This window comes from Tachysurus vachellii, chromosome 25 (genome assembly GCF_030014155.1).
Source record: "Tachysurus vachellii isolate PV-2020 chromosome 25, HZAU_Pvac_v1, whole genome shotgun sequence".
Taxonomy (NCBI): Eukaryota; Metazoa; Chordata; class Actinopteri; order Siluriformes; family Bagridae; genus Tachysurus; species Tachysurus vachellii.
In genome coordinates this window covers 9,685,247-9,757,335 of record NC_083484.1, presented here as the reverse complement: position 1 = coordinate 9,757,335, position 72,089 = coordinate 9,685,247, and the positions used below count along the sequence as shown (strand labels likewise).

General features: G+C 36.9%; 5 protein-coding genes across 9 annotated transcripts in view; 2 read left to right on the top strand and 3 right to left on the bottom strand.

Annotated features, from left to right (window-relative positions):
* Positions 1-21,902, top strand: part of bmp6 (bone morphogenetic protein 6) — a 28,611-nt gene extending 6,709 nt beyond the window's left edge. The window contains exons 2-7 of one of the 2 annotated variants that reach the window (XM_060862079.1): positions 5,335-5,530; positions 10,630-10,778; positions 18,114-18,308; positions 19,711-19,790; positions 21,243-21,353; positions 21,524-21,902. In XM_060862079.1, coding sequence (XP_060718062.1) covers positions 5,335-5,530; positions 10,630-10,778; positions 18,114-18,308; positions 19,711-19,790; positions 21,243-21,353; positions 21,524-21,673 — 881 coding nt within the window. In that variant the 3' untranslated portion in view covers positions 21,674-21,902. The remainder of the gene's footprint in view (positions 1-5,334; positions 5,531-10,629; positions 10,779-18,113; positions 18,309-19,710; positions 19,791-21,242; positions 21,354-21,523) is intronic. The other variant, XM_060862080.1, reaches the window with a different exon arrangement.
* LOC132840435 (uncharacterized) overlaps positions 1-23,239 on the bottom strand; it is a 370,465-nt gene extending 347,226 nt beyond the window's left edge. The window contains exon 1 of the mRNA XM_060862083.1: positions 22,640-23,239. Coding sequence (XP_060718066.1) covers positions 22,640-23,239 — 600 coding nt within the window. The remainder of the gene's footprint in view (positions 1-22,639) is intronic.
* Positions 23,240-27,732: 4,493 nt separating this feature from the next.
* On the bottom strand, positions 27,733-38,475 carry txndc5 (thioredoxin domain containing 5). Its single transcript, XM_060861870.1, has 10 exons — positions 38,221-38,475; positions 37,430-37,582; positions 35,999-36,104; positions 35,695-35,791; positions 35,047-35,162; positions 34,762-34,848; positions 32,368-32,514; positions 31,723-31,805; positions 30,262-30,391; positions 27,733-28,728 (listed from the first exon to the last, which is right to left on the bottom strand). The coding sequence occupies exons 1-10, from the start codon at positions 38,385-38,387 to the stop codon at positions 28,606-28,608; spliced, it is 1,209 nt and encodes a 402-aa protein (XP_060717853.1). The 5' UTR covers positions 38,388-38,475; the 3' UTR covers positions 27,733-28,605.
* A 1,729-nt stretch (positions 38,476-40,204) lies between these two features.
* bloc1s5 (biogenesis of lysosomal organelles complex-1, subunit 5, muted) lies at positions 40,205-43,751 on the bottom strand. Of its 2 annotated transcripts, none has more exons than XM_060862156.1 (5): positions 43,562-43,751; positions 41,740-41,825; positions 41,411-41,540; positions 40,954-41,009; positions 40,205-40,838 (listed from the first exon to the last, which is right to left on the bottom strand). In XM_060862156.1, exons 1-5 carry the CDS (start codon positions 43,578-43,580, stop codon positions 40,665-40,667), a joined length of 465 nt encoding a protein of 154 aa, XP_060718139.1. In that variant the 5' UTR covers positions 43,581-43,751; the 3' UTR covers positions 40,205-40,664. The 2 variants fall into 2 exon arrangements, with proteins under 2 accessions (XP_060718139.1, XP_060718140.1); XM_060862157.1 differs by having other exon boundaries at positions 41,740-41,822.
* An 8,780-nt stretch (positions 43,752-52,531) lies between these two features.
* On the top strand, positions 52,532-64,101 carry tfap2a (transcription factor AP-2 alpha). Of its 3 annotated transcripts, none has more exons than XM_060862236.1 (7): positions 52,532-52,660; positions 56,859-57,272; positions 58,159-58,210; positions 59,837-60,065; positions 60,514-60,632; positions 61,827-61,968; positions 62,654-64,101. In XM_060862236.1, exons 1-7 carry the CDS (start codon positions 52,628-52,630, stop codon positions 62,940-62,942), a joined length of 1,278 nt encoding a protein of 425 aa, XP_060718219.1. In that variant the 5' UTR covers positions 52,532-52,627; the 3' UTR covers positions 62,943-64,101. The 3 variants fall into 3 exon arrangements, with proteins under 3 accessions (XP_060718219.1, XP_060718218.1, XP_060718220.1); XM_060862235.1 differs by lacking the exon at positions 52,532-52,660 and adding an exon at positions 54,504-54,631; XM_060862237.1 differs by lacking the exon at positions 52,532-52,660 and adding an exon at positions 55,932-56,414.
* Positions 64,102-72,089: the final 7,988 nt, after the last annotated feature.

Genomic DNA, 72,089 nt, shown 5'->3' with positions numbered 1-72,089 from the left:
ACAGGTGTACTGGGGCAGGAAGGAATTAGACAAGGGCGAGGCAGACACATGAACACAAAACCTTAACAAAAACATATGGTACATAAGACAACTGCCTGAACAGACCCTAATGTTCCAACAGATTAAAAAGTCTGAGAGTGATCCTGACATATATAGGAATCCACACTACATAATGGGTGACATGTTAGGAGGAATACAATACAATTTTGGTATAGGGTTAGTGCCAAAAATATCCACACTAATTTAAATACTACCAATTTAGTTTGGTATAAAGATTGGTTATGGTACTATAACCATCTCATTAGGAAATTAAGCTCTGTGGTGGCTTCCCTCACATCTGTGTTTAAAGGGATCCAATGGAATTTCAGCTCCAATTCTTCTACACAAAGTCTTCATGTGCCCATTCAAAGTGTAGGTGGATGTTTCAGACATAGCATTTGTGAGCCATTCTATAGGAATGACAAGGTAATCCTTATAATCTGTAATCTGTATGTACTCATGTGCCTTCTTATCACATAAATTAGAGTCCTACATATGGGCTCATTCAGTAGTAGCCAGTTGAGACTCAGTAGTTATTGCACAATCCAGTTTTTTTTAAGACAAACAAACCCTGAGCTCATTAAGACATTCATACACATGGCTAACTTCATTTAACCATATACCTGATTACCATTGTTAATTTGCAACCCTCACACACAGAGAATCCTGCCATTGATGGCAAAACATTAGCCAGCACTGAGTCAGCACTGCAATTCCACTCCAACACACAATCAATTCCACACATTTGATTGGTCCATATTAGTCTTCTGAGCGCATTTGTCCTTCATTTGCTCCTCATCCCAGAGTATATACCTTTTTCATTTTCAGTTGTTCTTAGCATGGTATTGTGACTTTAATATTTGTAATTCTGAACTTTTTTCATTGACTTTACAGTTACAACCCTATTTATTTACTTATAAAAGGATTATAAAAGCAACTTGAGAGGGGTTAGTGATACAATAGAAGCGAGAGGGGTAAATTCAAGTGTTTGTATTTAAAGATTCTGGCCCCAATACTTCTTTTCAAGCAAAATCTGACAATTTAAGAGGCTTGAACTACACATTAGTAATTGGAATAATCCAAATGGGGAACCCATAAAACTGACATAAGCAGGTGCTTAATACATTTAGAGTAATTGTCCCTCCAAGTACTGGAAGTTAAAAACATTGTCATTTTTTAAGCAAAAACACAGACATTGTAATCATTATTTTCTTAAGTACTAGAATGTCCCTCAAAGAGATACTAAGAGATGCCTATTCTAAAGTTATTACTTATGACTTATGTGTTTTAAGGTACAAGTTTGCCATTACTATATTTGTTGTGTAAACAGGAACTGGCATCATACGAATCCAAATTTCACTGCTATATATACACTCTGTGGCTTAGTCGCCCGTCATTACCAAGCCTTATTTTGTTATTCTGACACTCTTCTTTCTTCTAGTTTTGTCACTTCTATGCTGTTTGCTGATCACCTGACCATTGGTCTGGTTTTTGTTACTGTGATTGTCTTACATTTTCTATTTGTCTGCAAGCTTTTTAAATAAAGCTACTTGTTTGCTACATCTGTCCATGCTCCCTGGCAATAACTGTTATATTAAGTAAGAGTATTGTTCTTTATTTGTGCTTATTATTATATTACATTTACTTTTGTAGATTGTTGTTATCCATTTGTTTTTTATTTAACCTTTGTCTGGAAACATAAAACAACTCTAAGGAAATAAATGACCTAAATACTAAAGTGTGGATGCTTTGGTGCACTATTTAGTAGATATAAATTTAGTAGAGGTAAATAATTGGGAATAGATGTTGATGTGATGAGAAATTAATAAGTAGTTTAATGATGTCATAAGTATTTCTCCAAAAGAAATCTACTATGGAAGTAATTAATAGTTATTAGTGAACTACTCTAATAATTTTCCCTTATCCAGAATGACAGATTTTATTTCAATTTATACAACTGTGGGGTTAAGGGCCTTGCTTAATGGGCCCAGTATTGGCAGCTTGGGACCTGGGATTTGAACTCTTTTCGACTCTACTGTCTCTACCTTAAGCACTGAGCTATCACATCCCTGAATAATTTACCAGTAAAGTGTACCTTGGTCTTAATGGTTGATGAAGGAAAATTCATTTTAAATATGCATACGTATGTTACTGTAAGTGTGTAAAGTGTTACTGAAAGCACAGTGCTGAAAGAGAGAGAGAGAGAGAGAGAGAGAGAGAGAGAGATTTTTCCATCAGTGGAGCTACAGTATCTGTGTCACTGTGTGGGCTAATGACTATACCACATAAGTTACATAGCCACACGTTATGCAAGTAAATACATGAAATAGGCCTTATTTACGATCATTTATTTAAGGTGGGTCATATTATGCTAATCTATTTAAGGACAGAACTGGAAAAACAGGTCAGTATGACTGCAGAAATTATTTAGAGCTTGTGGTTTCAGTGAGCAACAGGTTAGGAAAAGCAAATTGAGTATATTCAGATAGTCAGCTGACCTCATTTTTTTTCTTTTGGGCACATAACATTGCTGAACCTAGACCTGACCAAATGAAGCAACCCTAGAACTTGGTTGGAACAGGGTAAATCTGGACTCATTACACCACATGACCTTTTTCCATAGAGTCCAATCTTTATGCACCCTTTCAAAATGAAGCCTTTTTTTTCAATTAGCCTTTCTGGTTTTTTTAAGGCTACACAGCTGTTTAGTCCCAATCCCCCAAGTTCTCTTCACATTGTACATGTGGAAATGTTCTTGCTTTCACTATTAAACATAACCATTAGTTCTGCTGTTTTATTTTTACATTTTGATTTCACCAAACATTTAAGTGATCTCCTAGCATGATCATTCGAGATTTTTTCTGACAATTCATCTTCAAAATGATGGTTTCCCACGATCCTTCCAGTAACATCGTTTCCATGACCACAGGATATGTCTTCTGACATGACTGTTAAGAAATGTTACTCACGGCATCAGATAGGTTTATACAACCAGATGAAATATATTAACCACTTCAGACAATACCTATATGTTTATTTAAATCCAGGTGTGACTTTTTTGGCTAGGCAGTGTATTTTGTTATTAATGTAACATCTGTGGCCCCGTTCCAAACTGGCATTAACATGCATCCTGAGTAGTTAGCTCACAAGTTGTCAGCAATGTGTGTGAATAGACACAGTGACTTTTAAAAAAAATCCTTACCTTAATTTGAGAACTCATCTCACATTCTTAATAAAATTCTTACATTTTGACTTTTAAGGGGCTATAAAATGGGCTTTGCATGCTATGTCTTTTACACAACTTCCCATGCTGTAGAAGAATTATGCTTGTTGATATTACCAATAAAAAAACATGGATCCAAATGGACACATTCAACACTTATAAAACCAGAGTTGGTGAATAATTTATAATCAGTGATAGTTACAGTGCCTTGATACAGCACAAGCAGTGGCAGCATGACTTAGCTAAGGCTTGAATCCTGATTTCTTTCATGGTAACCCACAGCCTTAACCAATGATCCACCATTTCTGAGCCATTCAGTCAAGAACCATTTAAGCCGACTTTATTGTCATTATGTATCCTCATCTCCTTATTTTAACTACGGATACCTGAAAACTGTTTTACAATATCTGTTTCATGTTGGACCAGAGGAGCAAAAAACACCAGGCTTTCTTTACATACAAAAAAAAGACTTGTAAAGCCACCTAACCTAGGCTTACAGTATGCTTAACTGCAGTTCCACAAATGTCTAGTTACAATATAGACTATGCCTGCTAAGTGAGTGTGTTTATATAGGAAGCAGTCTAATAAAATATACCCTTTTTAGTTTAGAATTTAGAAATTAACACTTTGAAATAAGTCACAATCAGACTCCATCAAACTCTCTAACACACACTATCAAACCTCCTTCATACACCAAAGCTCTTTCATACATAGTCGCACTTTCTTACAAAAACTACCAAACTCTTTCACACATGCGTATTCTTTCACACACACCATCAAATCTCTAACTTGTGATTGTGTGAGATGATATTACTATTGTGTGGGAGACATATTTTGTGTGTGTATGATACAGATTTAAATGTGTGTAAAAGCCTCTTATTGTTTGAGACAGTTTTTGTCTGTAGGAAGTGTGAAAGAGAATCCATAGTTTCTGATTGGCTTAGAGTTAAGGATGCAATTTTTCCATTTACTGGAACCATTTGCTAGCTTCAGTCTAGGTGTGTACATCAGAATCCTGCAGAAATGTCCCACAAGCACAAGGTTTTTACTTTAAGGTACTGCTTTAAAAGAACTTTTGATGGGAGGTTTCCACTTTTCATAATATTATCTACATGGGCTTTATATGAGATTGGATTCAATAATCACTCCAAGGGTTTTTACAGTTGGACCTAGTGTAACTGAAATGCCATCCAATGTTATGTCATCAGAAAGTGAAAAAAAAAACGTCATCAGAAAACTTTTCCATCACAACTCTTAAGTTGATTCAGAATATGAATATTGTGAATATTAGATTAAATTAAACTGCAGGGGATGAGGGAAAAGCCCTTGTTTGAATGCTGGGGATTAGGCATGGAACTCTGACTCTTATGCTACTTCTGGAAACCAGAATGGAAAAACTGTGGCTTGAACAGAGGTGGTAAATGTCCCAAATATCTATTCACCAGTTTAATTTAATCTTCAGGCATTTCCTCCTCTACGTGTCTCTTTTCTCCTCCCTTCTCTGTGTAAAAATGGAATGGGAGTGTGGGATGGGACATGGAAATCAAATCAGCACAAAACACTTCATCCTGGAACAGGGGTATCCGGTCTGACATGAACTTATGTGGCAAGAATGATAGAGGAAGTCTGGGAAGCAGAGCAAGGGTTTTTGTTGGTGGAGAGTGTGTATGTGTGTTTGGGGTATCATTATGGCTTTTAGTCAAACAACAAATTTGGCATTTTTGTAAAGGGCATAAAAAGGCATTCATCCCATTTTCCTGTTGCTGTAATACAGTTCAACTATATTTTTGCACATATACAAATTTTAATTCAATTGTAATTTAATTTAAGATCAAATTAAACTCTTAGTATGTAGTCTCTCGACATATCCAGTTATCCAGTAATAAATATGCTTTTACCAAGAATGTGTTTTTAGATGGTCATCAATATCAGGGACTGCTGATATATAAAATACTCTGGAAATGCAAAAAAATTCATAATTTAATACTGAATGTGCAAAAGTTGTATATCATGCTCTTCTGTCTGAAAATTTGACTTCTTAAGATACTGTATTCCCATGTCTCTTTGGGCAGTGGAGTATGACTGGGAGTTGTCTCCGGAAGACAGAAGACACCATAAGGTATTCAACTTCAATCTCTCTCAGATCCCAGAGGGAGAGACAGTTGCAGCCGCAGAGTTCAGGATCTACAAGGAATGTGTGGGCAATGCTTTTCACAATGAAACCATCCAACTGAGTGTTTTTGAGGTGGTTGGCAAGCATCTCGACAGGTGAGGATAGCTGGTTAATTGGTTACAAATTTTAAAATCTCACTTTGTGCAATTTCAAAGAGTGTATGAATAAGTGTATTATTAGTGATTACTAGCTAAATGTTTCTGTTTGTTTTCCCTTGTGCAAAAATCTATATACATTATCTTTATTATTAGGGCCAAATAGAAATAAAAATTGTCTTTTGGATGAAGTGCTTGCTTGTAAATGGCTTAATAAGAAGGTAAGCATGTTTTGTACATGAATAAGAGTTCATAAATAAGACTGTTGATGCATTTGTTGATGCATTTGTTACACTGACAGTAAATAATGTAAATGTAAATAATGTCTTTTGTAGTCAAGTGGAATTGTGCAACCAAAAGGTCCCATGGAACTAATAAGTCAGCTTAATTTCTGAGTTCATTATAGACTTAACACATTCCTTCCTGCCAAAGTTTTCAAATGTTCATTGATAAAGAACCAAGCACAAAGCTGACTGATACAGTCGCAGTTTAAAGTTTAAAGACTTTTAAAGTGATATGCATGCGAGCAAATATATTAACAAGCAATTAAAAAAGCTTATTAAAATACAGTAGTATATACATTTTACATTTATATCTTGCATTTTAGGGCTGTTATTAATTTCAGAATACTTGTTTATACTGAGAATACTCAGACTTGTTTGTGACCAAATGTACATATTTAGAATTTATTATGGATTAGAATAAAATAGAAACACATTCAAGTTTTGTACCTTGTAGTTTGTATAGTCTAAACCATGACCACTGTTCATGACTGAAAATAGGATGATGCCCCAAAAAAGAACCAAGCTAAACATGCCAGACTCTGACACTGTGGAAGAGAGGAGGCAAAAGTTTCATGAATCACAACAGCATGATTGGATGTTGTGTCCATTGTCAAAAAACAATCATTTCATTCGTGATATTGAAAGGAATGAATTCGAACATTTCTGGCAATTTATGATATTTCTCAGACTATGACTTGAATGAACCATCAACTTATCAAGTTACACTTTTTATTGTTATTTATTGTTTTTTAAAAAGGCTTTTCAGACAGACTCTTGAAGGCAGGTTATAAGGCTGGTTAATAAATCTCAAAGTAAACATGATCTCCTTGAAATGCTGAGGGGGAGAGTGACTGAGTGATTTGACTTGACTCCAATAGATTCCTTGGCTTGACTCCACTCTTCACTTGACATCCAAGTACATTGGTGTCATAGAGTTTTAACCCTTTCTGGCTAAATGTTTCCTCTAGTCAAACATGGTCTAGCATGTGGTATAAACTGAATTCTGTGCCTGTGACATAAATTTCTAAATTTGTGCTTTCCAAACATTTCACAAAGTATTTCACAACTTTTTGCCATGGATTTTGTAACATGGAGGTAATAATGCTATACTCAGAAAACAGAACACACAGAAAACAAATACAAACCTTAACCATTGTTACATCTATGATGAAAAGCATAATAATGAACATGCATTTTGGCATGATACATTTAAGTCATGATATTAAAAAGCTTTCTAAACCATGCTGCATTTGTGACAATTTTTGTTAAGAAGAAATATTGTGACGTGTATGCATGGTGGTGAGAAGAAAAACAAAGCTCCTCTTGCATAAGGAGCCAGTGTTAACTCTTTCTTGAGGATTCCTTTCCTTTTAGTACTATCCTTTGGGCCATATATCTGGTATTTTCCAATGACTTAGATCAGTAGGTTGACAAAGAGTGTTTTTTCTAGATGAGCGGTCAGGGTTGTCTTAAAACCTATTTTTAACAAGACAATTTTAATTGCACAGGCAAAGATGATCAGCAGATAAAACTAGCTGCTCGTAAACTACAGATGAGGGTCATTGTTTATGGCTTTTGTACATAAATTTACACACACCCAGGAGCAAGAGTTGGATATGAATGTTTTACTAAAATTATGACATATTCAGGAATACCAAACCTCTGTTTTAATGCCCCAAAAAAAGATGTTGAAGATGTCTTGATAAATGAGACCCAATGTCAGTCACATGACAGCTCTCACATTTACTTTTATGAAAGGTTTATCATTTATTTTAAGGAATATATTTATGTGTAGCTTGGTGTGGATTTGCTGGTGATAGTAATATGTGCGAGCCTTGTCTGTGAGCAAACGGTGATCATAAGTGATTAAAGTTGTGTAGTGCAAAATGGTCAGGTTTTTGAGATTTTGAATGTCATGTAGTGGGCAATTACTTGTCCTTTAAAGATTAATCCAGTTCCATAGTTTGTCACTGTTACTGTCAACATTACGTTTTAACAGCATAATATAACTCAAGGATAAGTGATTGGATTATTATATATTTTTGTTGATATGCATGTCTTTTTGTAATCTTCTTTAGGTGATATTTATCAAGTCAGAAAAATTATCCCTGCAACCCTTTCTTTCACCAGATACTTAATTTTAATTTCATCATTCTATTTTATTTCTAGATTATCTTGAAAGCTGAATATAAGGTGTCTTCGACCAAATGGCTAATGGTTAAATAATTTTGGTCAAAATTTTAAATAAAATTTTAAACAAAATCCATATATGTAAATAATACAATGCAGGTAATGGGAATCAGATAAAAATATGTTTCAATATTCAATAAAAAGGCTAATTGTGATTCACAGTGGGGGCACGGTGGCTTAGTGGTTAGCACGTTCACCTCACACCTCCAGGGTCGGGGTTCAGTTCCCGCCTCCGCCTTGTGTGTGTGGAGTTTGCATGTTCTCCCCGTGCCTCGGGGGTTTCCTCCGGGTACTCCGGTTTCCTCCCCCGGTCCAAAGACATGCATGGTAGGTTGATTGGCATCTCTGGAAAATTGTCCCTAGTGTGTGATTGCGTGAGTGAATGAGTCTGTGTGTGTACCCTGCGATGGGTTGGCACTCCGTCCAGGGTGTATCCTGCCTTGATGCCCGATGACGCCTGAGATAGGCACAGGCGCCCCGTGACCCGAGGTAGTTCGGATAAGCGGTAGAAGATGAATGAATGAATGAATGAATGTGATTCACAGTCATTTTACTTTACTTGTTTTCTGTGTGTGGATTTTGTTAGACCAGTTTTTTGCTTCAGCAATGTAGATGGTGCACAGTAAAATCACAAAAAATATATAAATTATCATCAAATGGGGATGACCAGATATCCGTAGCTGAGATCTTCTTGAGCATGACTCATTAGTGCCAATAGTGGTACGTCATGATAGCGGCCTACCCCAAGCATGTTTATAATCTGTGATGACGACCTCTGTAATCTAGTGATCTGTTTTCACAGGGGAAAACCACATGCACCGTGACACATAAATAACTAGCTCCATGAATGAATAACAGCCAGAGGTGGGTAGAGTAGCCAAAAATTGTACTCAAGTAAAAGTACTGTTACTTCAGAATAATATGACTCAAGTAAAAGTAAAAAGTAGACATCCAAATAATTACTTGAATAAGAGTAAAAAACTTGGTGAAAAAACTACTCAAGTACTGAGTAACTGTTGAGTAACGTCTGATTTATTTTTTAACATGACAACAATCAGCCAGACAAAAATACAAAATAATCTTTAGGCAAATTATGGCTCATCCAATCAATAAAATAAATTACATTTAATAGATTAATAGCTTAAATTAAAATAATTCAGGTAAATTCAAGTACTTAATAAATAAAATAATAATAAATAAAAAATAAATATGCACAAGTAACACAAATTTCCAAACCTTTATACTTTTTACCAGGCAGAACTAGAACGAGGCAGCCCATAAATTCTCATAAACTGTGTGTGTGTGTGTGTCTCCAGTGACAGAACAACAGAAGGAAACACACACACACACACACACACACACATTTCATTTCTTTTGTGTTGTGATTGTTGCACATTTGATGCCTTGATGAAAGGGCAATAATAATGAAATACATCTCTACTCCTTTAATTAATTTCAGGAAGCCTCTAGTACTTTCCTTAGTTTCAGGTAAGCTAAAGCTTCTGGTTGCAAAGCTGTTTTTGTTTCTCAAAATATCTTCCTTCATGTTCATCAGAACAAAGAAATTTATACAGGTTTGTAACAACATGAGAGTGAGTAAATGATGACAGAATTTTCATTTTGAGTGAACTATCCCTTTAAATATGTGTTCGGCGCTGCAAGAAACGACACGTCTGATGTCATCTGTTTGTCGGCTCTTGCGGCGCTGAGTAAAGTTGAGCACATAAAAAAACTCGAAACAGCTGAACTGGACAAAACAGCTGTGTTGCTAACTAACGCGTCCCGCCGCTGAGACTGAGTATAGTAACGTGACGAGACTGTACAACTACGTTTGTACCGCGTTTGTACACAGTCACGTGGTAGAGCCTTAGCGGAAGTTTCTCTATCTGTCAAAATAAAACATTAAAATTGATGCGTAGAATACCAAAGCGGTAAAAAGAAAAGTAACGAGCTCATTGTAGCCTAATGTAGCGGAGTAAGAGTACAGTTTCTTCTTCTCAAATCTACTCAAGTAAAAGTAAAAAGTATAGTGATTTAAAACTACTCCTAGAAGTATAATTTTTTCAAAAACTTACTCAAGTAAATGTAACGGAGTAAATGTAACGGAGTAAACCACCTCTGATAACAGCCATGTGGTTCTGTACTGTAAGGCATACTCTGAGCATAGCATGAGCATAGATATTATTATTACACATAGGCATAAGTGTAATTAGTATAGGACTCTAATTCCTGTCATATTCCATATATTCCAGACATATGAATACCCCAGAAGGTAAAGTCCCCACAGTTGAGAAAATACATCAGATGATAAAAAGTTCTTATGTAAAGTAACTGAAAACATGAAGCTTATCTCTCTAATATAATGGACAATCACTTGAAAGCTGACATACTTTTGTGCTTAAGTAATCACACAGATCCTTCTATTGTGTTATTATATATGGAGAGCAAGTAGAACTGAAACAAATGACACTGAAATTGTGCAGATATATCTAGTCGAGGTTCCAGCATTTGTTTAACAAACAAACAAATAAATGAATCATTTAAACAACTAGTGCTTGAATCACTAATCACTCTCAGCTGCAGTTCAGTTGATAGATTGTACAAATACATTTGTTTTCTCTGTAGAGATGCAGACCTTTTTCTTTTGGAGTCCCGCCAGCTGTGGGCAGTGGATGAAGGCTGGCTGGAGTTTGACATCACAGCTACTAGTAACCTCTGGGTAATGAATCCACATCATAATCTGGGTCTGCAGATCAGTGTGGAAACTACCAATGGTAAAAGATATTATCTCTACAAAGTCTAAATCATTAAAATTGTTTGTACCTAGAATTATCAGCATGTTAAAGTAAAGGGCTAGAAATAAGAGTTTAGATTTTACTTCTCAGATAATCACCAATACCAATCACTTCATTTTCATTTTTCTGGACCTAAAGGATTTAACCTAAATGATCAAATAATTATTTTGTTTTTATAAATAAGGTTATTCAATAATTAAGGACTTTAAAATGCGGACTTCTTATGCGTAATAAAAATATGTACAAGTACTATGTTGTTTAATATTATAGTGTGTCATGATCCACTAGACATGAAGTGTAAAATCTGACCCAGCTTGGTCAATGTTTCAGTAACAATTGAACAAAAGGATTTGTGTGTAAATTAAATGGTATGGGATTGAGTATGGAGGGTCAAATGTAAAATATTGAATGCTTGTTTTCCTCTTATTTTTTTTTAACATTTGATGCCATTCAGATAAATTTATGTAACAATTTTTGCCAGACAACAGTGATAAGTTTCAATGTAAAAAGAAAATGTTAATGTAAAATATTTTGCTCATGTGCTAATTGAGTCCGCCCACTTGGATAGTGTATCATCTGAAAAAAATGGAAAGGTTACAAGGAAAGGTTACAAGGTTTACATCATACTGTGTGAGTTGTACCTTCTTTGTCAAAATGCATGATTAGGCATATATGCTTTAAAGCATGGATGAACATGTCTATTTATTTAAATCAGTAAGTTCTGTAATACACAATAGATAGCAAAGTGGTAAAGCTTTTCAAATTTTTGGTTTGATCCTGTGCTTGCTTGACTGACTGGAGTTTTGTTATATTGTCCCATAATATCCTCCTTTGAAGTCAATCTATCCATCCATTCATCCATCTTTTATGGGTGGGGTTAGAGGGGGCCAAGTGCATAGGTGCTGATGTTATTTGTAAGGTCTCAGAATGCTTGCTTTGGATTTGGTGTTGGAAAATTTTGGTGTTAAAAAGTGAAAATAGTTGTGCTACCAGTTGTGCTATCACTGTCTCTTGCAGCACTGGTTGGTGAAAGTAAACAATATTGTCACTCAGAACAGGCGAGGACCAAAATGCAAGACACCGAACAGAATTTAAAGTAAAAGTCTTTAATGGGAATGGGCTTGGCACAGGGAAGGCAGAAACATTGAGCAAATGAGCCAGGCTTGGATGGGTTTAAGTCTGGAGACATGGAAGGGAGCCACAAGCCACCTTGGAGTTTGGGAAGGGGCCAACAGCCCAAGTCACAAGCTTTGTGTAGGTCAGCTTGAGAGGAAGGTCTATACACAACACATTGTCCAACATGATATGAGGGAGCAGGACTGCCCAAATTCTATTTGCCCAAAGAGCGTAATTCTGAGCAGACGTGATAGGAGTCTTCCTACAAACCCGCTAGAAAAGTCTGATGAACACCAGGGCAGGGGGAACGAGTCCTTCAGTTTCTGGGTTGAGAACAGAGGTAGTGGATAGCCATAGGCTGCATCGAATGGAGATATCCTTGTAGCCGACAATGGTAGGGAGTACTCCACCCAGGAAGGGGGCTCTTCGGAGAGAATTGACAGAGCGTGAGAAAACTGCAAAGATGATGTGTTTATGGAGAGCTTAAATAGGACCAGGTAGTATAAAATGGCTGCCTCCCAGGAAGTGCCTAGCCAAGATGGTTGCCAAACTGGAAGTGTATGTCACAGACCAAGAAGTGAGGGACAGTGTGCTGACAAATGCTCATTCTGCATTAAAGTATTGTAAAGCATATCCACATTGTATACTTCTGCCTTTAAATTTCCCTTTTTCCATATTTTTCCAAATTTTCCTTATGCCATATTTGTTGGTGGTTTGATTGGTTTGATTTAAATCTGTTTATTTGTATTAAAACAAGGGCACAGATTGTTTTTAAATCAGCCCAAAAAATGGAATAAAATTCACAACTGAACTTGATATTCACAACTTGCACAACTGGCACAGTATGATGTAAACCTGACATTGTTACCAGCACAGTGTTCTCTCAGGACACACCCTCCAAGAAGGTGGAGTCAGTTAACATATGAACAAAACATTTAATATTTACACGTACAGTTAATATTCACATTTATGAATGTGTGTGTATATATGTGTATATATATATATATATATATATATACACATATATATATATATATATATATATATAAATATATGTGTGTGTGTGTGTGTGTGTGTGTGTGTGTGTGTGTGTGTGTGTGTGTGTGTGTGTGTGTGTGTATGTGTGTATATATATATATATATATATATATATATATATATATATATATATATATATATATATATAAATGCTATCAATGTGTAGACTTTTAGCTTTAATTCAAGCGGTCAAAAATGTTGCCATTTTTCATGGCCAGATGTGACCTGTTTTATAATTTTATGACAAATTAAAGAGATAAAAGGTTTGGAGACAGTATGGAATTGTATTGCTGCCAATGTTCCTGGTAACTGGTGATTATAGCATGTATGAAGAGATTTTTTCTGCTCAGATTCTATTTAAATGATGCCAAACTGATAGGATGGTTCATTAACCATCCACATGGTTAGGGTTAGGGTTGCACATTCATTCATTCATTCATTTTCTACCACTTATCCGAACTATCTCGGGACACCGGGAGCCTGTGCCTATCTCAGGCGTCATTGGGCATCAAGGCAGGATACACCCTGGACGGAGTGCCAACCCATCACAGGTCACACACACACACTCTCATTCACTCACGCACTCACACACAACGGACAAATTTCCAGAGATGCCAATCAACCTACCATGCATCTCTTTGGATCGGGGGAGGAAACCAGAGTACCCAGAGGAAACCTCCGAGGCACGGGGAGAACATGCAAACTCCACACACAAGGCGGAGGCGGGAATCGAACCCCCAACCCTGGAGGTGTGAGGCAAACGTGCTAACCACTAAGCCACCGTGCCCCCCAGGGTTGCACATATAAATATAAATATATATTTATATATATATCTCATTGACACCCTTCACAAGGAGGGTAACCACAAAGGAAGCCACAAACATTCAGTGCCAAATAAGCTTGGTTGTATCCAAGCATGTTAACAGAAAGTTGAGTGGAAGGAAAAAGTGTAGATGAAAAAGATGCACAACCAACCGAGAGAACCGCAGCCTTGAGAGGCTTGTCAAGCAAAATCGACACAAAGACGTGTCAAGGAATTTGGCTACAGTTGTCGTATTCCTCTTGTTAAGCTACTCCTGAACCACAGACAATGTCAGAGGCGTCTTAGCTGGGCTGAGAGGAAGAACTGGACTGTTGCCCAGTGGTCCAAAGTCCTCTTCTCAGATGAGAGCAAGTTTTGTATTTCATTTTGAAACCAAGGTCCTGGAATCTGGAGGAAGGGTGGAGAAGCTCATAGCCCAAGTTGCTTGAAGTCCAGTTTTAAGTTTGCACAGTCTGTGATGATTTGGGGCCCAATGTCATCTGCTGGTTTTGGTCCACTGTGTATTTTGAAAACCAAAGTCACTGCACCTGTTTACCAATAAATTTTAGAGCACTTCATGCTTCCTTCTGCTGACCAGCTTTTTAAAGATGCTGATTTCATTTTCCAGCAGGATTTGGTACCTGCCCACACTGCCAAAAGCACAAGATTAGCAAAAGTTGGCTAAATGACCATGGTGTTGGTATGCTTGATGGGCCAGCAAGCTCACCAGATGAGAAACAAGAGATCAGAAAATGCACATGAGCTGAAGGCCACTGTCAAAGAAACCTGGGCTTCCATACCACCTTATCAGTGCCACAGACTGATCACCTCTATGCCATGCCGAATTGAGGCAGTGATTAAAGCAAAAGGAGCCCCTGCCAAGTATTGAGTACATATACAGTAAATGAACATACTTTCCAGAAGGCCAACAATGTTTTTTTAATTGGTGTTATGAAGTATTTGCATTTTTTGAGATTTGGTGGGTTTTTGTTAATTAAAAGAACCAAAGACCTAAACTACTTCAGCATGTGTGTACTGAATTTATATAATACACAAGATTCACTATTTGAGATGAATTACTCACGACATTCTAATTTATTGAGATGCACCTGTATGTATATATTTCAATTATTGGATTATTTCATATTATATATTTAAAAAATGTTATTATATATTTTTTATCACTTCTCTGAGTACCCACAATATATATAAATTTATAATTTATAATGTGTATATACAACTGAACTGAGAATATATATGCATGTACTTCTGAACAAAATCTTAAGATCGGGGAAAACTTTCCAAATGTTTCACGTTGTAAGAGCTGCTTCAAAATTCAAAATGTCAAAAGAAGAAAAAGGAGCAAGAGACAAAAAACAGAGACTGGCAATTTATTGAAAACAGCATTTAAACTCAGACAGCCCAAAAATATGCACAACAGAAATAAAAGTGTCAAAAAATGACTCAGTAGAGAGTAGCCCCACCGTTCTTGTTGATAACTTCAATCAGGCGTTTCGGCATGCTTGATGAAACTGTTTCCAGGAGGCTGGTGGGAACTTTGCTAAATGTGGTGAAGATGCCTTTACAATCAGCATCCACAGTCTGGAACTGACGTCTGTTTTTGTAAACTTCCCTTACCATCCATATTCTCAAGGGGATTTAGGTCAGGGGAACACGCTGGATGGTCCAGAAGTGCAACCATATTGTCCTGGAAGAAGTCGTTCATCAGGCGGGCGTTGTGACTTGCAGCGTTGTTCTGTTGAAAGACCCAGTCTTTACCACTCAGACAAGGGCCCTCAGTCAAGAGGGATGCCTGCTGCAACACGTCCACTTAGCCAGCCGCTGTTTGACGCCCCTGCACAACCTGAAGCTCCATTTTCCCATTGAAGGAAAAAGCAAGATCATGATGGAGCCTCCTCCACTGTTCTGGGTAGAAAACATCTCCAGTGGGATCTCCTTGTCATGCCTCCTTGTCATACATTCCATGTATCGTTGGAAGTCATCAGGATCATCCAGGTTAAATTTTTTCTTGACCGAGAATTGGAATTTTCTTCCATCTATCACTGTCCCCATGTTTGGTGCTCCCTTGCAAATTCCAAACAGGCAAGTTTGTGGTGTGAGTGGAGATGTGGATTTTGAAGACATTTTTTGTTCTTTAAGCCCTTCTCTTGCAGATGCTGTCTTATGGTTATTGGGCTGCAGTCAGCATCAGTAATAGCCTTAATTCGGGTTCATTTCAATTCAATTCATCAGATCCTTGGGCTAAGTGCAGGTGAAATTTTTTGGGTCTACAACTTGATTTGAAGAAATTAAAAATGATTGTCTTACTGCAATCATTAAAAATGATTGTCTTACTACGTTCACCTCACACCTCCAGGGTTACATTCCGACAGGGTTCGATTCCCGCCTCCACCTTGTGTGTGTGCCTCGGGGGTTTCCTCCGGGTACTCCGGTTTCCTTCCTTCCGTCCAAAAACGTGCATGGTAGGTTGATTGGCATCTCTGGAAAATTGTTCGTAGTGTGATTGCGTGAGTGAATGAGTGTGTGTGTGCCCTGCGATGGGTTGGCACTCCGTCCAGGGTGTATCCTGCCTTGATGCCCAATGACGCCTGAGATGGCCCCCCGTGACCCGAGGTAGTTCGGATAAGCTGTAGGAGATGAATGAATGAATTAATGAATGTCTTACTGCGTCCAACCTCGGCAGCAATCCTGCCACATTCAAAAACAGAAAGGCTTTTTGCTTTTGCCATCAGGAGATCAGGACAGTGTGACTATCTGAAGGATAATGACATTGAAGCCATAATTCTGCACAGATTTTAACTTTTAAAGGCTATGGTCTTAAACTTTTGATCAGCTGATGAACAGACTTTAAACATTAAAAAAACATTGAGTTTAAATGCAGTTTTCAATAAATTGCCTACTCTCTATTTTTTTGTCTCTTGCTTTTGTTCTTCTTTTGCCATTTTGAAGAAATACTTACAACCTGGTTACGATCCATCAATGCGAACTGAATACTTGTAATATTTTCCCTGGTCTTAAGATTTTGTTCAGGAGTGTAGATATATGTGTGTGTGTGTGTGTGTGTGTGTGTGTGTGTGTGTATGCGCGTGTGAGAAATTTATTACATATTACAAAAATTTTAGCACTGGATCTTCTGCAGATTATTCAGCTTAACATGTAAAAAAAGATATTCACCCAAATTTTTTTCAGAGAAGGTTGTACTATAGATACTTGGTAATTACACCATATAACACAAAATTATCACAAAGGGAAGACTTGAAAACAGAGTGAACTATTTCCTGGGACTAGCAAAAATGTAGGAGTTTACTGTCATAAGGCCAAATCATTTGTGGAAGTAGAAACGTACGAAAAGTTTAAAAAAGTATTGAATTACTCTATTAATATTCAGATGAATATTATAAATTATTTATCTGTTTTCTCACACTTCAAAGTCCATTTACCTTCATCACAGACACAAATGTCACAGATTTTAAATTCCAACTGATAAATCAAGTTCGGCTGCAGTACAAACATAAACTTCTGTTCCCATCACATTAAACCCTGAAACGAAGTTAAACTAGAAGTTGAAATTCTAGATCTTAAACTTCTAGAACTTGCAATGGCCAATAATCAGGGTCTCTATATTATTATTAATTTGTACATTGTATTGTGGATGATGGACGCTGAAAAAAGAAAATTGCTGTATATTTACAACCATTCTGTAAAATAGACAACATGTGACTGTTTTAATACAATAAAATACTGTTAGAATGTACCTGGTAGTTTCTATACAGTAAAGGGTTACAGTGTACTTTTGGGCCTGTGAAAATGGAGGTACTATGTACAAAAATGGCTGTAAGGTTTAAAACGGACAATGCGACATTTTTGTAAAACACCTGAAAAATTACGCTGAAAGTCTACACAACACTCATCTTGTTTGCTTCATTTCAAATCTATTGTGATAGCATATAGAGTTACGATTGTCGTGCCACTCCCCAAATACTTACTCTCCTGAACTATAATATAACTATACATTTAGTATATTTAACATTTGCAGTAAAACTTAAAACTATTATTTGACGAGTTGTTATATAAATTTAATAAATCAGAATGGCCTCAAATATTTAAAAGTGTAAGAGAAAAGAGTATTCAACTTTTTACATTTGGCACCATATAACTGAGAAATGATTTAAGAGTCAGTGCTGGGGTCAGTGCTATGTCATGTTGCAGGGTGCCTTATTTTTATCTTATTTTTAATAAATAGATAAATGTTGAGGCTAGCATTTATGTTTTTAAATACAAAGCATAACTATTTAACTGTGATATGGCACATTTATTATGACAGATTATTATTACAGGACAGAGCATTAGCCCTAGAGAGGCAGGACTAATCAGTCAGGATGGACCTCTGGAGAAACAGCCCTTTATGGTGGCCTTTTTCAAGGTAAAAAAGTTCCAAATACGCACAACCCGCTCTATAGGAAAACCCAGACAGCAGAGCCGCAATCGTTCCAATTATCCACAGGAGGCACAAAAAGGCCCAGGATATACAGGTTGGTTTCACATTTCACTATTGCTTAGGCAATAAGCTTCACAGTTTAAGCAGTTTAGTCCTTCTTGGTTTATTAAATGTAAAATAACATTATAGTTGTGTCTTGGTGTGTTTGAACTAAAGAGAAATTGTCTGTACTGAATACATTTGAAGTACCATCAGAACGTCACAAAATTTTGAGGATAATGACAGTGAATGTGTGCACAATGTACTATTCATCAGACCATTCATTATATTTGCGGAAGTGCCTTTCCATCATTAAAAAAATTATACAATTCAATAAGTTTTAATCCATCTGTTTATCCATCTTTTCAACCCTGGGTCACGGATATGCAGGAGCCTATCCCAGGAGACTTGGGGCACAAAGCATGGGAGACAATTTAGAGATCATTAACCACAAGGATAACATTTAAACTACACAATAGGATTTAATATTGAGAATTATTAGTGTCATAGTCTGATATTTATTGCAAGTTCACACCTTTATAACATAGTTTAAAAACAGATTGAAAAGCTCCCATACCTTATGAATAAAACATAAACAATAAAATCATTTCCAATTTGTTGTACTTTTGTAATTATATTATGTTGTACTTTTATAATTTGTTCAAATTTGTCCCTGTATTAACACACACTATTGAATTAGGAACACATGTTTGAAATCAAATGAGACTCTAAGACGCTAATAATAAAAAGTTGAGAAAATTTTAGATTTGTATTCCAATATTATGTTATTTGTAATTGAGTGTGCATGTTTAAGTCCCTGGTTAAAGTTCCTTGCTAATCACTGGAAGTTTTTAGTTCAGCTCATGAATAAGGTCTATAATTCACAAGATTTGTAATCTTAATTTAGTTGCACCTTTCAGTACAGTAGTAGCAAAAGTTTTTGGCAGGTGTAATTAAAATGCTACATTATTAATTCATTAATTGTCTTCTTTTTTGCTGAGCATTTTTGTTTTGGTTGCATTGTTAGTAGATTGTGTTCAGGTTTTCCTAGCCTTGTCTTGAGCTATTTCTTGTTATTGTTTATCCTAGTGAGTTAAAATCCCAAGCTGCCATGATTAAGCAAAACCTTCAAACTCCAACTACTCAGTTGTTGCACATCTTAATTCTAAGTGATTTGAAAAAAGTATTGAGCAAATATATTGAATAATTTTACTGAATCATTTTATGAAGGGTCCCTTTTATTCCTTCTGAAAGCAAAATCGCCTGCAATATTTCACCTGCAAAAGACAAAAATATAGCTTGTTTTAATGTACGATGAAAGTAAATTCTTGAGTGGCATATGCTAATATAAACATCTATCTCTTTATAGACATTTTTTTAAGTTGATTGAATTTTTTAACCTTTGATTTCATTTCCATGATTTGGGGATCATTATGTTCGCACTCTCTTTTCTCTAGCAGATTATAATAGCAGTGATCAGAAGACAGCCTGCAAAAAACATGAACTATATGTTAGCTTCAGAGACCTGGGCTGGCAGGTAAGAATAGACACAAAGTTTAAACATTCTAATTGTCCATTAACCCTTCCCATTTTTTCTCTTTTCACTAGTTGGCTAACACAATGTAAAACTCTCATTTTCAACTTTTCTGGGAATACCTGAAAACCTGCACATGCATGTGCTTATCCAGTGAGTTTGAGTATTATTGAAACTACTGACCTAACAAATCTCAAGTTTACACAGAATAAACAAAAATATCCATGCACTGCATTTCGGCAGGCAAAAATGGACCAGACCAGGTTAGCTTTCTCCCACACACATCAATGAGCCCAGGGTCCCCATGCCCCTGTCGCCTGTTAATTGGTTAGCCATCCTTGGATCACTTGAATCTCAAGACCTGTAGTGTTGGAGATGCTCTGACCCAGACATCTAACATCTAGCATTGTCAAACTTACTCAGCTCAATTAACTGTTGACTTGGTTCCTAATATATTCTACACCATGACAGGTTGCCACTTTAACAAGATTTTTTGTAAGTGCAATGTTTTGGAATTTTTTAATGCCCCTGTACTGATCATTACCTATCAACAATTGAGATACCATGCATGCTTTGTAAGCTCTATTCAAAACATGGCTTCAGCAGTTGTATTCTTTGATGAAGATTCTTTATTTCTTTGATTTCTACAGAAATTATTTACTTGGGTTTAGTCAAGCCATTTTAACAGGGGTGTGTAGACTTTATATAAAGTATATCCTTTGTACAACTGATTGAAATCAGGGATGAGCAGGCAAATTCAGTAAATTCATTGAAATTTATTTTCAGCTATATATATATGAAAATCTAAAATAAACATTTCAGGATATTTCTGCTGTTTTTAATTGATGGAAAATGCTTCCATACTTTAATTAGTAAAGTTGTCCAATTCCTACTGCTGGGAACGATGCTGACATTGCAACACTTTTTCAAAAGATTCTGTCTGATTTGGTGAACTAGTTCAAAAGAACAACTACTTTACAAACTTAACAAACCTATTGTCCAAGATTCCACACTTTTTTCTGTTGAATACGTACATCATATGGTTATTTGAATTTTCAATGTGAACACACTACACAAACCAGTATTTGTACAACAAAATAGCAAAAATATGTGAATTTAAAAAATTTTTTTATTTTTTTTATTTTTTTTTTTAAATCAATTTCATGACAAATTCATTTATTCACTTTTGGTAACCTCTTTATCCTGGTCAGGCTCATGGTGGATCCATTGATGTAAAATGGGAATAAACTAAATAAAATGAATCATAATTTACCTGGACATTTGAAAAGACATGCTTACTTTATGTACTACTTTACTCCTTTATCTTGACAACTCAAAACAGCATATGATGTCTACTATGCCATCTATTTTTATGTTGTTGTTTTTATTAAAATATTGCTGCTAGATTATGGCAACTAAAGCAAACTTACTTTCATTATTTTCATCTGTTTCCAGGATTGGATAATTGCACCTGAAGGCTATGCAGCTAATTATTGTGATGGAGAATGCTCATTCCCATTAAATGCTCACATGAATGCTACAAATCATGCTATTGTACAGACACTGGTGAGGCATAACTTTCCACAAAGTAAATCTCCATCTTTCTCTTACAAAAAAATTCATTGTAAACATTATTACAGATTTTTATTTTATTTTATATTTATTATGCTGCTTAAGGGATAGAATGCAGACATGTACTTTCACTACATAACTAAAATAAAATAACTTCCCTACAGGTCCACCTGATGAACCCTGAGAACGTACCAAAGCCGTGCTGTGCTCCAACGAAGCTCCATGCCATCTCTGTGCTGTATTTTGATGACAACTCCAACGTCATCCTGAAAAAATACAAGAACATGGTGGTGCGTGCATGTGGCTGTCACTGATATTGAGGAGGTCATGCAAGATTGCCCCTGCCAAACAGCTTCACCTCAGAATGTGGGAGCATGTGTGTGTAAGAGAAAGTTGTTCAGAATACTTGGGGATCATTTTTGGGAATATTAAGGATTACATGAGGAATGTAATTTTTCTTCTATTTCCTGTCAGCCACAATCTGTTTTTATGTACTCCTGCCACCTCTGGAAAGTATGGACACTGAGCATCCTGTATACACTTTTATATATAATATATTTTATATTTATTCTGTATTTAACCAAAGTTTTATTTTACCAATTCATATTGTCGATAAGAGTGCACACACACACACACAAAAGCATCAGTTAACTTTAACATTAGGACTGTTTTTAGGCCTAAATAAAATGGCTCTTCTGTTCTCTCAAAAGCTACTTTACACCTTACTCAACAAAAGCTGACACCTGAGACTTCAACAAAATGTGTTTGTATGTGTCTGTGTCTTCTTCTTCTTCTTTCGGCTTTTCCCTTCAGGGGTCGCCACAGCGAATCATCTCTCTCCACCTAACCCTATCTTCTGCATCCTCAACACTTGCACCCACTAGCTTCATATCCTCATTAATTACATCCATATACCTCCTCTTTGGCCTTCCTCTTTGCCTCCTGCCTGGCAGCTCCATGTCCAACATTCTCCTACCAATATACTCACTCTCCCTCCTCTGAACATGTCCAAACCATCTTAATCTTGCCTCCCTAACTTTGTCCCCCAAACGTCCAACATGGGCTGTCCCTCTGATGTACTCGTTCCTAATCCTGTCCAATCTTGTCACACCCAAAGAGAACCTCAACATCTTCAGTTCGGCTACCTCAAGCTCTGACTCCTGTCTCTTCTTCAGTGACACTGTCTCTAAACCATACAGCACGGCCGGTCTCACCACTGTCCTGTACACCTTCCCCTTGATTCTTGCTGATAGTTTCCTATCACACAGAACTCCTGACACCTTTTTCCACCCACTCCAACCTGCCTGCACTCGCTTCTTTACTTCTTTCCCACTCTCTCCATTACTCTGGACTGTTGACCCCAAGTACTTAAACTCCTGTACCTTCTTCACCTCTTCACCCTGTAACCTTACTGTTCCACTTCCCTCCCTTTCATTCACACACATGTACTCAGTCTTACTACGACTGACTTTAATTCCTCTTTTCTCCAGCGCAAACCTCCACCTCTCCAGGTTTTCCTCCACTTGCTCCCTGCTCTCACTACAGATCACAATGTCATCTGCAAACATCATCGTCCAAGGAGACTCCTGTCTGACCTCCTCTGACAACTGGTCCATCACTATAGCAAACAGGAAGGGGCTCAGAGCCGATCCCTGATGCAGTCCCACCTCCACTGTAAACTCCTCTGTCTGACCTACAGCACACCTCACCACTGTCCTACTCCTCTCATACATGTCCTGCACCACTCTGACATACTTCTCTGCTACTCCTGACTTCCTCATACAGTACCACAGCTCTTCTCTTGGCACCCTGTCATACGCTTTCTCTAAGTCTACAAACACACAGTGCAACTCCCTCTGACCATCCCTATACTTCTCCATCAACATTCTCAGAGCAAAAATTGCATCTGTTGTGCTCTTTCTGGGCATGAAGCCATACTTCTGCTCACAAATTTCCACCACCTTCCTTAACCTAGCTTCCACTACTCTTTCCCACAACTTCATTGTATGGCTCATCAACTTTATCCCCCTATAGTTGCTGCAACTCTGCACATCACCCTTATTCTTAAAGATCGGCACTAACACACTCCTTCTCCATTCCTCAGGCATCCTCTCACTTTCTAATACCCTGTTGAACAAACTAGTTAAAAATTCCACTGCTGCCTCTCTTAGACACTTCCAGACCTCTACCGGGATGTCGTCAGGACCAACTGCCTTTCCACTTTTCATCCTCTTCAAAGCCTTCCTGACATCATCCTTTCTAATCTTATCTACTTCCTGTTCCACAGGGTTCACCCCTTCTACTCTTTTTTCCCTCTGATTTTCCTCATTCATCAGCTCCTCAAAGTATTCCTTCCATCTCCTCTGTACACTCTCCTCACTTGTGAGCACCCTTCCATCTCTATCCTTAATAATTCTAACTTGCTGCACATCCTTCCCATCTCGATCCCTCTGTCTAGCTAACCTGTACAAGTCCTTCTCTCCTTCTCTAGTGTCTAACCTAGTGTACAACTCATCATATGCCTTCTGCTTGGCCTTAGACACCTCCCTCTTCACTCTGTGCTGTAACTCCTTGTATTCCTGTCTATTCTCTTCAGTCCTGTCCATATCCCACTTCTTCTTGGCTAATCTCTTCCTCTAGATACTATCCTGAACTTCCTCATTCCACCACCAAGTCTCCTTATCTTCTTTCCTCCTTCCAGATGACACACCCAGCACCTTTCTCCCTGTCTCCCTGATCACTTCTGCTGTAGTTTCCCAGTCATCCGGCAGCACTACCTGACCACCCAGAGCCTGCCTCAACTTCTGTCTAAATTCCTCACAACATTCCTCCTTTTTCAGCTTCCACCACTTAGTTTTCTTCTCTATCTTTGACCTCTTCCTCTTACAGACCATCAGAGTCATCCTACACACCACCATCCTATGCTGTCTGGCTACACTCTCTCCCACTACCACTTTACAGTCACTAATCTCTTTCAGATTGCCTCTTCTACAAAGGATGTAGTCTACCTGAGTTGTCCTACCTCCACTCTTGTAAGTCACTCTATGTTCCTCCCTCTTCTGAAAATAAGTGTTAACCACAGCCATGTTCATCCTCTTAGCAAAGTCTACTACCATCTGTCCTTCAAGGTTCCTTTCCTTAACTCCAAACTTGCCCATCACCTCCTCATCACCTGTGTTCCCCTCACCAACATGTCCATTAAAATCCGCTCCTATCACCACTCTCTCACCCTTGGGAATACTCTCAATCACCTCATCGAATTCACACCAGAATCTCTCTTTCTCCTCTAACTCACAACCTACCTGTGGGGCATAACCACTAACAACATTCAACATCACCCCTTCAATCTCTAACTTCAGACTCATCACCCTGTCTGACACTCTCTTCACCTCCAGAACATTCCTCACAAACTCCTCCTTCAGGACCACACCTACCCCATTTCTCTTACTATCCACACCATAATAAAACAGCTTGAATCCTGCTCCTATACTACGAGCCTTGCTACCCTTCCACTTGGTCTCCTGTACACACAGTATATCCACCTTCCTTCTCTCCATCATATCAGCCAGCTCTCTACCTTTCCCTGTCATAGTACCAACATTCAGAGTTCCTATTCTCAGTCCTACACTCTTACCTTTCCTCTTCTCTCTCTGTCTGTGCACTCTCCTCCCTCCTCTACTTCTTCGACCAACAGTAGCCCAATTTCCACCGGCGCCCTGTAGGTCAACGGCGCCGATGGCGGTCGTTGTTAACCCGGGCCTCGACCGATCCGGTATGAAATTCTTACTGACAATTCGCATGGTTAGATTTGGCAATGTTTTATGCCGGATGCCCTTCCTGACGCAACCCTCTCTATTTATCCGGGCTTGGGACCGGCACAGAAGTCACTGGACTGTGACCCCCATGGCTAGATTTTGTATGTGTCTGTGTATGTAAGTATTTTTGTGGCACATACCTGCACAACAGGTTGAAAAAAAGAAATATTAGTTTTTAAAAACACTTTTATGGTGACTTTAATAACACAGTTTGCAAAACAGATTGGGGTCCTACAAACATCAGCACATATTGCCCCAGTGTCCAGTTATAAGTAAAGAGAACAATAAAAAAATTATATAAATGAACTTAAGTATAAAATGTTGGCAAAAACCATTTGGCTGAAGGTGGCCATGTTTATGATGAAGATACCCAGTAGAACTAAAAATCCAACTTTAGTGGAATTTTCTGGTTCACTTATCCTAGACAGGATCAGGGTGACACAGGGCACAAGCTGGGGACACTCTGGACGGGATACCAACCCATCACAGGGCACGAAAGCATAAGCACACCCATTCATTCAATTACAGTCGTTTTACTATGCCAAGCTTTGCCCCTAAATGTGATTGATTCACATTTAGAAGACATGCTGTTTAAAAAAAACTCACCATTAATATTAGACTGATAAATGCCTGCTGAAGTCTGACTGGTGAATGTTTCATTAATTAGGTCAAGATATAAAAAAAAGGATAGGCACATAGATGCACCATGCCAAGTCATTTCGATAAGACGTATGCTTCTGGAGAACCAGTTATCAGAAAATAGCCCCACTCCCTTTTGTATGACTGACTGTTGTTATCTTAGCCTAGCAAAAATGGTTTAATTATTTTGTTCTGTTTCGCCGATATTCTGGCAAAGGCTGTGATGTAGAACAAGATTCTGAGATCATAAAGAGATGCATAAAAAGTGAAGCTAAGTTCAGATGACTGTTTCTCAAGTTTACTTGAGCTGACATTTTGTATGCAGCATCTCTGTGCTAATCTGCAACAGGATCTTTGATGATGAACCACAATCATGCTTAACTTGGGATCTTGGCTTCACATTTTTGCACGTAAGCATTTATTTTGTAAAATGAGAAGTACAGTGAAGAGTTTCCCTATTCTTTGTTTTCTTGACCCCGGAGAATGTGCATTTTGAACCATTTAGCTTCATCCAGATTTTTAATAATTTGCTTACTATGTGAAACATAATTTATTCTAATAATTTATTGTAATGAGGTGGAGCTTCATTTTAGTTACAAAGCTATAAGCCAGGGTTATCATTGATATACTGGCTCCAGATTTGGTAGTTCAACATCCCACCTTCTACTGATGAAAATGAAGTTAGTTATACCAACCTGAAGGGGGCACTATAATAAATACATTTACCTACTGGCCAATATTTTCCCAACAGCAGGGAATAGAGTAAAACCTTTTTATATCAGCAGAATTTCTGAGTTTTCCTTCTAGCAATAGGTTTAATTACATTTGACTGATATACTTTCTGCCATCTTTAATGTTCTAAAATAAAATGAAAAGCAAAATAAATCCTTTTCAAACTAATCCTAGGCTGTTCATCTGATCAGCATAAAATATGAACTCTAACAATTAGAGAAGTTACTGACAAACACACTGGTACAATATGCATTGGCTTCTGGGTGTTGAATCCACCCAGAATCCACACATCACAATCCAGTTGAGCATGTGTCGAATTTGTTGGACAAACAAGTCCGATTCATGGAGTCCGCACAATTTACAGGACTTAAAGGATTCTGCTGCAAACATATTTGTGACGGATACCACAGCATGGTTTGGTTTAATTTGCTTTCTAAATTATTTAATTAATGCCACTTACATAAACTGCTGGTTGATATTTTCACCCACTTCCTTCAGGCTTAAAGTCTAAAATGAAAGGTCGACTGACGTGGTTTGAAATGGTGTGCACAAAATGGGATTTCGCAAAGTATCATTTATCCAAAGTACTCCAGATTTGTATTCCAAGCCACATTTAAGCAACATTTATATATTCATTCATTCATTCATCTTCTACCACTTATCCGTACTACCTCGGGTCACGGGGAGCCTGTGCCTATCATATACATTATATATATACATATACATATATATATACATATATATATATACATACATATATATACACACATACATATATATACACACATACATACATTATATATATATATACATATATATGTATATATATGTATATATATATATATATATATATATATGTATACATATATATATATATACACACACACATATGTATGTATGTATGTATGTATGTATGTATGTATATATATATATATATACACACACATGTATATATATATATATATATATATATATATATATATTTATTTTATACACACACACATTTGAGTTATTACAGCCCAATTTAGGGATTTAAAAAAAAGATTTAATGATCTATGGAGTACATTTTTAAAAATATTTTGTACAAAATCATTTGGTAGTTAAAAGTCTACTTAAGCATTTACTTTGCTCCATTTACTACATGGACACATTTACTTTTTTTTGTTAGTTTTTAGTTTTTCAATTAATCTATAGGTATAGAAACAGGTGTAGAAGAAAACCCAACAACATGAATATGAAAATAATCATACATATATAAAATTTTGTGTTTTGTATATGTATAGGTACTGGTAAAATTGACATTTTAGCATTTCAGCTTTCAAGTGTCAGATCACGATTCAAATTCCACCATCAAGAGACATTTCCTATTCAAAGATTTAAAAAAAAAAAAATGAAGTAAAAAGGTGAGGCTAGAACACCCAGAACTTTGTGTTTTGCCTGCACTAATCACTAGCTGTAATCTGTTATTATTGGTCAAATATAATAAAAATAATAATAATGAATCTGGTTTCAATTCATAGTTTTCTCCACAAGCAAACCTTATATAACTGAAATGTGAAGCAAACCACAAGTTTAATTGTAAAGAAGTAAACACAATTCAGCATATACTAGGAACTGGGGTGGAAAGGGCAAAAGAAAAAGGCAGAATGAACAACCCCTTATATTTAAAACAAAAATTTCTCCCTGAGAGGCAAGTTACAAGGTTCTTCTTACAGTCACAACAAACTGTATTGCTGGCCCAATAAGCCAGACTATAATGCCTACTAAAGGTTGAATAGACTGATTGGAGGTAAGGAGAAGAGGGGTTATTTCTCTTCCTGGTAAAGTGGTCGTCAATCAGAAGTACCGTTTCCATCTGTTGGTCTCCAAGTAAAAGTGTTACATTCGGATTTCAGTCAATGACAAAGTTATAGTAACTGCTCATATAAAAAAATAGGCAAAAAAGCTGAAGAATGGCTCTTGTAAATTTCTGCAGGAGGATGTTTTCATTTATAGAAATAAGTGCTGCCTAGCTGAGAGAAAAAAAACAGAACAAGATGTGTGTAAATAATGAGGTAGTGCTACAGTTCATCTCTGGCTTGTTTCATGACAAAGCTGTGCAAGCTCTCCAAGTCCCGTCCACTATTATACTCTTCAACCTGCTGCCCTCCTCGGAATATCAGAAGCGTCGGGTATCCGTTCACCTGCAGTGAAGAAACATCAATGAAAGATTTGGTCCAATAAGTTTGTTCTTTTTCTTTATATTTTGTTAAAGTTTTACAAAATGAAACGCAATGTGCAAGGTTATGGTTCAGTCATGGAATATTTTTTGAAAAATTGGTGGGTTCAAACAAGAGACACCATTTAGGTGCAATATCAGGAATGACAACCAACATTATGATCCATCATCGAATTCACACTTTGGTCTCAATAACAAATGACTACAGTGTATAGCAAAACAAAAATGATTGTCCTTGGAGGGGTCGGTAATATACAGGTCAGGTCCATAAGTACATTTTGGTATACATTAAGTACACCACAATGGATTTAAAATAGCCTTTCAGCTATAATTCAAGGGATTTTACAAAAACGTTGCATTAACCATTTAGGAACTATAGCCATTCATTCACCTAGTTTCACCATTTTCAAGGACTCAAAGGGAATTGGACATATACCATAATTATGTGAACTATTTTTAATAGTTGGATGATCATCCTATGCAGTCATAGACTGCTCCTTGTTGTAGGTTTTTCTGCTTTCAGTTTTGTCTTCAGTAAGTAAAGTATGCAGTATTTTTGTAATTATTCATTTGAACTGTGTAGTAATGCCCTATCAGAGTTACCCTAACATTTGACTGCATCTGACCAGAATGTCCAACTCTATACACTCTAGAATTCACCCTGCTACTTCAATTAAACAGTCACATCATCAATAAACAGAGAACCAGTTCCATTGCCAGCCATACATGCCCATGCCTGTCTCTACCAGATAAGTCAGATGTGCTATGCTTTGGCTGATTCCATCTTTTCCTTCTTCATAATATTCTCCTCCTATAATTCTGGTACAATTAAATCTTGTTTTTTTATCTGGCCAAGGAATTTTGTTACAGATCTTGGTATGGATATTTTAGATATTATCTAGCAAAGTCTAATCTGGTCTGTCTGTGTTTGAGTGTTGGCAGTGGTTTAACAACCCTTGTATTTACATTCATGAAACTGATCCTGGTCTACTGATCATAGACTTTGATAATGATACCTCCTTTGAAGGAGCCTTCAAAGGTGCCCCAGAGATAATCCGTGCACTTAGAGCATAGAACAGAAAGAATCCTTTCTCCTTCAACAAAACATTAGCTTGCATGCTAAAGTTTATCTGGCTAGCATGTCAGCACTGGCATTAAGCTGTATTACAGACCGGTATAGAACAGTGTTACAGTGGTACAGTTACAGAGGTACAGTGATGTACTTATGAAATTTCCTGCTATTAAATGCTACTAACTGTTAATTGAACTACTGCAAGTAGTTTGCTATTGTTTTGTACATATTTTGTTTTGTACAATATTGTTGCCAAATATATTAGCATATGGTGATTTTCTAAACCGTGTTTCCATTTACGGTACAAACATCTAGTACCTAATAAACATGAAATCTTGTCTTCAAATTCAGAAATGAGACCAAAAAGGAAAAACAATTCAAATGAAAAATAATCCTCAATTACAGAACCAACAGTATGTGACTCACTGAAAATCTGTTGCAGAGCGTTCTCTCTACAGTGCAGTCCACTTTAGCAATCTTGACATCAGTTAGGCCAGGAAAGTCCTTCTTAGATAGGTCCTCCCACACAGGAGCCAGGTTTTTGCAGTGGCCACACCTACAAAATATCACACAAGAAACATTGGCATTCTGGGTATGAGTCACTGCCTTCAAAAACACAGACCTGTTGATAGTCTTTTCCCACTGAATATAAATATGGTTGGCAACGTTGATGTCCAATGTGCAGTTTTAATGTCTAAATTTGTTAAATTGAAAGTCACAATCTTGAATCATTGTGCAGTAGAGACCTTGAAGCCAGACACTACACAGTAGATGCTACCAAATGGAGAGTGTTCTTTTGCTAGAGACTCTTTGAGAGTTGTTTGCTAGCTAACTGGTTAATCAATTATGTTAAATCAAATGTATGTATAATTAGGTAACAATGTACCAACCAAAAACAGCAAGCAACAATTAACACACTTTGAGGTAAAATATTTGCTGCTCTCCATGCTTTTCCTTCAGCATCAAAACTTGTTTTCAATTTATTTTCAAATACCATAATGAATGGAAAAGGTCTATTTCAAGCTTGGTCTGTGAGTGGAGTTAGCTTGAAAAGGACTGACAGTGTAAACATACCAAGTTTCTTCGAACATTTAGATAAGCGTACATAATAAAGTGTTACAAAATTTTGCTTGCGCTAGCGGCCTTGGTTCACTTCACTCACTCACATAGGCTTGCTAGTTGGCCTACAGTACAATGCGCTAGCTTTGACATCGATATGAGCAACATGCCAGAAAAGCTGAATGCAGACTGAGGGTGTATTAAAAGCAGTTTACTGAAGATGATATGGCTTTGTACAGAACTGTCAAGCACTTTAGTGTTAGAAAGTGTAAGCATTTTCATGAAGTCCAAAAATTATTCCAAATCACCTCATTAACTACATGCTTTTAATTTTCAAATAACTCATAAAACTGATTTATTTATAGATGATGCAACTCATGATAGCAGGAGAAGAATTAATTCAGAACTCTTTAGAAACATTCTGTCTGACAATTTACAAAGAAATACCCCCAAAACAGTGGCAATATACAAGGACCTCAATCCAGGGAAGTTTTTATACTGACCAAGTCAGTTACCAAACCTTAACCCAATTGACACTTCACCTCAGTAAGAGGAGACTGAAAGGAGAAATCACCAAAAATAAAACGGAAAGAAGCTGCAGTACAAGCTGTTGTTATGTCATTGGGTCACGCCTTGATACAATTATTGCAAGCAACGGATGTTTCTATATGAGCTCATCTAAAAAAAAAAAATCCCTGTGTGGTCGGTTACTAAATATCAGTAACAGAGACTTTTAAGGAAAGCTGAATTTCTGATCTGCCAGACCTTAAAATAAATCCATTAACATTTAAAACTGAAGGTCAAAGAAAGCAATTGAGAAGTACTTACCATGGAGCATAAAACTTGATGAAGGAAATCCCTTTAGCAATAGACTCGTCAAAGTTGCTTTCAGTAAGGATTTTAACACTGGACTAAAAAGAAAGGAATAAACAAAGACAATAAGCATAAGCAGAAAGTCTTGGGACCATCAGCTTTTGCAGACTGAATATACTTTAGAGTTTTAAGATTATGATAAGATTATGATAAGGTTATTAAAACCACACTTTTGATGTGGTTTAAAAGTGCTATGAACTGAAATGATGCAAAGATGTCTAACCCAAAGTGACCCATAGAAGAACATTTTCAAAAGCTTTACAATTTTCAGAAGCTGCATTTTGTTGGATGTCAAACTTTGTAGATCATGCTCCAGATATGGAAAGAATTGAACCAGACAATTCTATAGAATTGTGCATTTGCACCAGCAGGTAGAAATAGAAGCTATGATATTGGGATGAGATGCATGATGCTAAACTAGTTGAGCCACCAAAAAGGCAGAGGGGCCACATAGTTCCTGAAGTTTTACAGTTACAATTATCAGTAATAAACACTGAGGATCTCTAGATATTCAGTAGTATGCAGAATTACCTATCAAACATGAGTTTCAATAACTATTTTAATTCCATTCTTACAAATCCTTTCACATACATGCCTTACCTCATCTTTAACAGACTCTGTGTTCTGTGGTATTTCATTGCCTTTAGCATCATCATCAGCTTGTTCTTTTAAAGAGGCAGCTGCTAACTGATTATCCACAAATTCTTTAAAGGACTCCAGATCGCGTTTTCCCCGAAACTGATCTACCTGCAAACAAATATTATTATATAAAGCATAATATTGCAAAGCAGATAGAGAAAAGAAAAATTGACAGGGTATTTAATGTGCATTGGACAAACGACCATTTGTTTGTTGCAAGGAACAACCTATTTGTCTGATCTACTGAGAAACTGTCAGTTTTCAAAGAAAGCCCAATCATTATTCACGATATATATATATATTATATATCGTGAACACACACACACCAGAATTAATTTGCAGAAGATTAGAATTCATTTTTAATTTTTTTAACCAGTCGAGCATTCTGGATAGCTTTGCTGAAGACTGTCCAGCCAAAAAAGATTCTATTCATGGTTTAAGTCTGTCCACAAGTATAAACAAATGAGAGAAATGGGAAGAAACATACATGTCTCTCTGTAAAATAAATTTAAAAACTTCTATAAAAACTTCTTATACATACTGGGCATCTTCACAGATTTATACATTTACAGATCTGTAAAGTGTTTGCTGCTCTAGAGAACAACATAAAAGGCATACTTGGGACTTGACTGGGCAAAGGCACCTTTTTGCATATGTATTCAAATCAAAGTTCATGCATTAAATCCAAGCATTAATTAAATTTAGTAAATGAGATCCTCCATGGCCATCTATTGTATGCTTTTCAACAGCACAGTGACAGCTTTGTCTGGATTTCTGGAATGTCCTGTGTGTCTGGGTTTTAGTATCCAAAATCAGTGTCCTTTTGATCATTCTTCACTTCACTGCTATCCACTGATGTCAATTTGAAAAACTGGCTTAGTTTTTTTGACTGTCATTTAATTTTATATCTTTTTTCAGCTGCATCACTAACAAATTGGCATGGTGGCAGACAATTGTTTGACAGTTGCTATGTATGCTTTGATGTCAAAATTGCGTTGGACGATTTTACATTACTTGATTTTGCTAGCATTAACGTGTTAAGCTTAGCAGCACTTTTTAATTCAGTCAAAATAGAGTGAGACTACAATATTGTAAAATCTCCAGAGGTAACTTGAAATATGGCCTTTGCAATATGCAGTAGTTTTACTTATTTATGTTACTTTTTTGCATTTATCATCAAGCTACTGGCTAATTCTTCTGTTTGAGATTTAGGTCTTATAGTTGATGAACAGGAAAGTACTGGACTACTTTAACTTGTCATTAAGGAGATGAATAAGACTACTCACAAATAAATGCACTAGCAAGCCTTGTGTTGCCTCAAGTAATCAACTGGAATTATGTCATAAAGGTTTTGGATATCGTGTTTAAACTTTATCAGAACAAATTCATAAACATTTTGTCCAAGACAGACTCGAATTAGGAGACCACATAGAAGTCAGGTGGCTGAGTCGGGTTTTGAGATGCTTTTATGAGCTGCCATTTTTTCTTATACGTTTTTTTTTGTTTTGTTCAGACCAAAGGGCAAAATGTCAAAGAGCTCGATCAAGAATGGAAAGGGTACCACCTCTTTTTATGAAGCATGGCAGAATTGCTGAACTGCCTTAATCGGCAATCTTAATTGATCTCATCTTTCTTTCTGATGAAAATTCAGTCAAATATGTCTGTTTTACTTGGCCTTTTTTCACTAAAAGGAGCATTCACATGAAATTTCAGACCTCAACCATTCATAACCTGTAAATAATGGGGTTTAAAAATACTAATAAAATAATAAACTATATAATCTGTACTTTAATAAGGCTTGCAAATTTTCTTCACAGGAAATCTCAGGATTCCTTGTGTGTACAAGGCATTTTTCAATTCATTTACACATTTAGTCTCTGGCTGTTCCTTTTCCCCCTCACAGATTAACACTTATTTTACCACAAAGAATGATATATCTGATATTTCTCTTCTTGAATATGCTATTTGAATCAATCCAAAATTTAGTGGACGTAATATTTGTAACTAATTTTGAGAAAACCTAATGCAAATTACTCACTTGCAGATGTTTCAATAAGATCTGAATATATAATTGATAATCCAAAAGTCTCCCCAGATAATAGCAACAAGGTGGAGTTAAACTTCCAATGTAATTCAGTGTATGTGCTCCCATCTTTTGATGAAAAATGAAAGATGTGGCTAACATTCCAGGTTAAGGATAAGCACTGTTTTCTGTATAGAGGTTGTTTTCTGCCCATTTTCAAAGTAGACATTTTTTCATTTTTTAAATGTTAATATAAAATATTTTTTATATCTACAGATTTTCATAATACTGTTTCTCAGCATAAGACCACTAAAAATAAGTATAGTCCTTACCTTTTCTCCATCTTTAAAGAACAGCAATGTGGGGTAACCTCGCACCTGGTTCTCTGAACAGATCTCATAATGTTGAGTACAGTCTAACTGCAGCAAGTAAGCAACCAACACACAAACAAAATGAAACATCACAAAAATGATTTAATGCAATTTTATATATATATATACATATACACACACACACACACTTTGCTACCACTTACTGTGTATGTGACATAAAACTGTGAGTTTAATGTCAGAATTGGATCATACAAAGACTTTAATTAACAGTGTCAATGGATGTACCTTGCCAATCTTGACCAAGTCTGAATGTTCGAAGCTAGTGGCAAGCTGCTCCCATGTGGGGGCCATAGCTTTGCAATGACCACACCATGGTGCAAAGAACTTCACAAAATGAGAACCTGCAAAAGGAAGTGACAAAATAAATAAATTTGCCATTATTACATCTATCATCTGCCATCATGCCAGTGTATTAGAACATAATTTACTTTTTAGTGCCATTTTGACTATTTACATACAAAACAATGTTTCAGGCTATGTATTAAACATTGCATTCATGTTAATAGAAATACACTTCTGGCTATGCTAACCTTAGTGGTATGTTTATAATATTTGACAAATCTGACAAATTTAACAACAAAATTGAGCAAAGCCTGAATCTGTCTTAGATTTCCATTTTTAATTAAACGCTTTCACTGGTGTGCAGTGTCTTTTTTTTCTCTTTACTTATTTGCACCTTAACTGACTGAATTAAATTTTAAGAGAAGCTTAATTGAAGTGTTATTTTTAAACCCTTAATCGAGATAAAGAAATTAAATCTTGTATAATAAGCTCTTTTATGACAAAATGACCCTTTCTGTTGAAGGTTTTGTTAAACGAATTGAGAGCTTTGTATCAAATAATTTAATTTAGTAATTTTTTTAGCTTTCATACCTTTGGAGACATGTGCTTTGAAGTTTGAGGCAGTAAGCTCATACATGCCCTGCAAAGGTTCTGGTACTTTGGGTGCTTCAGGCTCACTTTGTGGCACCTGGGAAACACAGAAAATCCGACATATACCAAAGGCAAATTACACACACGCTTCTGCTTTATGCAAACAGAATTTTGTTTTTACAAATTTCTAAAAGGTCTGAAAAAGTAACTAGCTACAGACCACAACATTGTTTCTAGAGTTTCATAAAGTAAGCTAAGCGGTCAGAGAGTGTGAGTGTGAGTGAGTGTGAGAGAGAGTTCTTACCTCTGGCTCCTCCTGAAGAGTTTTTAGCATCCACGTCTCTAGGGAATGTAGGTCTCTGGGTCCCTGATACTTCACTGCCTCCTGCTCAGGTTTAAATAGCTTCAAACTACACACACACAAAAATAAAATAAATAAAAAAAAAAACACAATGTTATGCTGCAAGCAGTTGAATTGGGATTATTTCACTAACCATGTATAAACCTGTTATCACAGTAGGACACACCCTCTAGCTTCCAGAAAACTGGTTTACATTCCGGTGTTGAAGCAATTAAATTTATTTGTATAGCGCTTTTATACCATAAACGTATATAGCAAAACTGTTGCAGATCATAAAAGGGTCACAAACTTGCCAATGTTCTCACATCCAAATTCCAAGAGTGCACTTTGGGTAGTCATGCAAATGCTGAGAGCAAATGTTAAGCAAAGAAGGTAGATGGATTTAAGGTTATGGTATATGCACATTCCATATCAATACTCAATGCCTCAGCAGAAATCAATGCTCATCAGACCAGGCTACATTTCCAGTCTTCAACATTCCAGTTTTAGTGAACCTACACCCCAGTCAAAATCATTAAGATTCATTTTGCTAAGGGTTTAAAAATGACCACTTATTACTTTCTGTAGTAGTCAGACCCTCTGTCACATGCAGAACCTCTCCAAAGACTCTGAGGTGGTAAAGGACACAGATAGACAGGAACAGAAGTATCATAACATGGAAAACAACTTGGTTGAGTGGGTTGGGAAGAACTATATACTTTTCAATGTGACGAAGAAGATGAAAACTGACTTCAGGAGAAGGGCCATTACCAGTAAACATCATGGGAGAGGTTACTGAGCTGATTGCCACCGTACAGATATTTTGGTGTCCACCTCAACAACAGGCTGGAGAGGAAGCTAACGGTACCAGCAAGACGTTGGAGACCAATCTGCAAGTTCTGTCTTCTCTGCAGCAAAATGCAAGAAACACAGCGCTATCCTGTGTTGCCTCAGGGGTAGTTCTGATGTGGTTGTGGAAAGGAGGACACTAAACAAATTATTAGCCATCCTGGACAATGAATTGCATCCAGACCATTTTCTATTGGTCAAGCATCAGATCACCTTCAGTAAACTCGAATGTAAAAGGAGGATGTTCATACTTTCAGCAGTCAACATGTGCAACACTTCGTCAAGTGCGAGAACATTATTATGCCTTAGAGCCTATAGCTAGAATTAGCTCACTGGACATCTTTGTGGGGTCTATATGGTTAAGATTTTTAATGAAATTGTTTTTTGAGGAAAAAAAAAAAAAAAAAAATTATAACTTGTTCATTCTAGTCTTTTGTGCTGCTATAATGTGTGATTGTAATTTGTGTAATCAGTTATTTCCCTGTGGCATCTAATTTTACTCTTACAAACTAAAGAGGTCAATAGTAGAAAACTGGTACTTCTTACGTAGGATATCCCCGAATCCCATGGTTGCTGGAGCAAAACTTTGTATCCTTTGTGCAGTCTACTTTAACCACATAGACAGGGGGAGACTCCATGTTGTTGTATTTATCTGCCATCTCGTTCCAGGTCCCCTGCAGTCTTTGACAATGACCACACCTGTGCAGGACAAAAGTACATGTTGTAGCTCTCCTGGAACAATGTAATGTAAATGACTACTAAAATGCATCAACCTTTTACAAAGCACAGGTCATGCATAAATAAGTTAAGTTAACTAGATGAAACGAGGTACTGGTTTACTACATAGTAATCATGAAACGAAGAGGACTCGAAGAGGCCACGTAGACCGAAGGAGTGAACTGACTGAATCAGAAACCCGGCTAGCTAAGTTTACTAGCTAAGTTAATTAGCTTAGCAACGTTCACACGTCCAGCTAGCGTGGAGAAAATGCTACAGATATTTACAAAATAATGTTGTTTTTTTTTTTATTGTTTTGTTTTTTAACAGCCCGTTAGCATGTTGTAAACCATGTCACATCCATTCATAAAAGAACAAGAGGAATAGCTACCTAAGCTAACGTTACTTTTCACAACTAGCAAAACCTCAGCAACTGAGAAACTTTTTCCATTTCATCTAAAAAAAAAAAAAAAAACCTCGTCGTCAAACTTAGCCGCGATATTTACAGAGCTTTTTGTTTATTTATTTATTTTACACAGCTAGTTGAGCTACAATAATATAGCAAATCACTGCAAGTTCTAAGCATCCTAGCTAGCTAGCAAAGTTAAAGAGAACTTTACCAAGGAGCGAAGAACATCACGAAGTGTGGAGCAGTCGGAATAGCGTTATTAAACATGTCCACCGTGTAAGTGTGCTTGGTGTGTTCGTCCTCCTCCGTCTCATTGTCGCACAAGATCATACTAAAGAAAAAAGCACCGCAAAGGACGCTCATTAAAACGCGGTGCATTTTCAGAGCTGATGTGGCCACAACGAGACGAAAGCAAAGTACAACTGCAGTGTCAATGCAACACTGCTTGAGCTTTCATAAAGGCCCAATCCACCGATCAGTCTGCAGCAGATTCGCCACTCAGCACTTACTTTCTCTCACAACACAGCATCAGTCACGTATTATATTATATATTCTCTTGTCTAAAAATTACAAACAAGGTCGCCATGTCTGCTATTTTACTACTTTCATATGATACACATTTTTCCACATTGACCAGATTTTTTTTTTTTTATATATATATATATTTTTTTAAACAAAAATGTTCTATCATGTATTTATGTGGAATGTAAAGATTACAATTTTAGTTTGATTGAAAAGATTAAGGAATCATGATAATTCTGCAAATCCAAGTTCCTCCTGATTTCAGCCAGTGTTGTCAAGTTGTTGTAAACTGTATCAACTGAAAGTTGATATATTTTCAGAATTTATTTTTTTGGTACAATTCCTGGTATAGTAAATTTGAGATGTAGAATGTAGACACTCACTCACTCACTCATCTTCTACCGCTTATCCGAACTACTTCGGGTCACGGGGAGCCTGTGCCTATCTCAGGGGTCATTGGGCATCAAGGCAGGATACACCCTGGACGGAGTGCCAACCCATCGCAGGGCACACACACACACTCTCATTCACTCACGCAATCACACACTACGGACAATTTTCCAGAGATGCCAATCAACCTACCATGCATGTCTTTGGACCGGGCAAGGAAACCCAAGTACCCGGAGGAAACCCCAGAGGCACGGGGAGAACATGCAAACTCCACACACACAAGGCGGAGGCGGGAATCGAACCCCCAACTCTGGAGGCGTGAGGCGAACGTGCTAACCACTAAGCCACCGTGCCCCCCTGAATGTAGACACGTAGCTGTATATTCATCTTATTTACACAATATGCACATTAAATGATGTAAAAGTATGTGGAAACCTGACCGTATCACTCATACGAGGGTCTTCACTAAACTGTTGTCACAATGTTGGAGAAACACAACGGTCTAAAATGTCTTTACAAAACAACATGGTTTTCTGGTTGGTGTGGGGAAACCACTGGAATAAAAAAGATCATCGCCCAAATTTTCTGAATAGGAGGTTATACTTAGACGTTCAAATATATTTGGTTATGGATTCTCTGTATTTTGTTCAGACAGATTTACATTTAAATTAAAATGTTGTTCTGCTCATTTGTTAGGCAATTTAAATCTGACACTTTCCTCAAGACTCCTTGAGCTTGGTGGCTAAATGTATAAGGTAATTACAATAAACTACGATGATTTGTGAGACACTATGCTGGGGTCATAATCATAACCAAAGTATTGTATGTATGTACATAATGTCAACCGATTACAATTAAAGTACAGGAGTTTAAAGTTAAAGATTTGAGAGCTCTTTCTAGTACATTTTTATTCAATCATAATGTCCTTTATCACAAGAATAAGCCTAAAAATATGAACTACTAATATGAACTATTTTAATCAATGACTGAAAAGAGAGAACCTCAGAGAACCTCAGTCAAGCTTAAAGACTTTTTAACACCAGATACAGAAACCACACTATTTTATGACCTCTTTCAGCTTTTATGCTTATACACAGATTGTACAAAATACAGTGCTCAAGCTATACTCCGCAGATTAGGAAAATATTAAAACAGTACAAGCTATTTATATTTCAACTGCTGGCCTAACTCTAGGGGTGGCAAAGCAGTTGGTCAAACATCTAAACATCTGAAGGGGACCTATGTAAAAGGTACATGCAAATTGAGCACAGAAGTTAAAAAAATTGTTTTAATAAGCTTTATTTGATTGTTTCAAGTACTGAGTTTGCTTCATTTGTTTTGGTACATTGGTACCTGAATAATGGAGCTTTAAGGCACAATGCTATCTATTTTAATATAATATTAGTCATTTCTTCATGTCAGCGGTAACATCCCCAGTGTTGTGATCATGTTAATAGTAATTCAGTGGATTACACTCTTTATACATAACTCATGCTAGTAGATCAGATTTCTGTTCAACAACCTTATACAAGATTTCTGTATAACTTTAAACAATTTGCTTAATAACTAAATATTTTATGTAAACCACCCATTTTCTCATAAATTTGACCACATATTGATTTTGAATACTTGCAGAGACCAAAAAAAGCACACGTTCTCCGAAAAACATAGCATATTAACATCATGCTGCAGAAGAACATTTTCAAAAATACTGTCCAAATACAGGAGCATCCATAGAGAACTTCAGAAATGGGAAAACTTGGCAAGGTCTTTCCTTATCTCACTGTACTGTGTACTGAGTCTGCCTACAGCTTTAGCATGTTCCTCGTCCACCTCCTCCTTTAGCCGATATTGCTGTTTCACAAAGTCCTCCCAGTCTGCTCTGCGTTTCTCCACACCCTCCTGAAGAATCATGCTCTACACACACACACAGAGGAATATTATTGTACCACATAATTTAGTCTGCACTTTTGCGTCTTATTTTTATTACTCTTTTTTTTTTTTTTTTTGCAGAAATAGTATTAGGACTTACATGTGTTTCTAGCTCCCTCTCCTGGATTCTCTGCGTCATATGAGTTACAGCTTCCACTGTGTAAGAGAAAGCATAGATTGTTTTCAATAGCTAATTCTGCAAATCGTCTCCTGTGGTTTTAAGGAGTTGTTATAAATAATTAAATAACATACAGCATACTATATAAAACTATATAAAACAAGCATTACATTATTATATTCTACATTATCTTCTCAAGTTCATACTGAAATTAAGGTTATGATCAAGCTAATGTCCCTGTCATTAAACCAGCACTACTTTTGAATAATCTCAGTCCCAAGTGGATGGCAGTCTGTAATAGGCCACCATACACACTCAAACTGCAAGTGGAACAGAAACTAACACACCCCAGCCACACTCAACAGCACAGCACAGTAACAGCACAGTTCTTCAGTCTTGTTAGAATAATGAAGGAAAAAAAACTTTTTTTCCTACATACAGCGACTGAGAGCGTCAAGTAAATTTCCGTGCATGGTCTTGGTGCACCTGGGCAATACTTGCTCATTGGTCTCAATCACCAGCTTGTTCAAGTTTTCTAATAGACGACAGTCCCTAAAGCCCCGCTTCTCCTGTGGAGCAAAAATATTCTCTAGGGTTAAATGGAAGAAGTAGGATTACATGTTCTACCACAGCCACACACATGCAAATACAGTAGCACATCATATAAATTGTACAATTTTATAATCAAAATGGATCCAAATAATAAAAGATTCTTAAGTTTCATCATAAAGTAATAAAAGCAAAACCAAACAAAAAATGTTTTCTTACCTCAAATTCTCGTACAAAATACCTGATCTCTCCTTGTAGGACTGGCCTATGGTCCAGCAACCTTGACTGAATGTCACCAACATCTGCTTATAGGGGAAAACATAAAAAAATAAAATAAATACAAAACCACAAGCCAATTTTCTTCAATAAATTCACAGATACATGTTGTAGGATTAAGTACTGTAAAATAAGTACTTGTTCCGCATAATACTACTACATTTTCATTTTATTTTATAACTAATACAGCATACAGACTCATACAGCACTTTTAAGCTCTTGGCCTGTAGAAGTGTGCTACATACACTGATCCAAGTAATCATTTTTAAAATATTTAACTTTTAACGCTTTAATTTGTTGTACGGGGGGCACGGTGGCTTAGTGGTTAGCACGTTCGCCTCACACCTCCAGGGTTGGGGGTTCGATTCCCGCCTCCGCCTTGTGTGTCTGGAGTTTGCATGTTCTCCCCGTGCCTCGGGGGTTTCATCCGGGTACTCCGGTTTCCTCCCCTGGTCCAAAGACATGCATGGTAGGTTGATTGGCATCCCTGGAAAATTGTCCGTAGTGTGTGTGATTGCGTGAGTGAATGAGTGTGTGTGTGTGTGCCCTGCGATGGGTTGGCACTCCGTCCAGGGTGTATCCTGCCTTGATGCCCGATGACGCCTGAGATAGGCACAGGCTCCCCATGACCCGAGGTAGTTCGGATAAACGGTAGAAAATGAGTGAGTGAGTGAATTTGTTGTACCAGCAGAGGGTGAAACGGTGAGGAACAGAAAGGATGAGAAGGGAAAGGCACTGCTGGAGATGCCAGGCACAGCAATCACCCAGTCTGGATCATAAAGTGATGTTTGTGTCATTATACAAAGCAATGAATTAAATGACTAAATGAATCAACTATATATCAATTGTAATTAATAATCACTGATTTATTACGTATTCATTGTTATCAAAAAATGTGTGCACAATTCATATTTTTTATTCATTAATTTAATAGTATAGCAAGGTGTTTTGCCTAGAACTATTACACTTAAAATAGTATCATAGTTATAGGTAAAATATCATTTCTGATGATCATTCATGAAGAGTAGGCTTTTAGGATTCTGAACAAAGTTGGACACATAAATCAGAGGCTACCAAACCAAATTGTATCGTAGATTCAGTGGATATCAGATCATTCCTGTGTACGAATCTAAATCGTATCACACTGTAGCCTGATGTGTACTGCTCTAGTTGACAGCAATCATTTTAAAGGCTCTTTACGCTGCCTCATGCAGATCTGCTCACAGCTTGCTTTCCTTTTTCACTGCAGCAGAAACGCAGAGCTAAAACACAGTTGCTGAAAACATTTGCAGTTTCACTCTTACATTAAATATAGTATTGTATGGTAACACACAGAACCTGTGTTAAAAAAAATCCCAGAGTTTTTTTTAGAGAACATACCAACCAAATGAAGCCCATGACACAGGAATGCTCATAAGGGATCTATCTATCCATCCATCCATCCATCCATCCATACATTACATCAGCCCATAATCCCATTCCTTTGTTCGGTGCATGACTTGTTTACATGTTTCTTGTTTTCATGCCTTTTGTACCAGTTTACTTGGTAAAAAACTCATTATCTAGCTAACATACTGTACACCTTTCACTGACTATAGCTATTTAAAAGGTAATAATCATAAGTCATAAGTAATCATAAGTAATAATCATAATAAGCCCTTTTGTATATTTACTATTCCCGACAGTTTTGAGTAGCTACAGCGTTGCAGTAAAATAATAAGTGTGCAGAAGCTGATAATGCTCATGTGTTGACATTCTGACTTACCGTGGGCTATTTTGTCCATGTTGACGAGACGACACAAGAAAGACTATTAACACATGTGTCTACTGAAACACCAGACAGTTTTTACCCACTTAAGCGGTGTGAAACGATAGAATTGGATCTGAGTTGTTTATCTACCCTAACAAATGATCTCCAACATCAAATGCTAAATGGCAACAACTTTTATGGCTGTCTTGACGTTTTTTGAGTTATTACCGCCACCTACTGAACGGGAGGGTAAAGTATTATTATTATTATAATGCTAGCTTGTACAAATCATTGTATAGCTTGTATTATTATTATTATTATTATTATTATTATTATTATTATTATTATTATTATTATTACAGACAAATAATTCAGTGCTTACACACATCTGTATGCACCTGTAAGTCTGAAGCCCTATAGAACACAGACTCTTATGACACACATTCTCCATCCATCTCTCTATTCAATTCATTTTTTTTTTTTTTGTATAACGCTTTTAACAATTTCCCATTATCTCAAAGCAGCTTTACAGAAGTATGGAAACAGAAGAGAGAGAAAAATAAATGAATATAATAATAATAATAATAATAATAATAATAATAATAATAATAATAATAATAATAATAACATGGGGGCACGGTGGCTTAGTGGTTAGCACGTTTGCCTCACACCTCCAGGGTTGGGGGTTCGATTCCTGCCTCCGCCTTGTGTGTGTGGAGTTTGCATGTTCTCCCCGTGCGTCGGGGGTTTCCTCCGGGTACTCCGGTTTCCTCCCCGGTCCAAAGAAATGCATGGTAGGTTGATTGGCATCTCTGGAAAACTGTCCGTAGTGTGTGATTGCATGAGTGAATGAGAGTGTGTGTGTGCCCTGCGATGGGTTGGCACTCCGTCCAGGGTGTATCCTGCCTTGATGCCCGATTACGCCTGAGATAGGCACAGGCTCCCCGTGACCCGAGGTAGTTCGAATAAGCGGTAGAAAATGAATGAATGAATGAATTATTGTTATTATAATAATAATAACAATAATAATAATAATAATAATAATAATAATAAGAAGAAGAAGAAGAAGAAGAAGAAGAAGAAGAAGAAAAAGAAGAAGAAGAAAAAAGGATAAAAATAAATTAATGAATATATGCAATTAAAGTTTTAAATAAATTTAAAAAGATTAACTTAAAATTTAAAATACTATATATCTATCCTTAAGTCAAGTCAAGTCAAGAAGCTTTTATTGTCATTTCAACCATATATTGCAGTACACAGTGAAATGAGACGACGTTTCTCCAGGATCATGGTGCTACATAAAACAAAGACAGAGCGAAGGACTTGTAAGTAGTCTTATCCACATAAAGTGCATCTGTGGAACCTGGTACAAACAGTGCAGGACAAGACAAACAAGACAGACAGACAGTGAGGGACAAAAGACAGTGCAGGACAAAAGACAGTGCAGACAAAAAGTTACAAGACAATACAAAAAGTACAAAAAATACAATACACAAAAGACAATAAACAGTAAACAGAAACAGCGCTGACCAGTGTAAATACTATATGTAAATACTGAATGTTCAGACAATATTTTGTGCAGTAATACTAGAATGAACACAGTTTCACAGTTTGTGCAAAAGAGCCAAAAATTGTGCAAAACAGCATCTAAACAGTTTGATGGATGTAAGCAGCATGTAAACAGTTTGATTTCAGTGTGTGTGTTTGGTGTAGGTCTGTGCAGTCCATACAGATGATGTGTGTGTGTATTGTGCTCAGTACAGTTCAGTTCAGTTATTGAGGAGTCTGATGGCTTGTGGGAAGAAACTGTTACACAGCCTGGTCGTGAGGGCCCGAATGCTTCGGTACCTTTTTCCAGATGGCAGGAGGGTGAAGAGTGTATGTGAGGGGTGTGTGGGGTCATCCACAATGCTGTTGGCTTTGCGGACGCAGCGTGTGGTGTAAATGTCCATGATAGAGGGAAGAGAGACCCCAATGATCTTCTCAGCTGTCCTCACTATCTGCTGCAGGGCCTTGCGATCCGAGATCGTACAGTTCCCAAACCAGACAGTGATGCAGCTTATCAGGATGCTCTCAATGGTCTCTCTGTAGAACATGGTCAGGATGGGGGAGGGAGCTGTGCCTTTCTCAGCCTTCGTAGGAAGTAGAGACGCTGCTGGGCTTTCTTGGTGATGGAGCTGGTGTTGAGTGACCAGGTGAAGTTCTCCGCTAGATGAACACCAAGAAATTTGGTACTCTTGACGATCTCTACGGATGATCCGTTGATGTTCAGTGGAGAGTGGTCGCTCTGTGCTCTTCTGAAGTCAACAACCATCTCTTTAGTTTTATCCACATTCAGAGACAGGTTGTTGGCTCTACACCAGGTAGTTAGCTGTTGCACCTCCTCCCTGTATGCTGACTCGTCGTTCTTGTTGATGAGACCTACCACGGTTGTGTCATCGGCGAACTTGATAATATGATTCGATCTGTGCATTGCTGCACAGTCGTGAGTCAGCAAGGTGAACAGCAGTGGACTGAGCACGCAGCCCTGAGGGGCTCCAGTGTTCAGTGTGGTGGTGATGGAGATGCTGTTCCCGATCCGGACTGACTGAGGTCTCCCAGTCAGGAAGTCCAGGACCCAGTTGCAGAGGGAGGTGTTTAGTCCCAGCAGTCTCAGCTTCCCAATCAGGTGCTGAGGGATGATTGTATTGAATGCTGAACTAAAGTCTATGGAGGGCTGCGGCAATGGCATCGTCTGTGGAGCGGTTTGGACGATGCACGAACTGTAGGGGGTCCAGTGATGGTGGCAACTGGGTTTTGATGTGCCTCATGACAAGCTTCATAACGATATATATATTAAAGCGTTCTTATTTATACAGCATTTCTCCCCAAAAATGCCTAAAGCTTTTGCACATTATATATATATATATATATATATATATATATATATATATATATATATATATATATATATACATATAATTCCTTTGTTTTCCCCTCATGTAAGTGTTTATTTTAAAGAAACTGTATTGGACCCAAATTTTAATGTAATATGCTTAATGACATTCTGTTTGCAAGCTTATGACATTACTAGAATATCGATAACATGTGATATATCAAAATGACTCAGCAAGGAAAATTGTATTATGGTGTTCTACAAAATTGCATGCAAACAGAATGCCATAAAGCCATGGCTATGAATATAGGTTTAATTATTACTGCATGATTAGTTACTGCATAATTACTACATATACAGGTGCATGTCTCGGTCAAATTTTTGCAACAGGAAAGCTTCTTCTTTTGGCTGCTCCCATTAGGGGGTCGACACAGAGGATCATTTTTCTCTGTCTTGCCCTGTCAGTGTCACACCAACCACCTGCAAGTCTTCTCTCACCACATCCTGGCACATCCAAATCCCTTGACCTTCCTATTCTCCTTTGGCCCAGCAGCTTCATCCTTAGCGTCTACTTATCTATCTACCTACTGTACCTCCACAACATCTTTTGTTTCTAACCTCCCCAGCTTCTCCTGCTCCATCCTCCTTGAATACTGAAGACTTGGCATCCATTTTTGAACAGAATATTGAAAAAATCTGCCAGACCTTCACTTCTGCCCTGAGTACCCCTATGCTACACACTCAGTATTCTCCATTTCCATCACTTGCTCTTTTTTAAGCTAGCCAAAGAAGAACTCCTGGCAGACTGGATTCAATCCCTCCGCAATGCTCCAGAACATCTCACAACATCTGGTCATGAACCAAGTGCCTTAGAGAGAGCAAAGGTTATTCCCATTCTGAAGAAATCTATTACAAATCCCTAAGACATCAGAAACTATAGACTGTATCATCTTTCAGCAACGTTTGACAGTCAACTACCTTCAAGAGCCTTGAAATTTAAGGTGAAAGATTGCAATTGTTTTTTTTCCTACCTAGCAGTCATATCAGGTGGCATTGAGGGGACAGACATGCTCCAAAAAGATTTTCCACTAGCGTCCCACAGGTTTTTATACTCATCTCCTTTAATTGTCATCTCCTGTTCTCCCTATATACTCATTCTCTTAGTGAAGTTAAATGCTCACATAGGTTTTCATATCACTGACACTCATCTCACTCATGACCTCAGTCACTACTGTTTCTGCTCAGATCTTAGCATGTCTTGGAGTCATCTCATCATGAATGGCAGCTCATTAGCTGAAACCTCAGCAGCACTTCATGACATGATTCATCCCAATATCATGATCTTGCAATCTACCTGGACATCTCAATGATCTTTGGACTACAGCAGCTCAAACTTGGCAGGTCTCCCTCTGAATGGAGTATTAGTGCCACCACTAATCTATTCTATCAATGAATATTGATGTATTCATTGATAGAAACTCGGCATAAGGTTGTCTATCTATCTATCTATCTATCTATCTATCTATCTATCTATCTATCTATCTATCTATCTATCTATCTATCTATCTATCTATCTATCTATCACACACCAATCTTCACCAGTCTCCACACTGTAGCACACACACACTTTCCCCATACTCCTTTTTATCAATCTACCTGTAGCACTCTCGCACTCCATCTGTCTGTCTGCTAATAACACTCTCTCCATCCATCCATCTCTCTACCAATCTACCAGAAACAACATTTAAAATGAATGAAATCACAAATCTATGGGAACATAGACATGTAACAAATCAAAATGCTTGGCTCAATGAGCACATTTCTGTTAAGTGTATTCTAGTGATGTCCTGTGAACAGTAACCCTCAAAATAAGTGGAATCACAAACCCACAACACAAAGATATTTCAAAATGTTTAGCTTAGTAAGAAGAACTGTGTCATGGGTATTTTAGTGATATTACCTGCCTGCCACGTTATGCCAGATGCACAGGTATTTTAGTGGTGTCACAAGCATTTGAACAGCATGTCATTCAGCCTACTGTATATAAATGTTGACTTTAATACAATCAATATGACTTTCAATATAGGTTCAATTACGTACACACACAGAGCTCCCTAAACATTGGGCTTGTGCAGGTGCATGTTCAGGGTTGAATTTTGTAGAAATGTTGAAACTCAAATTTCTTTCGGAAAATGTCAATTCTAATCATTATTTTTCTCCCGGACAAAATTTCAGTGCATAACTCATCTCACATTGTTTGTGCTACAGACACAATGGAGAAGTAGCTATAACTTTAATAAGCTAATAGAGTAACGGTGTTCAAACAGCAGACAAAAAAAAATCAGGCAAAAAAAATCTCATTTACTTAACTTGATGGAATGTTTACAATCTGCCTGGGAGTGTCCATTATAATTATACAAACTCCATTTATACAATTAAAATATATAATAATTATATAAACTGTATAAACTCACACACATTTGCGTGTGCAATGCCTGAAGCCCCTATAGTCTCCTTCTCCCTCTGTCATTGTATCTGTAACAAAGACTCTCACATCACCTATCTTTCTATCAATGCCACATATTCTTCAATCCATTTCTATAAATCTACCTGTAGCACTCATACCTTTGTCACTCCCACAGACAGATGGTAGAGTCCGAATTTGGCAGCAGCAGCATGAATCCATAGACCCAACCTGGTTTGGGCTAACACTCCAGCCATCTACTTATAGCTATATCAAGCAAATCTGGAGGAATTGTCAATGGAGTTGTGGAATCCATGCAATGAAGAATTTGATGGTGTTTTGAGAAACAAAGGAGGCCCTAGAAATATTAGTATAGTATACAATGAGTGTATAACTGTTCGTTCTATATTTTATTTTTGCCTTGTTGGAACATGACCTTTTGGTGGTAAAATTACTTGGTTTGTGATTTCTCAAATACTAATCTAAGTTATCTTGTGACTGTTGTGAATATTTAGTTATTGTGTGCTCCACAAGAGACAGAGAAAGCTGGAATTTTATTTAATGATCAACACCTTATTGCTTTATAAGATGACATTTAGACATTTTGCTGATATCATTGCTATTTTCTATACCAAAGCTATTTTTTTGCATGATATTAATCTGTATTTATCTACATTAAGCATCTACACCACTAGGGGGCCTAAACAGATGATTGGAACTAAGAGGTCTAGCCTTGTGAATCAGCATCAGACCATTATTCCTTCTTTATGAAAATTTACAACTGGTACTATGTATACAGATACATTAGTTCCAATCAGTAGCATTCTTTTGGCATCTGTGAAATCTAGACTAGTAACTAGTGAAGGATGATTAATTATTCCAGACTACATGTTTCCAATGTTCCAGAGTTCAGTCATGGTGTTCTTTACACTATTCCAGCTGATGCTTGGCAGTGAGAATAGTATGCTTAGACTTGTGCATAGCTGCTTGGTGATGAAATCCCAGTTTAGGAACCTCTTAATAAACAGCATTTTCATGGTCTAACACTTCATTACTTGAACTGTTGTTATTACTAGTAACTTTGGAATAACAGCTTTCACAGTTGACCATGGCCACGTTGTTGAACCCTACAGCAGATGTTTTTTCTTTTAGAGATGGTTGTAGTTCCTTTTGGAACCTTTTCCCTTTTTGCATTTATGGGGTATAATGTATATATACTGATTATTCAATAAATTTTAATAAGTAGATTATATAGGCAAAGGTATGTAGACACCTGACCATAATACCTATGTGAGCTTTCCAAAAAACTCATCCCAGACTCATCATCAAAATGTTGGATGTTTAGAATATCTTTGCATTAAGAATTTTTTTTACTGGACTCTAGCCAAGAGGCCTAGCCAAGATCTGTTCCAGCAAGACAAATGCTTTCACTCAGGTTTGTTGATGGTGGAGTGGATGGTCACTTTATGTGGTCACCCTAAAGCACCCTAATGTCTCTACTACCTTCTGGCACTTTTAGTCAAGCTGTCATATTTAGTCTTGCAAGAATTCCTGTTGTACTCTGCACTCAGTGTACATTAATGGTACAAGAGCATACCATATAATAACCTTTTACTGGTGTCAGCTACATGTTACTCCTGATATACCAGTGATCATGAGTACTTGTGCTCTCTGGACTTACCTGATCCATCCTATTGGAAGCCTGAATATAACTCTGCATAGATAGCCTTCAGATTTCTGTGGATGTTACTACACAGTCACCCTTAAAATGGCTGTGTTTTTTCCTTGCTACTGTCACCATTGAAATTTATGGATAAAAATGTTATGGTCAAATTTTATACAAAAAAACTGCTTTGTTACAATGTACTATGCACCAAATGAGATCAAGGCATGGACTGCCAAGGTTGGTGTGGAGGTAATTGAGTGGCCTGATCTCAACTGTACTGAGCACTTTTGGCAGTGGAAAGCTTTCATAGAAGAGTAAAGGCTATTAGAGTGGAATGAGGAAACAATTTAATATTAACTCCCATGTTTTTTTGGAAAGGGATGGTCAGCACTGTGGATGGTATTGACATAATGGCTATACAGATTATCTAAAACAACAACAACAAACAACAACAACAATCTGTAGTACACTGCAGTAACTCATTTCCATAGAACCACATAATTGTATCATAAACATTTTCTAAAATAGACCCCTGATGTGGAAGAAGAAACTCAGTCATGCTATTTTAGAATCCTTAAATGATTTTGGTGGGAAAACCATTAAAAACTCTATGTAAAAAACACTTTTTCAAATTTTTAAGACCTTAATAGTTAACCATAACAAATTAACCTTAAATATCTTGAATCCTTGAATACCAATACTAATATCAATACCAATTATTTTACTGTATTTTGGTGCTTCATACCATTTATACCCCATTGTACATTGTACTGACATGTTCACATACTGAAATCCTATATGAAATCTAATCCCTAATAACTGTGAATTTATGAGTCATCATGGGCAATTTTACAGTAATACTTAAGCATTAGGCTCTGATTATGGACGATATTCTGCAGCATAAATTCTAAAGAAAAGAGTGAATCGCCAAAGTCCCTATACATCCAAAAGATGGCGACAGAGAACGACTGAAGAAAGCTAGAACGGAAATAGGTTGTGCGGCAGAGCACTCGGTTCCACATCATTCAAAATTCCCTATAATTGGTATTTTACAGCGAGGCATATGTTGTGGAAGTCGGGAAATGTCGAGCAATAAATGGAGAGCATAGATAAACTCTGCAAGGTACTGCTAAAAAGTGAGAGGTTTGAATAAACAAACAAACACTCAAACAAACAAACAAACATTTAACACCACCACCACCACTACTACTACTACTACTACTACTACTACTACTACTACTACTACTAATAATAATAATGTGCAAACTGTAATGCATGATTAAGCTTTCAAACTACACACACACACACACACACACACACACACACACACACACACACACACACACACACACACACACACACACACACACACACAGGGGTAGGGCACGCAAGTGTTTTATTTGCCATTTGACATGTTTGAATACGTAGGTCATTCATTACAATTACCAAACTGGGTATTGTAGGAGGAAGTTTTAAGAAAAAGACCTAATCTGTAATAGTCTTTTCCCGAATCATCAACTTAACAATTCACACACACACACACACACACACACACACACACACACACACACACACACACACACACACAAACTATATCCTATTAAAACATTAAGCCAAACAAAATAATTGAGGTAAATGCTAAATATCTTTCAAAGTTTTGCTTAGGCATTTTTACATAAATCAATAAGATACAGTCAAAACAAATAATACATAAATCACTAAAACAAGTTCTAACATGTAAAATTTTTTCTTTCCTTTTCCTCTGTTTTAAAACTCTCAAAACACAACTAAATTCCCCCCAAAAATGCACTTTTCGTTAGGTTTCTATAAGCATTTCTCTAGTTGGTGTTCTTCGTCAAGTTGTCTAGAGAAGTTGCTGGGATTCATTGCTCTAATAGTTTTACTTTCTCGTGCAGTTTAAGCTCAGACATACGCAACACCATGCGCATGCGCCATAAGTGTTTTTTTATGACCAGGTGAGCAGAATTTGTTCAGGTAAAAGTGGAATTTGGCTTAAGGACAGGAGACTAAATGCGATAGCACGACGTGTGATCTGTTCAGCAAGACGATTCACTGATGTCAATATTTGGAATAATGGGAGACTGGCAGGTATGTGTTCCCCACTGGGGTAATTGAAGATGTATTATTTTAATTTTTACTAGCAACCGACAATGCAACTTGTTTATACAGCCACATTCTCAAAATAAATTCAAATCATTTTATTCCATACACTGTAATTAAGGTCGCAGCATACAAACTTTACATTGAAGTGATTATAGATCAGAACTAGCTGAAGTCAGTTATCATGCGTGGAATCCATGCATTTGTAAACAGTTGTGTAAGAACTTGGTAGGAGCTAATGAATGAATGATTATCCTCGTTACCTGTTTTAGCAATTAAACTGACTGGTCGTCAAACTTCGAGAACACATTTCAATAAAAGTTAGAGCTACTTGTTAGCACACCGTAAAGGTAACAGTTGCTTGACAAACAGTTTTGTTGCATGTCACATTTAAGGATCTCGAGCGATGCTGATTCATCTCAGATCTTTTACTTTGCAAAACACAGCAGTATCTGTATATTTGTCGATATGGTTGATTCTATGCTATTCATTAAAGCCATTCTATACATACACGTTTGTATAAACTCACCGAGAACTGAAATTGAAACATGTTCATTTTAGCACATTACTTTAAAAGGCGCGGATCTGATGTGTCAGAGTTCAATAATGCAATAATTCAAAATGAATACATTAATGTACCGTTACTTAGATTGGAGTGCGGTAACAATAGCTGTTTATATATACAATTTAAAAAAGATTTAAAAAAGAAACAATATAGTTTTGTGTGAGAATATTCCAATTATGTATGGGGCGGGTATGGCTATTCTGTGACCTGATATATACAGTATATATATATATATATATATATATATATATATATATATATATATATATATATATATATATATATATATATATAAAATGTGTGTGTGTGTGTGTGGCTGGTATCACTAGGAGGCGGCTGGTTTCACTATTGCGGTATTACCTAAGAGTGAAACCCCCACTACAAGATAGCTGTTTCTATTTTACCTTTCTCTGTCGTTATTGCCATTCTGAGCAAAGTTCCTTTCGTCCTCTCATTAATGACAACTGTTTAGGGAGGGGGGTTCTAAACCAAAATGATAATGGTGACCAGAGAAGACCAACGCCTTAACCCGGGCGACCTGTCCCTGGCTGGCAACCCGGGGTGCTCGTGTCGCCTCTTTCGAGCACCTAAACCCCGCTCGCCCAGTCGCTCATTCATATTTAAAAACCTATGTTGTTGTGTTAATTATTTACATTTCTAAAATCGCACATTTTACTTGTCCCGTACACACACAAGGATTGACCTCTTAGCATAACACTGGCAATACTGCCTCACGGTCAAAGATCCCAATGGGTCTAAAACAACAGTTTACGAAAATCAGTGTGGCAACAAAGTATTTCTGGCGACGAAGAGACGTGGAGTATTTGCATTGCATGACAGGCTCAATGATACGCTTAAAGATCTTAGTTTGAGAGCTGTCATTGGGAAATTTTTAGCTATGATCAGTAGAAATAACGGAGCAATTTCGTAATCCTTTTCTAGTTTCTGGTTTAATATTGGTCAGTAGAAATTATGACCAAATTATAAAGTTGTATATATTAAACGGAACTGTATATTTTGCCTTGTTTTAAGACTTCACCTCAACACATACACTATGCATTCGTGAACCAAAAAAAAAAAAAGTCAAAATAAAGAAATAAATAAAAAAAATGTACCTGGTTTTATCTGAGCATAGTTATGAATGTTGAGTAATGAGAATGGAGCGGCGGTTAATATGCTAATGAGGAAAGCCAGTGTTCATACAGTAGTGCGCAAGGCTCTTAACTTTCACCATTAGAGGGAGATCTGAGAGCGCACACAGCTCAAGCTGCTAAAGCCTGTCCTGCTTAGCTGTCGCGCACTGTGTAAAACTAGGCAAAAGAACGACGCTGTTCAATCAACTCATGAAAATGCTTTGGAAATTAACTGATAATATTAAATACGAAGACTATGAGGTAAGACAGTTTAAATGATTTTTTTTTTTCAAACAGACATTGCTATTGTAATATTTAAATGACTGAATATTTTTTTGCAATACTCAGTTTCATTACATTGCTGAATGTGTAGTGTTGAATGATAGGGTACTATCACATCACTATTATTATTATTATTATTATTATTATTATTATTATTATTATTATTATTATTACTACAGCTACTACTACATTTAATTTATACATTTAGCCATAGTCCACAAAAATATTCTTTAATCGCGTGTCCATGCTAGGACCATGGTAATGGTATAGAATTAAATAGAATTTAATATATATATATATATATATATATATATATATATATATATATATATATATATATATATATATATATATATATATATATATGCGCGCGCGAGTAGGGCTTCATATTTTGTGATGAAAAGTTTAGCGCCGTTTGAAAGGTTTCAGCAGTAATATATGGGAGCTGTTGTGGACTTGTGCAGCCAGTTGAACATGTTTTTGACTGCCTCTGGAGGACAGACATGCTACAAACAAGATTGAAACTTTTGTGGTTCCTTCTAATTCTGATGGTTCGTCTTTGTTATTGATTCTAGTACATTATTTTTCTTTCGGTGAACAGTCGAGTCTTTTATTATTATTATTATTATTATTATTATTATTATTATTATTATTATTATTACGTTCGGTTTAAAAAAATAAGTTCATAGATTGCAGCAATGAACCCAAAATAGAGCTGCGTGCGGAAACGCAGAGAAAGAAAAGGGAGTAGTTTTTTTTTTCTTCCCCTGTCAAGTGTGTTTACACGGTAAATGTGGAACCGTAAACTTCGGTAGGCCTATATATTCGCTCAGAAGGCGATTTAATTTGTTCGATGTAGAATAGCTGTTTATTTCCATGGGCCGGAATGTAGAAGGCCATGAAGCGCAGAAACACGGAAAACGAAGCACAACACAATGAGACAGACAGCGCAGACGACCGCCCTTCCAAAACTAACAAAAATTCCAAATGAAAACGGCTCAATGCTTGCTGGATTTTTCACACGAATCTGAGGTGCACTGTTTTCTTCCTTCATTCTTTATTTAGTCGTTTCCAAGTTAATTCTGTGCTTTTTTCACTTTTGCTTGCCCTCGAAGCTTTTAAAATGTTTACCCCTCTCTCACTCTCTGATTCGTCAGACGCAAGAGAATGTCCCTCTTTTTTTTTGTCTCCCTCCCTCCCTTCTTCCCTCCCTCCCTTTCTCTCACTCCCCTCTCTTTCTCACCCCATCTCTGATTAGATATACCGATTCCTCGTTCAATGGACGTCATTTAGTGCAGAGTCTGCCTTGAGTTGCTTCCTCGCTTCACGCTCGATTTCCGACCATTCTTCTCTTAAGCGTTCGTGTAATATTAATAGTCATGAATATCTTCTAATAGGAACCCAGAAGAAGACGCAGCTCATTGCTACTATGCGCCCAAGCAAGGGATCAGCTCACTGACAGAGCGAAGCGATGGAAAAGGGATTCAAGACACTTTAATCAGTTTATCCGCAAAAAATCTAACCGCTGCATTTTAAGAGCAGATGAAGAACACTGGGAATCTACCCAAACTCTGATGGATTATCGTGGTTCTTCTTCACTTATTTGAACACTGGTTTCCGTGATTTCGACGCAGAATACAGTGCTGAGTTTGATTCGTTTGTTTATTTTCGCTGTTTTGTCGACATTCGTCTTTCCCGAATTCTCGCGTTTAAAAACGCTCGGAAATCTTCACAGATGTTAGTGCACAGTTTTTCCGCGATGGTGAGTGACAAGCAAGGCTACAGTTTATAAAATCTCTCATATTTAGGGTCTTCTCTTTTTTATTCTTTGAGGCTGTACTTTTTTTAAACATCGAACTATTCTAAGTAACATTTTATTAAATTTATCATCTATTTTTCCCTTTCTTACCTTAAAATGTGAAACAAATGATCACTAATTCTGCAGATATATGCAGTTCGAATGCGCCAAATCATTTGCCTCTTTTACCGATAGTCGGAAATGTGCATTATTATTTTATTATTGTCACCAACAAATGAATCTCACCATCTAATAAAAAGAGGCATACGCTCTGATTAAATAAACAAATAAATAAATATATAAATTCACTTGGAAAACTGAGCATGACGCTTCCAGATGTGGAACAAATGCTTCAAAAATCGGTCACAACGAATGTTTAATATTTTGCACTTTTAACTCTCTGTACAGGATCGTCACGACGGCACCAGCAACGGCACAGCTAGGCTACCTCAGCTGGGCAGCGTGGGTCAGTACAGCAGCGCACCGCCGCTCTCCCACACGCCGAACTCGGACTTCCAGCCGCCGTACTTCCCGCCGCCCTACCAGCCCATCTACCCGCAGTCTCAGGACCCCTACTCTCACGTGAACGATCCATACTCCATAAACTCACTGCATGCGCAGCCGCAGCCGCAGCATCCGGCCTGGCCGAGCCAGAGACAGAGCCAGGAAAGTGGCCTGCTGCACCAGCACCGTGGCCTGCCGCACCAGCTCTGCAGGGAGTACCGCCGAGAAGTGTTGCTGCCTTCGGCACACGGCATTGACACTGGACTCACAGACTCGATCCCCATCCATGGAATACCTCATTCTTTAGACGATGTACAGGTAAGGTGAAGCGTCAACTTTAGCGTTACCCCCGGGTTGTTTTAGAAGCTACATTCTACCGAGACATTCTACATTCTATCTAGAAAGCCCTTTACCTCATCAAACAGAAAATTATTCAGAGTTTCTGCTACATTTATTCCTTAAACATTTTATTGACCATATTGCAGCGCTCTTTAAATGCTGGCAATTGCAATGCGCGATTAAAGAATACATTTAATATTAAATCATATTACTGCCAAATTATCGGTGCCACAAGCAGCAGTATTACCGGCGAGGGGGTGATGATTGTTGTTCAATTTAGTATCAGCATTGCCTTAATGATTATATAAAAAGCCACAAGTTCTCTAAAATAAATTCTAAAATAAAGCACACGTTAAATGGAGGAAAGAACGCAGTTTTCTGTACATAAATATTCATTTTTTTTTTACAAAAAAAGAGGATATGCTTTATTGCACATTTTCCTTAATACTGACTGGCATTTTCGGACGTGGGTTTTGGTTGCCCGCATTTCAGCATTGATTTAATTATCTGCCAACTGAAAAGATTCAGGCGAACAGAAAGTGATGCATTTCCACAGACAAGCATTTCATGCAAAATATGAAGGCATATAGTTACTTTTTATTTATCGCACAGAAAGTGAAACAGGAAAAGCAAATAGCTAACAACCATTACTGCCATCTTTCGTTTTTTAGAAAAAAATATTTTTCATTGTCTATTAAAATAAAATAGAATTTTTCTTAAAAAAAACAAAAAAAAAAAAAACAGGCTTATATTTTAAGGCAAAATGTATATAATTTGTCTTAAATGCTTTGATGCTTACTTTTTGTCTTGAATGCTTAGATGCTTTCTAGTATGATTCTTAATATCTTGTTTTCATCGTTTGTAGCACGTTGAAGATCAAGGAATTCACGTCCCTGACCAAACCGTAATCAAGAAAGGTAAGCAATTTCCTTTTAAATACCGTACGTGCCTCGACTGGCTGCTCGGCGACTGTAAAGCCTAGTCGAACTTGCTCTGAAGAGTACACTGGGTTAATTTGTAGGCTTTCAGTTAGCTTGCCGATGGGGCACTATACATTTTAAATAAGCCATTTACAGCGGTCTCATGCTAACATTGGCCTGAAATGTGTAACTTCGCATGTTAATACGATACTATTTATTTCATCGTGACTTGCTATCCACTTGGTTGGAAATTCAAGTACGAAAATGGCACCGTTAACAATGTATGAACGTGTGCGCTAAAGCACCATACACTACACTACAAATACTCTGTCCTTAAAGATCTATAACATATATAAATCTTAAATAAGACATTTTATGTTCAAAAAGATTTTTTTCCATCTGCTGGTCTACATGTCCCGTTTCGGCTGCACATATTTGGAGAACAAATTTCCAAAAAATGATGCCACGAGCTATTGATGGCTCTAATTTTTTTTTCCGACATTAAATGTTTGTTACTTTTGATACGTTGCGGATGCATTGCACCGAAGTATTTTTTCATATCTGCACGATAATTGGTTGTTATACCAGCAATCTCCGGAGTTCGCTTAACTGCCATTGTCTCTATTAGCCTCCGCTGAGCCATTAATGTCACAAGTGATCTATCCAAAAGTGCTTAGCCCTTTGTCTCCGTTTACCGTGCAAAGAACGACAAAGAAACAACACGCGTTGCAGGGATACGAGCGCGCACGGTGTGTGTGTTTGTGTGTGTGTGTGTGTGTGTGTGTGTGTGTGTTAGGGGGGGTGAAGAAAATGTGCAATAAGCAGATTATTTCCTACAGAATTTCCTACCATTATTCCTACAGAAATGAGTTCTACAAGAATAGAGAATTGAATTAGAAACATATATATATATATATATATATATATATATATATATATATATATATATATATATATATGTTTCTAATTCAATTCAATATATATATATGTGTGTGTGTGTGTTTGTGTATAAATAAAATGTATATACTAATACTACTACTACTAGTACTAATAATAATAATAATAATAATTCCTTTCATGCATATATTTCATATTATATATACATTTAATGCATTATTATTATTATTATTATTATTATTATTATTATTTCATTTATTTTTTGTCGTTGTAAATAATATTAATAATAGTAATAATGATAATAGTAATAATAATTTCGTTAGCCACACATTGCTTATGGATGCTCCGTTTCCTTCATTATCCAGCCTAGACTTCCATTCAGTATCTATATAGAAACAATGCCGTACACGTTCCTCTGTTATATTCCCACGTCACGACTGTGATAATATTAAATATTTTGATGGCCAGACCGCTTTATTACCCGAGGCGTATATGCAGTTACATTCATGAGCTGAATGAAAAGTCATTGCTATCGTATCCATTTTTCTACAACTAGAGGCCTTCCTTTTTGATAAGAAGCTACTGCCTACAATGATCCATTCGTCATAAGCGAATACGCCTAGTCTTATTCAGGCTTTCTGGCTGATAGCAATCCATTCTTTTGCTTGTGTTTCAAGTAGATGAACCTGAAGTTCTGAAATATTGATGTGCCCTTTTTTCTCTTAGGTCCTGTTTCATTATCCAAGAACAGCAGCAACGTTTCTGCTATACCTATAAATAAGGATGGTCTTTTTGGCGGCGTTGTGAATCCAAACGAAGTTTTCTGTTCTGTTCCGGGTCGTCTGTCTCTTCTCAGCTCTACATCAAAGTACAAGGTCACAGTAGCGGAAGTGCAAAGACGCCTCTCGCCGCCTGAGTGCCTCAACGCCTCCTTGCTCGGTGGGGTGTTGAGAAGGTGAGACGGTCTTCCATGATTTTGCTCTTTACCTTTCTTTTCAAGTGCCACCAATAATTAAACCGACCAACATATTTAGAGTTGGGTTCTTAGGCCTTGTAGCAAAAAGACTACCATAGCTATACAAGGATGTGTATCGGAATACACAATGCAAATTGGCCTTAAAATAATACAAGACAAATAAAAAATATACAGCAAAAATAAAAAAAAACATCATAACAATTATAAACATCATAACAATTATAAATGAGTTGTGTGTCTTTAAGTAACAGTTTGGTAACATTTTTTAATAGTAGTTATTTGTGTATGTATGAAGAAGGAACCAGTGATTGGCGCATAATGCTGCTTAGGCCTTTGCAGATATAATCAATAAGCTGGTTCATGTCACTGACAATCTTAAAGACAATGAAACACAAGATATATGATTGATTTACCCTTCGATCAACAGGGCAAAATCTAAAAATGGTGGAAGATCACTAAGAGAGAAACTGGACAAAATCGGATTAAATCTACCGGCAGGAAGACGCAAAGCAGCAAACGTTACACTGCTGACGTCACTTGTGGAAGGTAAGTCTCACTATAAGTGCGGGTTAAAGCAGTTCAGCAGCAGACCTAACATTGTTGTAGGTCATTATACAGAGCCGTGGCCTACTATAATCCATAATTTTAATTTGTTGTTTTATGGTCGGTTGTCCTAAAAAATAAGCGCCTGCGATTCTGGTGGTGGCGACTGACTGATTAAATAAAACTTTAATATAATTAGTTTTCTTTCTTTCTTTCTTTCTTTCTTTCTTTCTTTCTTTCTTTCTTTCTTTCTTTCTTTCTATTATTATTATTATTATTATTATTATTATTATTATTATTATTATTATTATTATTATTATTATTATTGTTATTATTATTATTATTATTATTTACATGCATTGCCTTGATTGAGTGTAATTATTCTTTGTGGTGGTATTTGGTTTTTAAAGGTAAAGGTCTGATACGGTTCATTGGTTCTTGTTAATCATTATGGCTGCAGACTGAAAGCTATATTCATCCTGCTTCATTGAAATTTGGTGTTGTATGTTAATGAGCCTGTTGAAATGTACGATTCTTTCACGATAAAGTGGAGGGGTCTAGGGGACGTGGAACCGAGTGGTGATATGGAAGGACAGCAGGTTTCTGAAGCGATGTTATTGCTTACTGTGCTCCGTTTTATGGAAAGCGGTTTACTGGACCAGAGCTTGCTAATTGGCGCATGCGTCCTTCCGGGGGTTAGACTTATGGCAGGAAAGCCTGAAGTTAAAATCCAACTGTTTCAGGAAATTAAAACCAAAGACTTGAGAAAATCAACAAAACAGACCTAGATTAAATGACCTAGTGATTATCAAGGTTGAAGTAGTCTTGAGTCAAGAGCTTTACTTGCTGATGCTTGTGTTTGGTACCCGTCAATCAATTCTACAGATTTACGAATCAGTATTTTGGGGTCTGTGTGACGCCCATTATCAAATACTATTTAAATTGATTGTTTCTATTGTGATGGAAAACCTAGTTTATTTTGACATACTAATTTATAACCTAATTTCGACACTATTCGACAAAAAATAAAGAGCTCTTAATTTCATTGATAAATGTAAGCTTTTGGAAGAATGCCCTGTCCTTTTGCCGAGAACGTTAATTAGATGATAAATGTGCAAAGTGAAGGTGTTAATTGGTCTACATTTGGTGTCAGTAATTTAAAGTAATATATTACACAATCCATTTTTTTCTTCTTAGGCGAAGCTGTGCATCTTGCCAGAGATTTCGGTTATGTTTGCGAGACCGAATTCCCAGCCAAGGCAGTAGCTGAATATGTAAACCGTCAGCATTCCGACCCAAATGAACAAGTCCAAAGAAAAAATATGTTACTGGCAACGAAGTAAGTGATATCTTTCTGCTTTTAAAATGACCAAAAGTGTATTTTTTTTTTTTTACAAGCGCATAGTCTAAATCCAAACCACAGGCACGATTGCATAACAATTTCTTAGTAGTTGAATTTCGGTGACAATTGTTATGCATTTTTCATGCGTTAATTTCATGGGCTTGTAATATTTATGTTAGAATTGAACAAATGTCTGCATTCTAGTGAAGTATAATGGATAAGAAATCCCACTGGGCGACGTCAAATCGACGTCTATACCACATTCAAGTCCATACATGAACATTACGCTTCTTTTTTTTTTTACGCTTCTTGATGTTCAAAAATCAAGCTGGAGGAACAAAAATGAACATTAAAACAGTTTAATTTCTCAAGTAATAATTACAAAAATTGTCATTTATTCTAGGCCCATTCTCATCTCCAGATACATGCGTGACGTACGATAGATAATGCGTATTTGACTTGATTCGTTTGAACTTTCGTTGCTAGTTGGCTTGATTCTGCAGTAACAGCAACACTGTCAGGCGTCATATTGATTAGGGGCACAGCACGCTCAGATCAAATGCAACAAAGTGTTGTTAATGCATTTCTTACTAAAACAATCGGTTATATAAAGTCAAATTGGCACTTTTGTGTGCACATATCACGGCATCAGCTCCTCACACTGAATTGTGTCTCCTTCTAGACAAATCTGCAAAGAATTCACCGACCTTCTCTCCCAGGACCGCTCGCCTCTGGGGAATTCACGCCCGCAGCCCATACTAGAGCCGGGCATTCAGAGCTGTTTGACTCACTTCAGTCTAATTTCTCACGGATTCGGGACGCCGGCAGTGTGCGCGGCCGTCACCGCGCTACAGAACTATTTGACCGAGGCCATTAAAGCAATGGATAAAATGTACCTGAACAACAATCCCAACAGCCACTCCGAGTCCGGCACTAAAGGTGGAGACAAAGATGAGAAGCACAGAAAGTGATCTGCGACCATTAGACCACCGCACAGATATTATAAAATTATATATATATTACACTAGTGATAAAAAGGACAATATGCCATTTCCCGATCTTGACATGTTTTATTTCTTTAAAAACCGCAGTTCATCCTGGGATTCATGGAAAGACACTTTTATCTAAATGAGAAGAAATAATTGTGTTAATGAGGTGCAGGTACCAGCTCCTAACAGGGGGCGCGTGAGCAAAGAAGAAAAAAACTTTTTCCACACGACTTTTAATGAACTCCCTCTTTTTTATGAGCTGCAACGGGCTGAAATTTAGCCACCCTTATCAGTTGTCAGTTGACAATTGTAGCCAAGTGACAAAAAAAAAAGAAGCTGAAAGAGGATGATTTTCTATCAGTATTGTGAATAATAAACTTGAAAGAGTCCCACAGTTCCATGCCATGTCTTCACACACAGACGGTTCACTCTGAGAGACCAACTTGAACTTTGAATTTAAACACGATTCACGGTTATATGAGGGAATCTGTGTTCATGTATGTATATATTTATTTATGTGTAATTTAACGGGAACTGTAAATATGGTGCATCTGTTGAAACTTCTTTTTTATTTATCTGGTGCCTCCTGTTTTAGTGGGTTTGAATATTCGCTTAGTTCTTTATGTGGTTTTACGGTTCTTAGGAAACAGAAGGGTTTTTTTTTTATTTTAATTCAGCCCTCTTGTAGCATGTTGAGGCGTCACTGAAGCAAGTGAACAAATTTAATAGAAATAAACGTTTATTTCTCTGTCTACTCCTCATGTCATTTCCTTTTAAATTGGAAAAAAAAATCACAAAAAGACCCCGTGACTAGTTTTATGTTTCTATTTTCTTGAGCATTTATGTGAGCTTTTATTGTGTTGTGCCAATCAGAATACTTTTCACGTCGTGTTCTTCCCTTGAAGCACCATAAGAGCAATAAATGGATAACCTATTGTCTTTAAAATTCATTTTCTTTTTCTTTCTTTTTTAAAGAATTTCAAAAAGGTTGGGGCCAACTGATATCTGGTGCCCTGTGTCCAATGTCGAATTGGAGGCGGTTTTATCTGTAATGTGCTGGCAATAGTTCCCATGCCTGTCAATGTATTATAGTCATTTGTTGCCCACAAACGAAAATAAATATTTGATACGCTTCATGTCACTTTTCGATTTTAATTAATTATCTTTTTTTATTTAGTGATTGACACGCTGGGCTTTTCGTGTTTATCTATCTATCTATCTATCTATCTATCTATCTATCTATCTATCTATCTATCTATCTATCTATCTATCTATCTATCTATCTATTTGATTGTTTGCTTGTTTTCCTGTTTGTCTACCCTATCGAGTTAGCTCTCCCCTGGCGATTGTTTCATGCAATAAGCAGTTTAACCTTCTCTTTTTTCTGAAGTAAAACAACACTAACAACAACAACAACAACAACAACAACAATAATAATAATAATAATAATAATAATAATAATACTTTTCGAAATGATTAAAATAATGTTACTGTAAACTGTTCAGGGAGGAATCATTCAAATATATGAGTGTTTTTTCCCCCCAAACTAAATTACACAGACAACAATGATTCCTCAATCGTGTTTGAAGTGACTCTATGTGGTTTCAGCCCTCAAGCAAAACTGCTCTTAAAATCAGTCAGATATATAAGCCTGGGTTGGGGGTGACTACACTTGCCATGTCAGCGCGCTATGCTGTTAGACGCCACTTTGTTTTGATACGTTCCTTCTACCAACTTACAATAAATATGTACAATACAGATATTACAGTGCGATGGATATTATCAATTAGTTGTTTGGATGAGGTTTGGTAAATTCTATTTCAGAAATCATTCTATTAGAATTAACAAGCGAAGTTTAAATAGGTTTCGTAATATTTCGTTTGATAACATTTCTCAGGGCCGGCGTTCTTCTGGTAGGTCATTTTGTTATTCGTGCAATGAATAAATATTAAAAACACTTCATTCAGTATATTATCGTTCCCTAGTATGAAACATTGTATACAACCAATTTGAAACACATTTGATTGCTTATTGATACTCAGCACCTCGAAATCAATCTCCAGTGGAGCGTATTGGTCCCATTTCACAGTCACCAACCCAGTTCTTTAAAGTCTGTGTTTGCAATGGCATTGACGTAAGATTACAGGCTATTCTTTCACAACAGTGGTCATTTGGCCCGTGAGCTTTTTTTGTTTTTCAGCGACTTTTTTCCGATTCGGTGGCTATTGTTTTCGAATTAGGTTAAAGAAGCCTAACTGCAGACGTCCTTGGCATAATTACAATGCAAAGTGCTGCAGCAGGTGAGCATTATCTGTCAGTACTGTTTTTGTTGGCTCAATTTCAGATTGTTTGTGGGAGTTTAACCACGGGCGCAATGGCTCACTTAAAAAGAGTGATATTCGGCTGTATCTTCAGCACTAATCAACAGGGAAAGCGCTCGAATATCATTTAAGAAAAAAATTAATAATACTTAAAAAATTAACCCTACGTGTCCCTTTGTTACTAACATTATTACATGCATTTTTGTAAATTAACTGAACACATTGTATGTTATTCATATGCATATCAGTGTGTTAATTTACTCCTCAAAAAATTAAAGCATTTAAAATCATTTCATTTACGTCCATATAGAGTCTGTTTACATTTATATTGTAACATATTATACTATATATTTTTTATATTTTAATTTGTATTTTACTGCAATTTCACTTTAACTGGAAGAACTAGTTTAACATAATGCCTGGAAGCAGGAGCGGTGTGTGTAAAACAGCGCAAACTGATATTCGGGGACATTGCAATACCCTGCTGAATTTGGCTAATTCACTATCATTTCGGTCTATCAATTTCACAATAATCTTTTGTGATAATTAATGTTATTAGGTTTTTCATTTATTGAATTATACAGTATCTCAGCTATAATAAACACCTGTAAAAAAAAAAAAAAGAACAACAATGCTTTTAACTGGTTCGGGGCGGGCGGTGGTGGTGGTGGGGTGTGGGGTGTTACACTTGTCCTTAACTCTGCAGGACCTATTTACCAAACTTAATTTGACGCTCGCTCTTGCTAACACCCCCTCAATCTCTCTCTCTCTCTCTCTCTCTCTCTCTCTCTCTCTCTCTCTCTCTCTCTCTCTCTTCTTTTTTTCTCTCTCTCTCTTTCTCTGTCTCTTTCACACACGCAAACACACAGACACACACACACGCACGCACACACACGCACGCACGCACACACACACACGCAAACACGCACACACGCACACACACACACACACGCACACACACACACACACACACACACACACACACACACACACACACACACACACACACAACTACTCTGCTGTAACGATGGGTATGCTCTAAAACTTCGGCCTAAGTTTAATTACAACCGAGCGAACTCACCAGCTCGTACATTTAAGACGGCCACGGGAACGGTAATTTAAAGTGAGCAAAAGCGACATATTCAACACCGCTGACAGAAATTACTTTATCAAAATGTCACCACCTCAGATAAGCTCATATTGGATAATATGGTCGCGCTAGCCTTGTTTTGATAGGAAATTAAACAAAATTTACTAACGCATCAATGAGCTGCTGCCTTTATCCACGGGTTGTGCGTCAATTAGTCTATTCTATGGCATATATTCTAGTTTTGGTTGAAATAATTGTGAGAAGGTCGTACGAATTTGAACCTCGGTTGAAAGCTTGTTGGACAAAGCGATACTCTCGGGCGGTGGCAAATAAATGAACTGACACCAAAGCAGCAATATTAATAGTCTAATTAACATGAATCAAATAAACAAGCTACACCATCACATCTACAAGCACCAGCTTTCATTTTCGCTGTTTCCTTGAGATAATTTGAGTTACTCATGAGCTAATTCGTTTTGACATACAAGCTGTCTATAAAGGAAGGTTTTGAAAGAGCGAGAAAAAGAACGTTGATTTGTTCGACTGAGTAGCAATAGGAAAGCGCTGGCAATCGTGTTACGTGACTGTAAGTTTTTTAATCGAGCGCAAAAAAGCTAATTGTACTCGACTCGTGACCTTAGAACCTCATCATTTGAGGTCTCGCTCCATTACTGACCCCAGCCGATAGAGCAGGCTGGGGGACACTTCAATGCCAAGGAGGTCAAAGACTTCACCAAATCGTTCGTGATAGTTCGACGCATTAATGCAACCGATTAGAAAACTATACGGATTTGAATAAATAAACTGACAAAATTAATTCGTCTGTTGTACACATGATGTGATAGGTTTGGGTCCTTAGAAAACCGTGAAAAGTTGTGTTTCACATGCTAGACTTCATTATTATTATTATTATTATTATTATTATTATTATTATTATTATTATTAATAATAATAATAATAATATTATTATTATTATTATTATTATTACCTCGTTTTGTTTTCCATCGAACACACGGATGTTTATTGTTTAAATTATTCATTATTAAACTGACGAGAATTTCAACTAATTCAACGCTGATCAGAAGAATTCTTTCCCATTTAATAATCTCAGTAGTGTATTTGTTATCTTTTCCTTTTTAAACCCAATGTTACTTTAAATATTTACTGAAAGTAATATTAACCATGGGACTAGGTTTATAATCTCTAATCCGGAAAAGTGAAGTTCATGTCACTTTTGGAGATGAATTCAGCACTATTTGTGTACACTCAAAAATAAAGAGTCCACAACGGTTTAAATGTTTCATTTTCTGCTTAATATAGTTTATATTCTAGTTTGAGCCTCGCTCTCCCCCTTCCTCACCCAAGCCAGCCGGGGGGAATGTTGCCGTGGGCCAAACATATGCTTCTTTCCATTGCGCTAATCCAAATTCAGCGTGGAGGAATAATTGCTCGAGTGGCCATGGTTTCACAGGGCTTTGTCCCTCGCTGGCTCCCGTCAGCCAGGCACACGCCATTTCAATCAATTTCTTTTGAGGGCTGTCTCTTTTTATCAAACCTTAGTCCCTGCAAATGATGTGAACATTTAACAAACCGCTTCACGCTTCATAAAGAATGCCAACCTGCTCTCCCTTTCTCCCTTCTCTCATGCTCTTGTGTACACACACACACACACACACACACACACACACACACACACACACACACACACACACACACACACACACACACACACACACACACACACACAAAAGAGTGAAGGCAAACCACATTATTATTCATTCATTTTTTGTTTAATCGTTTTGGATTATATTTTTCTCTTATGGATACACGCATTTTAGACAATCCTGGAATTTAATCAGGGCTGATTTAGGAGGTCGAATTAATCGTTACGACGGTCTCAAAATATCATCAAGCAATTATTATGAAATTGTTTATAATACTTCACGATAGCTCAATTATAAGCAACAGTGTACCCACACGCACATTCGCAAGATCGCGTGAGCGCGCACACACACACACACACACACACACACACACACACACACACGCACATACACACACACACACAGAGAGAGAGAGAGAGAGAGAGAGAGAGAGAGAGAGAGAGAGAGAGAGAGAGAGAGAGACTCTCTATTGTACTCCCGACCTTTGCACCACAAACGAACACAAATGGTACTAATCATAACCATTTTCGCTAATTTTGGGGTTAAATGTAAGGTTTTATTCGATAAATGTATGTGGGTAACAAACGTCATTAGACAAATACAAATTGGACGAATGTAATTTGTTTACACATAAAAGGAAATAGTCACCCGGGAATGTAGTCTCATTCGAAAAGCCTGAATATGATCTACCGGTGCAGTTCAAACAGTCTGCATCCCCTGGACTCACCTTACAGAACCGGGAAGAAAATGCTTGCTCTTTCAGATGACCTGGTGCTACTGGAGTTGTTGGGAGGCATTAGCAAAAATGGTGCTTTACAACAAATGTGCAAATACATTGTCTTCTAGAGTCTATATGATAGGATCCCTATCTCTTAAATTTTTTTGTCAAAAAAAGTTATGAAGATAATGAACATTGTTTTAGATGATAACACAGAACAAGATCAGACACCCAACCTTTACAAGTCAATATAAGCATCAGTCAGCTTTCTGGAACTAAATAAAATGAAATGAAAGTTAGTTAAACTAAATAAAATAAAATGAAAATTAAAACTATATAATATAATATAATATAATATAATATAATATAATATAATATAATAACCTACGTTATAACAAAATATTAAATATATAAACAAAAATATATAACATTCAGGTAGGAATGACAGTAACAGAGGTTGTGCAAAGAGATGTTATTGCTGTTGTCATCTTCCCCTGGTAGTGTTGAATAATATTGTTAAATCCAAAGATTGGCAAGAAAGACTGCTAAGGTAAAGAAACGATTCCAGTGTCGTGCTGTTTTTGTAATCAATGATCTGAAACGCCTTCAAGACGGCAGTTTTGGAAGAAGACTGTTTGCAGACTGGGATGTGTCAGCAAAGATTACTCTTGCTCGCCTTCGCATTGTGGATATATGCAGGTAGTTATGTGAAGGCGATGATGTTCTCAGCTATTCTGACGGTGCTTTGGAATTTCCTCTTTTCTTGTAAGGATGCTGCACCACAAGCGGTAAATGTTCATATAAGGATGCTTTCAGTGGTGGCAGCGTAGAACTGCACTCTTACGACATGGTGAATAGTGTGGCGATGGAGGGTGCTGAAACAACCTGAACTGCACTTTTGGTTTTAACCATTAAATGTTAATATACACAACACATATTTAAGCATATTCAAATGAAGCAAATAATGGTTTCTCTTATATTTTCTAAGTTACAACAAATTGTTAGTGTTGTTTGTTGTTGTTTTTGTTGTTGTTGTTGCTGTGTGTGTATGTGTGTGTGTGTGTGTGTGTGTGTGTGTGTGTGTGTTAAAGAAAACATTATTTAACACAAAGTGCTGTTGCTGTTAAAACTTTATTCCAAATTCGTTAACGTTTCATATGTCCTAACTAGGAGTCTCGCTTAGTGGATCACAGCCTCTCCTGTCTGTTCCTGTCTGTTTCTGTCTGCTTTCTGTCTGCTTTCTTGTGATGAATGTAAACACATCTTCAGAAAAAAATAGTGTTCCGTCTAATACACACGAGTTCAGTATTCGCATGAAGTTTTATTTTCTCTTAATCAAATGAAAAAATCACAACGGAAGATTTTCTTGTAAAACGCGCACTTTCAGGAATACGAGATGGGGTATAAAAAGAGCAACCGAGAGAAAGAGAGAGAGAAAGAGAGAGAGAGAGAGAGAGAGAGAGAGAGAGAGAGAGAGAGAGAGAGAGAGAGAGGGCGTTGTCGGTCTGAATTAATAGACGTGATAATTTCATACCAAAGAAGAACAGTATTTCATCTCGCTGCTATCTGTTCCATCAGAAAGGGTCGCACCGCAGCTGCGACGCAGGGCGCGTTATTATGAAGTTTGATGATGGGATCCCGTTTACTCGTCTATAGCACCTCGCTCCAGGCAAGAAGTAGCTGCAGGCTACGCCAGTGTCAGACCCTGATAAAGGATTTACCCTGCTCCCAGAGAGAGAGAGAGAGAGAGAGAGAGAGAGAGAGAGAGAGAGAGAGAGAGAGAGAGAGAGAGAGAGAGAGAGAGCAGTTTTTCACTGCACATCTAATCAACTGGCAGCGATGGCCTCGCCGACTCACTCTTTCGTTTCCCCTTTTAATATTACATACAGATCAGTTTGGCTTATTGCATCTTACTGGATATGTATTTATCTATCCGGCTATATAACTGCATTACAGCTATCCCATTTTGTTAGAAGTCGAATTCAAAATCAGGCGAAATCCAAAATCAACGAGTAAACAACTATTTATTATTATAATTATAATTATAATTATTATTATTATTATTATTATTATTATTATTATTATTATTATTATTATTATTATTTATAACAGTTTAATGCCCGTGTCTATGCTGCATTTTTTAAAATATTATAATAATTTAATAATACTATTAGCATTTACTTTCTTAGTCTACAATACATTTTCATTTTCTTTATTTAAGAATGCAACTTCATACAAAAATTCTATCCATTAGATTTGTTGAACACCTACTATAGTACACTATTGTTGCAGCATTTCAATCTTTTATATTATTAATCTTTAATTACAATGTGATAATTAGAAATAATTGATCACATCTACTGAAGTAAACTGAAAATAAAGCATAAGCATGCAAACTATTATACTTTTTTACAATGCCTATATTCATTGCTCATGTAATAATAATAATAATAATAATAATAATAATAATAATAATAATAATAATAATAATAATAATAATAATTTACACAGATTGGGCTCCCTTAAAGCTTAAACAGCCTTTATGTGAGGACAATTATTTACGGCTGTCAAAGTCATATTTGATTTAAATAAAATAGCAATATTATAAGAACAGTCAGCTGAACCATAGTGTTGATAAAAGGATATAGGATTCATCATAAACCTTTTTTTTGTCTTCTATTCGTTTTGTCAATTGACTCTTACTAAAATGTGCTTCAATGCAAGCATTTCACATACAGAGGCCTATTAATGATATGCAAATAAATATTTCATGTAAAATTGACAAAAGAGTCCAGTGTGTAACTGCAGTCTAATACAGTGATTAATGTAGATGAAGTAAATTGCTATAGTCATACATAAAGCTTCCATTAAATCAGGACATTTCAGATAAAAGTCTGATGAAGGGAGTTTCTCAGGGAACTTTTGTACAACATATAATTCTTTTAATAGCTTGTAATAGCTTCTAAAATATAATCATGTTGTGTCCTTGCAGCATTCCATGTTGTAATATCATAAAAATACCAACATGCTAATAAAAAAAAATAATACCCAAATAGAATAAAAATATTGATACACCTACAAGTTCATTTTTACGTGATTTGCATCTGAAATAATTAACAAGCAAATTCTAATAATAAAAAAAACTTTTCAGTTTTGTTTTTATCTTGCCAGTGTTCTACTTTGAGTATGATATTATCTCTCTGCATAGGACCAGGCCTCTGCTGTTATCCTTTTCCACTTTTAAAGATCTAAACAGTCTTCATTTATAATCAGATTTCAAAATAAGCATCCAAACCTCTGTGCTAAGTGGCCTAGCATGAACAGCAGTGCCATGTT

Bases quoted from the DNA above. Each gene is read 5' to 3' on its own strand.
- tfap2a (XM_060862235.1), top strand. From the start codon at position 54,581: ATGAAAATGCTTTGGAAATTAACTGATAATATTAAATACGAAGACTAT. The intron at 57,273-58,158 runs GTAAGGTGAAGC...CATCGTTTGTAG, and splicing joins ATTCTTTAGACGATGTACAG to CACGTTGAAGATCAAGGAAT. The intron at 60,066-60,513 runs GTGAGACGGTCT...TTCGATCAACAG, and splicing joins CTCGGTGGGGTGTTGAGAAG to GGCAAAATCTAAAAATGGTG.
- bloc1s5 (XM_060862156.1), bottom strand. The intron at 41,541-41,739 runs GTAAGAAAACAT...TTTGCTCCACAG, and splicing joins ATTTTGTACGAGAATTTGAG to GAGAAGCGGGGCTTTAGGGA. The intron at 41,010-41,410 runs GTATGTAGGAAA...TCTCTTACACAG, and splicing joins ACTTGACGCTCTCAGTCGCT to TGGAAGCTGTAACTCATATG.
- txndc5 (XM_060861870.1), bottom strand. From the start codon at position 38,387: ATGCACCGCGTTTTAATGAGCGTCCTTTGCGGTGCTTTTTTCTTTAGT. The intron at 35,163-35,694 runs GTATGAAAGCTA...TTCCTTTTGCAG, and splicing joins CAAAGCACATGTCTCCAAAG to GTTCTCATTTTGTGAAGTTC. The intron at 31,806-32,367 runs GTAAGGCATGTA...CTTTCTTTTTAG, and splicing joins CAGAGTCTGTTAAAGATGAG to TCCAGTGTTAAAATCCTTAC.